Source organism: Etheostoma cragini, chromosome 4 (genome assembly GCF_013103735.1).
Source record: "Etheostoma cragini isolate CJK2018 chromosome 4, CSU_Ecrag_1.0, whole genome shotgun sequence".
NCBI classification, from domain to species: domain Eukaryota; kingdom Metazoa; phylum Chordata; class Actinopteri; order Perciformes; family Percidae; genus Etheostoma; species Etheostoma cragini.
In genome coordinates this window covers 17629384-17701472 of record NC_048410.1, presented here as the reverse complement: position 1 = coordinate 17701472, position 72089 = coordinate 17629384, and the positions used below count along the sequence as shown (strand labels likewise).

Sequence of the window (72089 nt, the reverse complement as noted above, 5' to 3'; positions counted from 1 at the left end):
AACATTCCTACCGACCTTTGTTCTTTAGCGACCCAACATTTATACAATGCAGATTAAGCCATATATTTAAATCATATTGCATGGAAACATTTACCGTTATTTACAATAACAGACACACAAAAATATATTTTTGCCATTTATGAAATCTGTACAATCTTTTCTAGATGTTTTTGTTATTCAGTTATATATTTAGGTTTAGCTTGTTACATTTCATTTTAAAGGCTACTACAATTTCTCAAAGAGGCCATCACTTGGCACCTACCAAACCCAAATTAGTCCAAACAATAATCACAAATCACAGTTACTTGCTTCATTGCAACACGCACCTCTCCATTTTTTTGAAGTTGTGCATGGATGGACAGATGTGGTCAGTGTTTTTTTGGCGGGAGTTCCTCAGCTGAAGAGAAGTTCTGGTTCTGGAAAAATCAAAGACTTTTAGCATTCTTCAGCTCTTTCCTTTTCCACAGCCATGGCTGCATCAGCTGACATCAAAGCTTTTTTCAGGAAAGATCTTCTGGCTTCCTGAGTTGGACGTTAGGCCAGGATGTCTACTTGCATGTTTGTGGTAGTAAGGTTAAGGCAGTTAAGGTGACAGTTATGTAAGTATTCCTCATCAGTCCTAATTTATTTGGATCTAATTCAGGATTCCCCATTCAGAGCTGATGTTGTTTGAGCTAGCTTTATCCTTCTCATGCTTCAGATCTGCTTCTAAATTTTCTGATTTGTGAATGGCACAAAAACTAATTATTACTAATCAGTTGTGTCTGTATTTATTTATAGTAACAGTGAACTACAGTGATGTTTTGAGACCAAACAGGAAAACACTACATATACGTTATCATTTGCATCCAGGATCCACAAACAACATACATACATACAGTATCTAGTGTGTCTAGCGGGCCAGACTATAATTAGAGAAAAACTATGTCTTGTAAACAAATGGTTTGAAGAATATCAGGGAGTTGAGTGCTTAACTGAATGAAAAAGACGTAGTGTGTTATAGTCCGGTTCTTTAGCTATTTGTATTGTGCAAAGTGATAGAGAAAGACTCTATGGCTATGGTTGTGGGCAAACCCGTCTATCTACTGTCAAACAAGGAGCCTCAATTTATCTGGATGTTGATCAACTTGATAACCTGCAGCTCTGCATGTTGCATGCATACACTGGCTTTTAATCTACAGCTAGTGATGTAACCACACCCCTGCTGCTACAGGGTTGTCTAAATCTATCTTGCCTGTATTTACAATCTCTAAAAATAAAGGTTCATGTCTGTAATGATTTAACACACAATTTCCCCCTATTTTCTAGGCGAACATCCATCTCTGGTAATTGGAAGAGCAACACCGGATCTGCCATGTTGGAACAAGTAGCCATGACTGACAAGTGAGCACCGCTTCCACATTAGTGATGCTCAGGCGGCCCTTGTGCACATGTCAGTGTTAGTCACAATGTGCTCACACAGCCTATTCTTTGAGCGGCGGTGACTATGTTTCTTGACCTTTCACAGCAGGAAAAGCAGAGGTGTAATTAAAAACATATTCATAATTAATAATACATGCTGGCTAACTGGCAAGGCTTACAGACACACTTAAGTTGAACAGAGCCGTCACTAACTGTCTTTTTGTGCTATAACAAAAGGTCATCTATGAAAAAGGTCTATTGTCAGATAAAAGAGAATTGAGTCATATGTAATGTTGGTAAAAATAGCTAAAAAGGTATGTATATAAATACTAACCTGAAGTATATAAAACCATATCAACATACTTGTTTTCCTTTTACATACAATACATACTGTTTTGTCAAACAATGTTTAGCTCAATTTGCTAATATTTGAACTCTATACGCTTTATGCTGCCACTAACACAAGCCCCAACAGAATGAGATATTCTCCATTCTTTCTCATCAAAGTACATTTAGTCATTCATTCCATTTTCTTACCGCCATACTGGGAGACCAAAAAACATTTAAATCTGAAAAGGCTTTTTTAATCTGTGACAGCCGGTAACAGAATAAAGTACAAATACTTTGAACCATACAAATGTCATCTTAAAATGGTGTGGAGAATCTGACTCTGCTGAAAGGGAGAATACCTGCCCCGGTACAGTTACACGGTCCTTTTGATCAGTATTGAAGTGTCTGTTTTGCCCTAGTTTGATTGTGTTCAGTTTTCCAGACAGCAAGTCAATAGACCCAGCCTGCAGCGGACCCAGCCTAGAGCTAGAGAGGTTCTGTAACAGGTTTACTGTCAGAATAAATACAAACATTTGCTCTGATGTACTGTGCTAAAGCGATACATAATTCAATAAAATTGATAAAGCAGTGTGCAAGAACACAACTCTTTGCTTTACTAGGATTAGCAAGTTCTGTTTTCATAGTTCTTTACACAAAAAATATGAAATACCTGCACCCACTTCAACTGCAAACATCCAATTCAGAAAAAACTGTTACAGTATGTAACATATAGTAGTGGTACACTACATGCTTTTTTTTTTAACTTCCCTGTAAATGGATTTTGACTCTTTGTAGACCTAATCGAGCTTCTCTCTGTGACAGGTATAAGCTGTGGGTTGATACCTGCTCGGAGATCTTCGGAGGGCTTGATATCTGTGCTGTCAAAGCCATCTGTGGCAAGGATGGTAATGACTACATTACTGAGGTGAGAGAAAGGAGCAAGGGATGGATGTTAACTCAAAAGAGATCTTCCGATTGACCAAAGGCACTAAATCAAACAACTCACACAATCAAAATCTTTTACAGCTGCCCTATTATCACTGCATCACTGTGTTCCTGCCTTTTCTTTGAAACATTTCAGCTTGTGGGAATGGTGTTTTTAAAGAATACTAATAAGGTCTTTGAGTCTTAAATTAAGAATGCCTGACCTAATTTAAACAGCTGGGACCTTGAATTTTCTGGCTGGAAATAAACCAATTCAACCTAACTTGAATACACATTATGAGTATGATAACTAACATCTGGGGATGTTTAAGGGGTAAGTATGGCTATTCTCCATGGCTCAGATATCTTATTATTTTTGCTATGCAGGTAAAATTGTCTATTACTCTGTTTCTTTCAGTCATTTTTCAGCATATTGGTTTCATGTTTTATAGTCTTTAGTTTTACATCTTATGACCACAATGGTTGTGAAGCACATTAATGTAGGAATGTGCTTTGCTGTAATAATACCTATATATTCTCAAAAGTCAAATGGTTACATCTCAGTATGGAAAATTGCTAAATACTGCTTAGTAGAGAATGTTCTACCCAACTATTGGCAAATATGAGACAAAAAAACGCACTGTGACTCAGCTGGTAGAGGCAGGTCATAGGGTGGACAACCAAGCTCATTACCCAAAGTGATAACATGGAGCTGGTATGCAGTGGCTGATAAAAAATGTAAACAAACAGGTCTAGGTTCACGTATGAAGACAAGTTCAGGCTCAGACAGAATTTCACATTTATGCTTAGACTAGGATAATAGAAAAGTCATTAGCACGCCCACTCCCTCGCTTGCTGTGATTTCTTAGGATTTCACACACAGGCTCAGTCAGGCTAACAGAGACTTTGTACTCAGGAGCTGGCAGGTTAAAGTCTGTTTAACGTTCTGTCCAGCCCAACCGATTCGGACATTTGGGTGCCGCTCTGCCGCTGCACTGTTTTTAGTGCATGTGTGAAAGGGGCGGTAGAGTCAGATTCAGGTGATACACCGGCTTTGGCAAAAAGACAGGTTCAGGTTAAGGCTTAGACAGAGATAGGATCAGGCTCAAAAGAAAAAAAATAACAAACTCTGATAGAGGAACAGGGACTCAGTACTTGAAGGACAGTAAATTCCTGGCCTACAGGATTACCGCATGGGTGGATGACAATGGAGTCTCAGGAGTGCTGGACAGTCGAGGCATGAGTAATGGGCACCGGAGTCAGTGGACAAGGACCCGTGGGAACCAATGGAAATATACCATACTTGCACCCAGAGGCCTTGAGTTTATTTAAATAAAATATGAAAACCAGGCACCAGGGGACAAGATGGCAGATTCTGAGAGAAGGGTAGGCAGAGAGCTATCCATAGGGGACAAGGCAGAGGGCTAAAATGGCACAGAACAGGTAGAAGGCTAACCTTTAAGGTAGATAGCAGTAGGTTGGTCAAAAGGGGACCTCAGGAAGTAACTGTGCAGAAACTGAATTTCCTGAATTCCTGACCTGAATTTAGTGACTCAGGATTTGCATGGACTAATTTGGCCAAGGGATTGAGCTGTTGAGTGGTGAGCATACAGAGAGCTTACTCGACAAGCCGCTTCTATCAGGATGCATTTTGGCAGTAAGTGCAGAGCCACTTAATGGTGAGGGTCAAGTCAGCCCCCTCATCCATGGAAAAAGCTGGTCATATTTTGCTAAAATTCTGGCAGCTGGCAAGGACAAGTTGGACCCAAACGTAGGCAGTGATACAGCACATATGGTTAATAACACTTTGGTTGTCAGTTTGAAAGTCAACAAACAAGCTCACAGTTGATCATGGGCTGGAAGTCAAAACTGAGGCAGGACAGCAGACATCTTTATATAGAGTAAACAGGTGAGACAGTCAGAAGACTGGCAGGAACCAGAAACTCAAAGAGGACAATTAGTGGGAAAGTGACGAAGTTTAGACAATTATGATTACAAATCCCAGTGAGACAGTCTGACACTGATGATACAGGAGCCACAATCACACCCACACCCGGCCACTGCTGTATCCAAGCAATGATCTAAACACCCCACTTACTCTTTGAAGTAGGCTGACTGTCAGAATGGCATATTCAGTAGGTTTCTGCTTACTTATTTTATTGGTTGTAACTCATGTGTGTTATTAATTGTTATTGGTCAAATGCTGGTCTTAATTATTATCTGGTTAAATTGCATTTTATTCTGCATAATTCTTACAAGTCTGTTGCTAAAATGTATTTCTATTTCTACTCAATGGTTTTAATTCGTACATTATTTATGTGTTTTAATTGTGTTTACTTACAGTATGCCAAATGTTTTATCTTTACACTTTTCACGTAGCATAGTCACTGCAACTCTCGTGGTAACTAACAAGTTGTGCAGCACATTGTGCTACCACCTGGAATAGAATGATCTATATAAATAAAGTTTTACTTTCTGGTTTGCTGGAAGGTTCCGTAGATTAGATACTAAAGTGGAAAAAAAGTGGAAAAACATGTCTCATCATGGCTCTTCTCCACTGGGAAAGTGTTTTGGTTTTCAAAATGAAGCAGATTTAAAATAGTTGAGTGGATATCCATTCACATGGATGTTGACATATTATCTTCCAGTCTTATTTAGCTGCAGACAGTGATAATTCATATTAACACATATTTTTAAACTAAATCTCTCTGACAGTATCCATAAAACGTTGATAGATATAAACCAAAACCATTCTGACTATAAAACATCAAATCTAAACTAATTATACACAAATGTTCTATCTGGGAGAAGACATTTCAATAGTATAAGCACACCAGAGAGCTATTACCTCACATTAAGTGTTGACCACAGTGCCCTCTAACGTCCTTTGTTTGTCTGTCCTGATCACACATTTTCTGATACATTGTCTATGACCTCTTTGTCCAGTTTGTGGGTTCATCTATGCAGCTGATTGGCGATCACCAGGCAGAGGACCGCCAGCTCATCTCAGAGGTGGTGCTGGCTAAGATGAGCCAAGCACTGGCCACCAGGTCGTCTAGTGCTTCCCGCTCCCCGGCTCGCTCCCCTCAAGGCCAGAAGCCAACTACTGTGCAGCCCCAACAGGTAGAGGCTAATTGAATTGAAATCGGTGCATTTGTAATGGTTGACCAAAAGTAAATAGCTGCAATGACCCATGCTCATACAATGTTTGCTTATTGCAAGCATAAGGCGAGGCAGGTTCAGAAATCCAAGACGTTACAAGGTCTGCAGCAAAATCGCTTCATTGTAGCCCTTTACAGTTTACTAATGATTCTTTACCAAAAAACGCTTAACCATGTTTGCCTTTCTTTCCTACTCTCTCACTCTCTTTTTTTCTTTCTGTCTTTCTCCTGCCCCCTTACTTTCTCTCTCAGAGTGCTGCCCTTAAGGAAGGACCGGCAGATCCAAGCAGGACGTCTGTTCAGCGCCCTCTTCCTCAAGGTTGTCTGAACGCTGTTCTACAATCTAATACAAGCGCTGCCACTGTAGAGCCAAAGCACGTCTAGAAAACACTCTCTGAATCAGTTGTGGGACAGTTAACTGTCAGACACCTTAAGAGTTTTTTTTTTAAAATGATGTATCCAGTATCCAAGATTTCGCCGCTAGAAATAACCTGTTAGTTAGAGGGGCTGGTAGGTAGATTTTGTTACCCTTGACAAAGGCAGGCAGGCCAGCTGTTTCCCCTATTTCCATTATTTGTGCTAAGCTAACTTTGCTTTATTTGCCATACAGATGAGAGTGGTATCACTTTTCTCATCCAATTCATGGAAAGAAAAGGAATGTGTATGTCTCAAAATGTCCTATTCTTTTAGGAGTAACAGCAGTTTGTATTTTATCTGCATCCTTGAAGAAAAGACAAATACTGCTGTCCGTTTGAGCTACGGCCTTGTCTTTGTTTAACCCATGACTTGGGTTAAGAACCAAATGTACAGTGCGCTGCATTAAGGTAGCCTGTTCAGCTTAACTGCAGCCATAGTGTTTGTGTTAGTGGGGTGATGTTTGTCCTCTCGGCTGATGTGTTAAAACTAAATGTGCCTGCTTAAAGCAGTGGTAAAACAGCATATAAAACAGTTTGCATGTTTGTTCATTATCTTTAATTCCTTTTTTCTCATTTTGCGTGGATGTGGCAAATGTCGGTATTTCATGTTGTATCTAATGTGTTTGTGCTGGATGTTTTAGTAATACCAGCTGGCTTTTACAGAAATTGTTAGCAATGAACATGTACCAACAGTGTGGCGATGTTAAGATGTGCAAATTGGATTAATTGTTTGAAATTTTACATGAACTTGATAATAATCAGTTCAGTTTCTGTCGTAGTTCTTGATGCTTGCCATTTGGGTCTTTTAAATGTTAAACAACAAATGTTGTGGTGCAAATCCGTTCCTGGTATGAACCAGATAGATGTTTCCTTCTGTCAAGCAACAAAGCCCCGTTTGCAAGACCGGAATGAGTATAACTGCTCAGAGCTGTCTTTGGTTATTAATTAACATCCATCGTTCTGTTTTATAATACCTGAAACAAGAGAAAGTGGCTTTATACGGTACACAATACATATTTTTCTTTCTTGGCAATAATTAAACCTGCTTATGTGATTGATGAAGAGTTTTAAAGAAAATATGCATCACTTTCTTTCTCTGCATGTTCATTTACTAATTTGCTTGGATCCGGATCCCTGATTTACTGAGATAAATCAGTCACCCAAGTGACTAAATACAATCTAACAACAATCAACACATAGATATATTGTATTATTTATAAAGTCTATATAGCAAATATATTTCAAACGATTGAGTAATGTCAAGGTTTGTATTCAAGCAAATTGTTATTGTGTCATCCTTTACACACACTTTACAAATTATGTTTGTACAAATCGATTTTCTTTGGTTTTTATGCTTTGTGAGTCCCAAGCCACCATTGGGATGCTTTGACAAACTCGTAAAACGTAAGACTTACAGCCATTTACTGTAGCTGCCTTACAGTAATGACTCTCTGAGAATGACTGGGATGAATTTTCACGACGGTTTTGTTGTGGTCATATCATGAAATCATGTATATGTCATTAAACTCTAATTCTAAATGTATACAGTAAACACAAATGAATATACACTTTCCAAGCTGTCTTCTAAGAAACCTTTTTATAGAGGTTTTAGCATATCATTTACATTCCCAGCTCTACTTCTGCATCTTTGAAAGAGAATTATCCGCCTCTGGAAACTCATCCCTGCCCTGTCACTTCCTACTCAGCATGCATAATCATTTGTTTCTTCTTTGCTGCATGATAGGTTGCTTTGCTGCATGTGTCTGGGTCACTGAGTTTGATGCCAGTATTATTTCTTGGTTGTGTCATCGCTGCTTTTTTGGTTTACTTTCTTTCATTATAAAACTTTTTTCCTTTCCTCTATTTTTTTCACCACACTACCTCCAAATGATCACATAAGTTGTTGTGCATACAAGCAACCAACACTTGGCATGACAGGCTAGTCACCGCACCTTCTCTTAACCGCTGATCTGCCGCCCCCTGCTGTTAAATGCAGTCCCAACACTCAGAGCCTGCTTTGCCCCAGTCTGTTCTTGACATATGAGTTGGTTAGGGTTTCTATGAATGTGTGACAGGTCATTATGTCAAGGGGCATGTCTAATCTCAAGCTTATTATCGGTATCATGTTCTGCTTTGGTGTGTTACAGGCACCTGGTTTTCTAACTGCTGCACTAACAACCCATCCTAGATCCAAGAAATAATAAACACTTATTTAACTATAATCTAATATAATTATGTTTTAATCTTTTAGATGCAGCAGTGAAATCACAGAGTGTGGACATATCATCAGAGTCAGCTAAGAGAGCATCTGAGCCGTTACCAAAGCCCAACCAGGCCCAGAAACCAAGCCCAGGTCCAGCACAGAAACCAACTCAGGCACAGAAGAGCCCAGTCCAGAGGGCCACCTCTGTCACAAAGCCTCCAGTCCCAAGGCCCCCCCCAATGATGAGAGCCCCATCCCTCGCAAAGTCAGCCCCAGATTCGGCTTCCATCCCGGCCCCAGCCAAATCTTCACCATCTTCCCCAGTCCCAGCAGCAGCAGCTGCAGCAGCAGCAGCTCCAGGCTCTCCCCCGACCAAAGCAGCAGCAGCCGTGGAGGTCCCAGCCCCGGCCTCAGCCTCAGCTCCTACCATAGAGCAGCCCAAGCCCCAGCCCCAGGGCTCTCCATCTCCAGCTCCTGGCAAACCAAAAGAGCTGCCCCCCAAACCCGCACCACCTGCAAAGCCCATCCCTCCATTACGCAGGAATTCAAAGCCGCAGCTCCAGCCAAAGCCGCAAACCCCGCCGCCACCCAAGACTTCCTCTAAACCCCAGTCCGCTGCCCAAGCCCCAGCACCCACTCTGGCTTCGGATCCTTCCTCAGCCCCTGCCCCAGCACAGGTTCAGTCTCCAGTCAGAGCCAGCCATTCCCCGCCTAATGTCCAGTCTCCAGCTAAGGCAAAGCCCCAGGCCAAACCGGCCTCTCCTTCCCAAAACCCTGAGCTTGACCCAGCTGAAGCTGCCGCGGCCCCCGCTGAGGCAGAGGCCCCTGTGGAAGAACAGCCAGGATCCCAGCAAAAGACCCATCCTCTGCTTAAGTAAGGGTCGGCTTATCAACACACTGTTGCTAAGACACGCATTACAGTGGGCCATACTTTGTGTTTATGATACATAATGAAATATCTATATCCATTCTTCTGTAGAACTACAATATACGTAATTCCAATCATTTGCAACACCAACATTATCAATACAGGGGTTTTATTGTGTCAGTCCAAGTGGTAACATGCTGTAATTATTAAATTAACACTTTTATTTTAACCCTCCCTATTTAGCATGTCTAAGATGTGTATAAACAATCTACAAATACAATGTACAATACAATTAAATGTATAAATATTGTGTTTGTGACTTTTGGCCCTCTTACACATTCCCCTGTTTGTCTTCCATCCTTACTACCTAATTTCACATTCACATAATCCTCCTCCTGCATCCCCTCCTTTCCCACTTCTGTCCCTCCTCACTCATTTGCTCTCTCCCCTCTCTTTTTCCTTCCTCCTGCCTTCCCAGTAAGTCCCAGTCCCTGACCAATGCCTTCAGCGCCTTCAGCGACTCCTCTTTCTTCCGTGGGGTCTCAAGCACCGGAGGTGACGGCCAAGACGAAGTGAAGGCAGAGACCATTCGTAACCTCCGAAAGTCCTTCGCCAGCCTTTTTTCTGACTAGACATAGCCGAACCGTAGTCAGCCATTTATTTATTCTGCCCACCACCCTTTTTGCCGTTGGCCAGTGATGACTTGATCAACATTAAATGTGAACCAGTCTGAGATTAAACTCTGTGTGTTAACTGTACTGTATTCCCTCCGTCCCGGTCACTCTCCTCCTCGACTTTCAGCTTCTCTGTGTGAGTAACAGTGAGGCCTGCTGGGTAGGATATCAGTGAAGGATGCTGTGCCAGATTAATTGGACTGAAGGAGTTACGTCATTGATATTTACTAGAGTAGAGTAGAACAGAATAGAACAGAATAACAAAATATTTATTTTTCCCAGAACACACTTTAAGGAACTCTTTCTGAAGTGCAGTATATAAAAAGTAGAATATTTAAGAATACAGATAGAATGTACATACAGTATATATATTTATACATATACATATATATACAGTATATTAATACAAACATACATAACTATAAAGGGAGATAAGCCAATTGAAAAAGAAAAAAAATCCAGTAGCACTTTCAATTAGTTTTTGTCAGTGACATAACTCTTTCATTCAGTGGCTGGATTCATACATATTTTAAAAGAGTTATATGATATTTAATATTTGATGGTTTGATCCACAGTGAATCAATTTTAGTCAGTAAGTAAAATGTTGTCATTAAGGATTTTTTTCCCTGTGTAAATCCAGCCAATGTGTCTCTGGTCCTTGGCTACTGACGACTGGGCTTGTCATTGCGCCCCCTTTTTTGGTCAACAAGCCTTGAAGTTCATTGTCGTGTGAGGGAGTTGGAAATATATGTTATGTTCATCCGTGTTCAATTGTTATGCATGGCTCCTCCAAGTGGCTCAGTAAGATTTTTGGAGAAGGGAGCTCTATCAGTGTTGAGTTTTGCCCTTTGTGGCCTTTCTCTCTCTCTCTCTCTCTCTCTCTCTCTCTCTCTGTCTGTCTCTCTCTTTCTCTCTCTCTCTAGATGTTGTAGCCTTATTGTGAACATGTTTTCAATTCACAGCTGCATTTGTTAGTTGTGCAGACCTGGGTCGATTACAACTCGAAATGTATTCATTTACTTCCAAGTGTTTAATTAAGTAAACTATTGAGGGCAACAGTGACTGCAGCTGTTGTAGTTTTGGGAGCATTGGGATCGACCCCATTGCTTACCAGACTGGATAAAGCAATCCTAAAAAAGTAATTGAATGCATTTCAAATTGTAAAAAAGACTAATGTCTGTAGCTGTGACTGGTGATTTCTTGTTTCACCTCTGTGTAGATCTATCAACAGTCTCGTAATTTGTTGATTATTCTCATGAAAAGACATTGAGACAGTAGTGCAATAACACCTCAACATGCCTGTTGGGCACTGTCACATTATCAATATAAATATGATCATACAGGACCTGTGTATCTGTTAAATACCTAACTCTTACATTCCCTTTAAGATTCCTTTCAGTCGCGACTTTCCAGGTTGCTTTTTACTGCAGTCAGACGCTGGCTTTCAGATTAATAGTCCATGTGAAACTGTTGGTTTCTGTGTTTAACCCTGTTTGTGTGTGGGACTAAATTTAAGGCAACCTGGAATGAACCCAGTACCTTGACTGGTCTTTTTCAGTTGAGTTGCTGCTGCATTTCAAGATCATATGTGGAGATAGAAAAAATGAATACTTAGGAACTGCTTACAAACCTGTCTACTTATCCATTTCCAGTACTATGTTGGAAGTAAAGTATAGCATATTGTATTTGTATGTAAGTATGTGTCAACTCAGGAGTTTTTTCTTTGTAATATATTGATTGATAGATTTTTTTTAAGGCTCCATATTTATGGTAGAGTATATATTGTTTGTTTTGTATTGTGTCTTCATTTGTAATGCGATACTGCTTTGCATGATCTAGTGACTGATTATGGTTTTTTTCTGTACAGATAAAAGTTAATAAACATGTGGTTCCATCATTCCACTAATTCACTTAGATTCATCAGTTATCTTGCTTTTATTTTAAGGTCAAAGTTTTTGGATTTCACACAAAAATCTGTTCATTCATCATTAGGGATAACCATGTGTTATAAACTAGGGGACATTGAAAAATATGGGTACTTATATGGGTACTTACAGTACCAAGCATGGAGGGTCTAAGGAAAAGATGCTATTGAGTTGCCCTATTGAAAATGTAGAATTCAATGTTTTATGAGTTTGCCCCATTCTTGGTACAAAAAGTCAGGATATCTCCGCCTCTGCTGCACCAGATTTGGCCATTATTTTCTGAATGTTTCTTTCACAAGTACCCCAAAATTAATAGACTAAAACCCTGTAGTATGCCATTACTTTACATTGCAAATAGGCTACATGTAGTTGCTTGCAATTCTAAATACTCGCATGTTGAGACTTTAATACGGAAAGGTACAGAATAGGGTTAGGGCCACATGTGAGTGTAAAGACTTTTTTTTATTTAGACTTTAAAAAAAGTCAGAATTCTGTAATTAATGGCAGAATTCTGAGATTAAAGGCAGAATTAATACTTTAAAGGTGCCCTGCCACACATATTTAATTACATTGTAATGTCTGAAGTTCTACCATGGACTCTGGAACATATTTTGTGGAAAAAAATGCCCTGCTTACTTTGTTTCAAGCCATTCTAGTGGGGTATAGAAAGCTAAGCTGCTTGACTCTGATTGGCTAACAGCTAGCTGATGAGAGCTTGGCTCTGGCTCTCCTTTACCTTTATCCTTTGTCTGTGCTGAAGTGTGTGTCTGTGTTTGAGGCTTTTTTTGTTTGTTTTTCGTGAATCATGCAACATAAGTTCAATAGTGGTCCTGGAGTCACAATGATTGTCTGTGTTTTCTGTTTTTCTTAGATAGATAGATAGATATATAGATAGATACTTTAATTATCCCAAAGGAAATTAAGGTGTCCAATAGCTTATGTACAACATACATACACATAGGCACACAGACATATGACATCACATACAACACATACAACAAAATACAAAGAAATATATCAATAGTGCGCCCTTACAGTAAAGTTTGATTGTAGCATATTTAAAGGAGCGGTGTGGAAAAAATGCAGAATGGTGTAATGGTATCATAGTGCAAGAGACTGTCTAAAATTCAAAATCTATTCTATAGCAACAGGCAACACAATATATCAATAATAGAATAAGCATTACTTAACCATACATAGACACTAGTAAAAGACTTGAAGAAAAGTTAAAGTTGAAAAGTTGAAAACTGTCCATACAGACAAAATATGTGACATTTTCAAATTTAGAAATACATACAAAAGTGAAGCTAAGATAATTGGGCTTCAGCTAAGCACAACCATATTTTGACATCATAGTATTAGTTTTGGAAATTGATCAAGACACACATAGTGGTTGCACTTGCAAAATTGCCTATCACAGAAGGCTGAACTATTAGGCTTGGCAGAAGTCTGCGTTCTCTGAGGTCGTTTCTAGTTTAATGTTTTATATGATCTACACTGAGGGTCTTAGGATGGAAGGTATCATATGCTGTTTAGTTTGCAAACTACTTTGAGACATACTTGTGATTTTGGGCCATACAAGATTGAATTGCTTCCAGTGAAGTCATCAGATCTTTTATTTGACAACAACAAGGGTAAAGTGTACTCCTTCATTTAGCTAAATGGGGAACTTCCCTTTTCACAGGCCTCCCTACAGCGAGTTCAGTTTAAGGTCAATGGCAGCTCTGTTTGTTCTATGTTCTTGCTCAAGGATATATCAGCAGGGCAGGTAGATGAACCTGTTTCCTCCAGCTAAAAAAACATCTGTGCAACTACAAAGGCATCCATGACTTTGTAATCCCGGGACAATCTTGATGAAATTAGTGATTGTTGTGACATTTGACTGAAATGCCATTGTCACAATATTAACTCATTATATATACTGTGTATATATATAAATATATACACACACATATATATATAGAAGGGATGAAGGAGGGACACTTTAATTCTCACAAGGCCTTGTAACACAACTATAAAAAATAATGCAAGAATAATCTTCCAGATGTTGTTGACTGATCTGTTGCTGTTATTGCAATTGACCTCACAGCTGATTTCATATGTTTACATTTTGGGGTATTAGATTAGAAGCCTTGATTTGAGCAGGATATTGTAAAAGTCTTAACAAGGCATTTTCAAGGAGTTGCTAATGTATTGCTTAATTGCGTAATGTAGGAGAGGTGGGTTGAACTCCCTGTGCTGAGCCAACAGATGGCACTATCTACATTTGGAAATTTTCTAGATGAGTATATTAGCCTGTGCCATGTTTGCCTGTCTCTTGCAGGGTCATGCAGATGGTAGGCAGGCTGCACAGCCCTCCACTCGGGCTGACTGGGAGCACTTGGGCCCAATGTTCTCAGTCACTGCCATTTTAGTCCTATCAGAGACTCTTTCCATGCACTTTGTTTGGATCATTTATAATATTTTCCGCACTTCACTGACGTTACTGCCATCCACACCTAATATCTTTTGCACTTTTTATTCATATTTTTGTAAATGAATCTCTCAAGATATGCAAAAGACAGCCACACAGATTCCTTGCTTCATAGTTTGATCAAAAAACTTAGCAAGGCACTCACCATCACCTTCATGCCCAGACACATTCAAACAGACGTTTATGATAACCAATCAATAACACCACAGTTTACTCTGCACACCTGATGCCCATGTGTTTTTCTTTGCAAATTCTCTCATGTCCAATCTTTGTTGTCAACCTTTAAACGTACAATATGAAAATGTCTGCCGCTAGGGGTCTCTCAATCGATAATTGAAATGTATTAATAGATAAGGTCACTGCTTTATCACTGTGTTGCAAAGTAGCATTTAATTAATCACAAAATGATTGCTGTGTGGCAAAAAAGCAGTATTACGGTTACGAGTATTTATTTCTGTGACATATTATGATTTACAACTCTCAAACTAATCATCTGGGTGCCCGTGTTTTGATGGAAGTTGAGGAACCAGAGCGGTCAAAGGTTATATGATGCCACTGACAGTCGACTAAAGGAAACGTCCCTTGTCAAAAACAAAATAACAGATTTCTTTGGGTATGAAATTTGCTGGGAACATTTGGGATAGTGTAAGAACACAACTCTAAAAATATTTAACATAAATATATAACATAGGTATGGTTGTTTTTTGACATGTTAAAGCAAAAATGTTACAAATTGTACCTTTAAATTAAGTGGGGAGTGGGGAACAGGCCCTTTCATATGTGTCACCAACAGTGTTCAATCTGTACCATAAACCACACAATTTACATGTGAAACAGGACTTTATTTTATTATAAAAATTAAAGAAGGAAAAAAGTCAAGTATAGGCTGATGATGAGCAACACATGCACTGATCGCATTGATGGACAGCAAAGAGAGAGGAAACACGCTCTGCTGTTAGTTCTCGGTCCATGGGACCATTCTGCAGAGATCTGTGGGAACGTCTCCATCACCCTGCTGATGGGGACATGAACGTGGGCGGCTAATGCACCAAAGCATGCCTATACTAGCCAAACCCTGTTTGTCTTTGTGTTCGTCCCAACGAGCTGGAGCCAGTCAGAGTGCGAGGGAGTATGAACGTTAGGAGGAAGGACCAATCTGTACATTGGTTAAACATTTAAGCATCCACATTAAGTTAGTTTTTCATCCAATATGTTTGATTAACACTAGTCCCCTCCCGGTGCCACAGTTCAATTTTAAACAGCTTGCTCCCCTCCTCAGCCTAAAAACAATAAAGAAAATTGTGATACAATTTTTTGGACTAAAAACAATATCAGTTGTACTTTATAATAATTCCAGTGTCATGTCAGTAGTAGGAGGGTATTCTAAAGATACATAATCACAGAGCTCCAGTCTCCTAGGACTTAACCGTATAAACAATCAAACATTTTTTGCTTATTATTGCTTGCTTTTTTTTATATAGCAAAACTCTCAAGGGTGTAATTTCTTTTTGTTCAGAAAAAAATACATTTTGCGTTGGGAGGACTGTTATACATGTGAGAAATAGCGAGAGAATGTGTGTGTAGGTCTGTCAATAAGCAAAGTGTGCCAGCTGTCTAAGTTCACATTATGAGAGTTATAATATATCAAAGGCAGCTGAAATCAAGCCTGCGGCACAATCGACAGATGCACGTGAAAGTATCATAATTAAAGTACAGATTTTGCTGCTTTTAAAACGGTGATCACACATGACGTGGCAACGTTTTCAACGGTGTGCACCAGGGTTTGATGTTTTCTTCTGTTTTAATGCTACATAAACAGATTAAAAGGACAGGAGGTAAACTTTACCTTGATTTTTGAGAAGCATCAATGTCAAGTATATGTTCACACATTTTGTTTTTGTCCTTTATTACACTGAATTTTGGCGGAAATGGTTTGGACTGTAATGCAAATTATGACTTACACAAATGCAAACTCAAAAGAGTAATAATGAGGTCTTTTCATTGACATACCCAGCCACCCTACAGTGTTATTTAGGAGCAGACAGAGGATAAAAGGCTGGTCAAGTGACAACATTTTTTAATTTCTTCATGGGCTGAACTTCTTGGTAGTGGAAATGTTTATTCTGCTGCTGCTGACGGAAGTATAAAACCACATCTTACAAGAATCTGTCAGCTTGTCAGGTGAACATTTAACCAGCAGGGCTCATGTGATGCCACATTTCAGTCTGAACATCCTCAAAGTTTCATGTGATAATTTGATAATATTTAAACTTCAAGTGACAGGCGTAGGTTGAAAATTGAAAATGTGTATTGCAATCTAAGCATGTGAATTAAATTATTACATAAAAACATTCAATACCTTGACATAACAAGATGTGACTTTAAGATAGAGGGTTTAATTTTTTTTTTAAACCACGTCTGCTTTCAGCCAACAGAGTAAAGAAGATAGATAGATAGATTTTAGTGTATGGTTCCGTGTTAAATATAGAGTGACTTTTAGGCTGAGGTTAGTGTAAGGTCCTCTAACCTACAGTCTACAGAGCTACAGCACGTAGTCAGATAGTTGTGAATCTATTTTGAACCTGATAGTCAATTGAGTTTCAGTAGTTAAAGAATTAAAGAATCAGTACAGTGGATTACAATTTAGAAGGAACTCTTTCTAGGTCAACTTATAATAAAACCTTCTATTTTTATTTTAGACTTTAACACTTAGACAATGAATAAAATCATGGACAGGCTGTCCTGTACTAAACAAACTGTCAATGAACACTAATAGGTTTCCTTGACTGAATTTGGGCTAATTTAAATCCAAAATGTATTAACTTATCTCTCCTATATGATGTGATATATGATTGTCTTTCAGCAGGTGAATTGAGTCATGCCTAATGAGTTAGAAGCATATGTGTAAACATGATTGTGACCCATTAGTCAGCATTTTTAGTCCACTAATTGACTACGAGGTGTGTAAACTTACAGTCAGTCAGCTAAGAAAACAGTCACTCATTGACTAGTCTCACATTCCCAGACCTATCCTACTGTGGAGTAAGGTTTAGCTACTCATCACATATTGTGGAATAGGAGATGATAGGAGATCTGGGTTGTTTGCATTTCTTTAAACCAATAACAATCATTTTGGGGGGTCTCAGCAATGGTTCCTCTGCAAAATAGTTTTGGGAAGGAACTTGTACTGATGGAACATTTGCACCCCGCAAAAGAAAAAGCCACAATAAATATTAAATTCAAGTTAACTGTTCACATAATACAGTATTGAGCCATTGAAATTAGCTGAATACATGCTTAAACGTAATTTGCTTATACCAGTGTACAGTGCTGGACCTCTAGCTTACCCAGTGAGAACGTGCACCCCATGTAGGCTGAGTCCTTTACGGTGGCCCGGGTTTGAGTCCGACCGGCAGCCCGTTGCTGCGTGTCATCACCCATCTCGCTCCCACCTTTCCTTTCCATCCACTCTCACTATCGAATAAAGCAGAAAGCCCCAAAAATAATCTTAAAAAAACAACAACAAAAGTTACTTCCGAAACGTAATACATTAGAGTACTGTCATTTGGGTGGGCGTTAAAACAGAGGACTTTCAAACCAGGGAATGGAGTTTGATTCCTGGGGAAAACAAAAGACCTCAGCCCCGGAAATGTGTTTCTTTGGGGGCGTTTTAATCCAAACTGCAATCTTTTTTCTAAACTTAACTAGTCGATTAATCAACGCACAACGCTCATTCTTTCTTACCTAAACCTAACCGTAATCTCAGCCGAAACGACCAGCTAACAGTTACCTATTACTCACCTGGTAACTGAACCACCAACTACAGCTAGAGCCGGTGTCGCAGAGCGCTGTAGCAGCTAAACACATCTACTAACTGCCGCTGATATGACGAGCTGTGACCAAGGGGGTAAGCCTCTCCTCTCTAAGCGTAGCTCCCATGGCGCCATTTTAATGCTACGAAGCCATCACCTGCCGTTAGCATCCCATTGACTGCCATTCATTTTGGCGCCACTTTGACAGTGAAATTGTCCGAAATTGTAAACCGAGATTGTACCAGTAATGCGTTATATTAGACTACTGCTTTGCATAAACCAATAGGCTACATTACTGTAGGCTAATTGTTTTACACGTTGGGCCCACTCTCAACAATGCCAGTGTATCACCACGTGTAGCCTATTTTGCCACAACAAGCCCTCCAAAAATGTCAAACTATTCCTTAAATCAATTTAACTTAAGACATATTGTAAACGTTTTCAAAAGTCACACCATTGATTTGACTTTATCAGATGAAATTGAGAGCTTGTTGACTCAGTGAAGCCAAAAGGTCATCAATTAGTTTTTTAAATTACCTGTAATAACTAACTTCAAGGCCAATAATTTCACCATTTACTGTGTACTTAGAGCAATTGGATTTCTTTAGACATGTAAAAGATTTGGCACACAGGTTGTTTGCTGATGAAACAATCAGCTCTATTAGTTAAACTTTTATTTCCCATCACAAAACCATGAGAGGACATCATCAAACCATGATGTCCTCTCTTCTCTACAGTACAATTGTACAGAGAGTTTTTCTGGATCTATTTACAGGTTTTAATGAGTAATTAATGAGGATCAGGATATTTTTGCAGTGTCCTGCAACTGAGCTCTGTATCCGTTGTCACACGACCATCCGTTGGTCTTAGTTTTCATATGATATCATATGAGCTCCTTCATGACAATGCGTTTTGTTGTGACACAGATGTTCTGGTTCTGGCTCTGACCAGGAAACAATGACAAAACAAAACACCACTTAATTTCGAGTTAAAATACATTGTAACTTGTGTTTCTGAGAACAGGTATCTATATGTTACCAAAATGATACCAGTAATGCGTTATATTAGGCTATTGCTTTGCAAAAAGCAACAGGCTACATTACTGTAGGCTAATTGCTTTACACATTGGGCCTATACTCCCAATAATGCCAAGGTATCACCAAGCCCACCAAGCCAAAAATGTCAAACTATTCCTTAATTCGATTAGACTTAAGACACAAGTTCATTTTTTAACAATAAAAAAACAACAAAACAAATAAAAAAATAATATGTATTTTGCCAATTACCCCCCTCCGTAGCCATGGCTAAATGGTAATATGATGCCTGAGGATCCCCAGTGAGTGGTGTGTGAGAGGAGGGAGGAGAGACAGAGACAGAGACATAGACGGAGACGGAGACAGAGGCAGGCAGGCAGGCACCGACCGCAGCAGCAGCAGCAGCCAGCAGCATGACCAGAAACCTTCACGGCAAACAGACCTGACCACTTTGTGTTTCCTTGGCAAAGACGAGGCGCGTCGGTTTCAAAGGCTGACGCGCAAATTCACGCAACCGAAAAAAAAAAAGGCGATCCAGCTTGAAAAAGCAAGTGGGCTCTGTCTGCTCTGCGCTTCCAAACACTGATCAGGTCAGTCCCCTTCCGCTCGGTTCACAGTTCGCTGCGCTGTGTGAGTGTTGCTGCGGCTGCTGGTTAGACGTCAACGCGCTGCGACTCCCTTAAAAGACGTTTGATCCAGCCAACACCGAGTCGGTGGATAAGAAACTTTAAAAGGACACAGGGTAGGCAAGTACAAAATCTCCCACTGATTTAAACGCTTCTTCCTGTTTTTTTTATTATTATTATTATTAAATTACACAATTTATTACACTAAAGATTGCTGAAACAGACATTCAAACAGGAAACCTTCTGACTTATACATCCAAATTTGCCATTTGTTTTCTTGTTTTAAGAGGCACGACGACAGGGCTGGATTTGATGTCTTTTTTGGTGGACACATGGTAGTCTTAGCGTACAGATGAGGGCAGGTGATGGTTAGGGTGGGATGGAGGTGGGATGGAGGGGGAGGGGGGGGGGGGTAAGGGGGGGTGGTCACAGGACTGACAACTGGCTCACAGTCAGGTGTTGGTCCATAGTGTGTCTTCTGGCCACAGTGTGAGTGAGTGTGAGTTTGACATGCAAACACCAGGCCGAGATTTTAATGATCAAAGTTTTCACAACTTCTCAGGTGAGTACAATAGACCGCATGTGTCTGTCTGACTCACCGCCTCTTACAGTGTATAAGGTTTATAATGCTGAGCAGTTTTAATGGGAAACTCCCAACTTTTATATAGTCTATATCCTATATTCTTCTCTTATGTCTCTTTTTTGTGTCATGTGAGGGATTTGTAGATATTGCACAATACTCAGGCAGTTCTGTGTTTTGGAATTGACTGGAAAAGCTTGGTCGTGACTCAGCAGTAATCATGCTCAGGGGCCAACACTGATTTCTCTCTGAGGTCTGATGTGTGGCTCCACAGTTGGCTATTAGATGTGAGCTGGCCTAATGTTTTATTTTGATATGATAATGGCACTTGGAAAGAAAACTAAGAAGTTTATTGTACAAGACTAGTCAGTACCAACAGTGGGTCTAGTTGTTCACCACATCCGTCTATCTTCATCACTTTGTGTGATCTTCATGTCAATAATCTGACAACACAGTGAGAAATCAGAACTTAATGTTTTTACATATTTAAATTTTTAGTTCATTTCTTTGCAATTCAGAGAAGTTTAATAAGTGCTTCTGCCTGTGTTTGGTCCCCCCCCCCCCCATTAGGTTTGCTTTATTATTATTATTATTTAGTCCAATATTATGTCATTGCGGTGATACAGCTGAAACATTATCACACAATAATACATCTATATGCAAAGTCCACTGTGATCTATTGTATGTCTAGCAAGTTTAAAATCTCTGCAAGTTTATTTTAACATAGCTAAACCAACCAAAACCAATCACCGCCCTGAAGATAGGAAATCAATTAGTTTTGGAAAATAGCTACCAGGAACATAATAGTGCATGTTGTTGGTAATACATTATCTAAAACATGGCAAACCATTTTTGTGGCCTTGCCATGCTGTTGTCTCCTAATAGATAACACGGTTAACATCTCTGGAAAAAAAAATAGGATCATATAGGAACATATATTACATTGAAAAGAAAACTTTGACAAACGGTCAGATAAACAATAAGAAAAAGTAGTTGCCCAGAAGTTAGATGATCTCTTTCTTCAAAAGCCCTGCAGCTTGTTGAAAATTGTTGAAGTAACAAGAGTTACATATTTTACAGATTATCGCATAAAATCAAGTAACAGGGATATTACTCATCAAACTGATGCTATAAAATACTAGGTATGTATCGGAATACTAACATTTATTAAAGGTTAAAATATCATCACTGATAATGTGGCTATTTTTTAAGTAGGAGATAGATTTGTGATTGAGAAATCATATCTATTTTGGAGAAGTGATAAAAAGGTAATTTCTCTCATGAACAATGCTCATCTGGAGTATTTTCATAATATATCTTTTGCAATCATTATCTAAATTTAGGAAATTATTTGGCAATGGGCGCAATTGTTTGGTCTTTACTATGTCTTTGTGTTTTCAAGCATAGATTTAATGCAACTCACACGTACTTAATGAGAGTGTTGATAGGGCACCAATCAGTGAATTATTGCTAATCTGTTATATAATTCCTAAAGAGAGGTGTGTGTGTGTGTGTGTGTGTGTGTGTGTGTGTGTGTGTGTGTGTGTGTGTGTGTGTGTGTGTGTGTGTGAATGACTGACACAGATCAGATGTGGACTTTGCTCTGTTGTCATAAATGAAAGGAGTGTTCGAGATACCAATGTTTATGTTGTCCTTCTCACGGCAAGTTTAACTCTACTTCCACTCAAAGCTTTGTTTGAGTTGCTGTGAAGACCGAACTCAGGTCTTTAAAGACGCCTACATACCAAGATTTGTCTTGGTTTTTGAAAATCTGTGTTCATTTAAAATACTGGAAGCAACGGTTGTCAATCTTCTGAGCAGTTGTTTGCAGTGGCTTTAGTGGAATTAAACCTCTGTGAGAGCTAAACAGAATCACTGCATGAAAGGAAGGAAGATGTTCAACGTTGCATCTGTATACAGATAGATGAAAAGCGAGAGACACGCTCTGGTTCAGCCCACAGATAGTTAACCACTTTTGCCTCCACAACGCCAACACCCTGGTTTGTTTACTATAATTCAATTATTCTTATTGTTATTGTGAACGTTTTCAAAAAAGCACACCTTTGATTTGACTTTATCAGATGAAATTGAGACCATGCTGACTCAGTTAAGCCTAAAGGTCATCAATACGTTTTTTAAATTACGTGTAATAACTAACTTCAATGCAAATAATTTTACCATTTACTGTGTACTTAGAGCAATTGATTTTTTTTTCACATCAAATAAATTTTATTGTTTGCCGATGAAAAATTTAGCTTTATTAGTTCCTCTTTTATTTTCCATCAGACTCTGTCAAACCATGATGTCCTCTCTTCTCTACAGTATAATCGTACGGAGAGTTTTTCCGGATCTATGAACAGATTTTATTGTAATTAATGAGGATCAGGATATTTTTGCAGTGTAGTAGAGGTAGATGCAGCAACTTAATATAGTTTAAAATGTCTATAAACAGGGGATGACAAAGTGACCTAATTCTATTTTAACCTTTTAGCAATAGTTTTCTTGGCAAACATTTTTTAATTAGTTTGACTCTAAAGCTGAGTATGCTGCATGATTAAGAGTTTTTTTTCCCCTCCTTTTTAATATACTGCCAACAGAGTCATTACGACAACATTATTCAAAATAAATCAGCTGTGACCAACCGTTTCTCCTGTTGACCTTTACTTTCTTTTAACAATGACAAGATGTTATGGAGAGACAAAACCTGCCCTCTGACTCATGATCTTACCTCTTTTCACTTTATATTACTGCAAATGCAGTCTGTGTCTGGGTGAGATAAGAACGCATTTTAATGGAAGGTTTGGCTCTCGGGCTATGCCCACACAATTTAAAAACTTCTAATTCTCTTCCATTTCCCCCCATCCACATAATAAGTATTATTTTTCAAACCCTTTCTCAAAACGACAGCGGTGGCTCACTTAAGACATGGTTGGGTGCTGTGTAGCAATAATGTTAGGAAGCCAATTTTCTTTTTTTTTATATTTAAGCAAGGTAGGTACAGCAACAAAAGTTGATGCTGTTTCTGTTCTGTTGGCCCTTTCTTCAGCAAGTAAAATATACTGTATGTACAGACTGTTAAGTAATACCCTAACTCCTTTCCTCCCTACTAATAGCATGCTGTGGATTGTGAACATGACAAATTATTTCTGATCACCAGTCTATTACGGCTGCAACTAACAGTTTTCCAAAAGTTTTGTTTTCATTATTGACTCAGAAATAAACAGTAGGTGTGCTGAATCTACATCATGGTTGAAGATACAGAATGCAGAGTGTAAAAGAGTAAAAATGTTTAAAAGTAAACACCAAAGAGGACCATTCTGGTTTTTTACAACCAATATAGAATAATTGTCCCCAAGTTAACTCCTGTGTACTGAAATCCTCGCTAAAAAGAAGTCATATGGGACATGAAATGATAGCAGTCTGACAATCATCTGGTAATCACGTGATTGTTCAACTGTCACTGGAAACATCGATCGCAAGTCACGGAGCGGCTGTCTGGTCCAATTATGACGTTTTGTACTTACCATAGTTTTTCTGAGCAGTAAGCCAGTTTTATTCTAATTTCAGGTAAAACTACTTTTGATTTTACCTTTACATAAAGTGGTTTAGATAATCAGTTTAAACTGTTGGCTTTTATAGTCTATATAGACAACAGTTGATTTACAGCAAGGTTCAAGTGCCGCGGGAAGGTCAGGCAGTCCCTCACTCTCAGCTTTCTTTGAGTCAACTGCGGTTGCATCAGACAACATGATCAGGAACTTGTGAATAATAGTACAGGCTTAAAATTGCAAGTTTTAAGGAACATTTGGATCGTGCAATTAGGCAGGCCTGCTTGGTTCTTTCGGGGTATGATTATAAAGATTTACAAAGAATAGGTTTACAGCATTTCTCATCTGACTGGGACGTTTTAGGACCAATTGGTGGGGGTTTACTATGGACAAAATACACAAGGCAACACACTGGTCAGAGCAAATTATGTTTAACATATTTTGTCCAGCAAATTTAAATGTCTCACGTAACTCTATTGTGTGAAAAGTTAACTTCATTTAATATTGTATGTGGTGCTGTCTTTTGAGTTGTGCAAATATTTCACCAAAACAAGTTCAAGTATTGGCAAGCCAAAAGTATTGGCAAGGTTGCTTGTTGTGTCCGGAGCTTAACCAGGACGATTGTGATTGGTTTTAAGAAATGCAAAGAACCCCTGACCGATTATTCTCCTATCCAGAAACGTTGTTTGTGTTTGTTGTAACTATTATTCCATGTTATAAGATCTTAGCATTTACTTTAGTCACAAACATATCATAACAGATAGAAATGATGGCCAAACTTAGGAAAATAGGATATTTAGTGTTCCATCCTCTTAAACAAATTCTTAATAATTTATTTACCATAAAACTACTGTCCCTTTTGGTAATTCACCCTAGCCCACATAAGCATAAAGACCCACATCATCTGACGTCAAAAGACAAATATACACTTATACACTAACAAGAAGATTTCCTTGCCAATGCACTTTAACATAGATATTAGTCAAGAGACAGTAGGGATATCTAGCAACCTTTGTCCTTGTTTCCTTTAAAGAAAGATGTGGGAGCAAACAGCAGCCCCTCAGCACAAAACCTCGGTCTCTAGTGGGAACTTAAGACTGCATCATAGTTTATGTGTGCACAAGCTTCTACGTGGGTTCACTAGATATTGCGCTGCCTAGATATTACTAAGGATGATGATGATGTATCAAATCTGCCCCCTCAATGTATAATTGGCCAATAATGGTTAAATGCCAAAAGATATAGGAAATGAAACCAAAGTCTGTTTATAGCTTTCCCTCTTTCTGGAAAGTAAACTTATCCTTTCCTTTAGTCATTTTAATAAATTGACCATTCAATGATAACAATTTCAGCTTACACTACAGCAGACAAAGATGATAGTTAATACATTTCTTACTCTTTTGCTTACATGAATTTGGTTTATAAAAAGCTAAAAGAAACATGTGTAGAAACGTTGTTGCCTTTTTGTTGCCTTTTCGTAGATATTTTCGTTGTCTTTTTGACGCCTTTTTGACACCTTTCGTCACCACTTCCACTTATTACAGCCCGATGTGCAATGTTCAACATAAGGAGTTAGCCAAAGCTTGACGGGCCTGCTGTGCCTAGTTACGGGTGATTGGACAATGGCTGTGAAGGTTTCAAACTTTCAGTGAACCCCCCGTTTTTACTTGTTCACACTTATTTCCAGTACATTCTGAGAATGGGAGTCACGTCATATATTGTTTTGTTATTGTCCATCTAAACAGCAGCTGTAGGCAGCACACTCCTGTGTTTTCCTCTCTACTTCAAGGAACAGGGTATGACCCTTCCCACATTGCACCTCTCCCTCTTCCTACCGTGTCGCCCTCCTCTCACTCCCTGTCTCTGTCAAAACACTAGTTGAGCTATAAATCTTCACCGCTGCGCTTACTTACACAACTCTGAGAGCTGAGATCACACTTACATAGACTGATCATTAACCTACGTGACATACTGTATCTATCTGTCCTCTCTATCATCATTCTTCTCTTCCTAACTCTCGTGCTCCTTTTTCAATGCAACGGGTGTGTTTGTGTGTGTGTGTGTGAGTGTGTGTGTGTGTGTGTGTGAGTTTGAGGCCTTGACAGCATGTACACATCCTTCCCCTTATCCAGTGAGGAAGCTCTTAAGGCTCAAGAGACTCATCATCCATTAACTCATAACTATTTAAAGGATTTGGGGGAAAGTTTGTGTCCTTAGATTATTGTTAAAACTGTAGATTCCCAGAGAGCAGTATACGGAGCACACACACACACACACACACACACACACACAGATGTACACTACAACAGTGAGGGATTTCTCTTTATATCTTAGCCTCTCTCTTTCCATGCGTGTATGTATACTGATCTGCTCATGTGTGTTGGTTGCACACAATCCGAGTTTAAATAGGAAGTCTTTAAATTCCAATGTGCTTACATAACCTTGTATTGTATATGCAGACAATGTGTTTCATCCCTAAATGTTTGTGTGAATGAAAGGGTTTGATATTTTCTTTACAATCCCCCAGAATGCTGTTCATAGGAGTTCAATCACCCTGTAGTCTGATAACACAAGGCCCACCCCTCATGTCCCCCTCACATTATGATTCTGACAGCAATGTAGAACATAACCTGAACATCTGTGTGTGTGTGTGCGTGTGTGTGTGTGTGTGTGTGTGTGTGTGTGTGTGTGTTAACATATAGATGTAGTATGTTAAAGCTAAAACACTTTCTTTGCTAAATTAGTGCATGGACATGGAATATGATTGTTTGATTGCTGATTATAACCAAGTCCAATCAAGTCTGTTCAAATCTGTGTCTTTTGGTGATGACAATCGGAAGAGAAAATCATAAATTGTGTGGTGTTAAATCACTGTATTTATTACTTCATCAGGTTTTGGTACAGAGCATTAACAGTTTGGTTGATACGCTTATTCGCTTTCTTACCAAAAGTTAGATGAGAAGCACAATACCACTTGCATGTCTGCGCACTAAACCTAAACCTAGAGCCCTAATTCCCCATTACAAACGCAATCATTTTTACCTTTCTGTTTGTATTTAAAATAAACAAATGAGACAGAATATGTTACTTAATGTGCTTTAGAGGGGCTGGCAGTTGTATTTAAATATTTTCAACTTTTGGACAACTGTTTTTCTAATTATTATGCTAAGCTAATCACCCCCTGACTGTAGCTCCATAGTGCACAGACACAAAAGTGGGATTGTTCCTCTCATCTGACTATGAGACAGTGAAGAAAGTAAAAAAAAACTTTATAGAGGATTTTGATTGTAGCCTACGAATTGCCCAAAGTGTTACATCTTCCTTGTTCAGGATGCGTTTCTTTCTTTTTCGATTTTTTTTTTAGACTCTGCACATTTTTACTTTTTGCATTACACAGTCTCCAGGCTCTAGTTTCACATTTCCTCTAGCTTACCAAAACAACACGATGCAGCCCCTCGGCAAAAACATTATGTAGGAACAAACACACAGGGTTAGCAGCAAGCAGCTAACAACCACAGTGCCTGCTTCCACTTATGAATCTCTTAGTGTGAACACAGAGGAAGAGTTCTGCTTGGTTGGTGAAACTCATCAGAGGTGAAGTCTTGGTAAAGAGGCGGACATGTTTACAACTAAGAGTGCAAATGCTTTTTTGTTCGCTTTGCCTTACCGAAAACAAGCTTTTGACACGTGTCACAGGGTGTTGTGTGGGATATTGTCGTCTTCTAATATTAAGATTGCATTGATAATGGATTCTCTCTTTGATACATGATTAGTTTTAGCACTCACAGCACCTACAAAAGCAAATCCTAAATCTGTACATTAGGGATCAAATTAAGTTTAATTCATCACGATAACATATCAGATACTTAGCACTCACCTCATCCAAACACCATTGACTGTTATTTTTTGTGTCTTAATCTTTCAAAGAACTGATGACTTTCTCTCTTGGAAAATGTGCAGTTCAGGATACTTTATAACTGTCTTTGCATTGCTGGAATTGTCCCGGTGCACACTTGTAATTTGAGGGTAGTGGAAGCTACTGTAAAGCTAATGTAACACCACTTGACCCCACCTGTCCAACCCTGACACTTTTGGGTAAAATGACACAGTTGTGAATAAGTTTTTTTTTCACACTTCATCCATTTCAGTTCTCCAAAAGAATTCAGACCTATTAGTCAACAGTTGTGAACCTCTAGGACAAACAGTACTCAGACCTCCTCTGAAGTGGACCAGAAAAAAAACTGAGTCCTCTTTCAAGAAAACTGACAATGTGAACGCAAAAATAACTGAGCGCCTTTTCTGTTGATCCACTTTTTGCTCCACTTTAAGTGGACTGAGGTTGGTTCGTTTAATTATATGTGAAAACACCCTAAAAAAAGAGACTCTCTGGATCTGAGCTGTTCAGTCAGTCAGTGAGTCTGTATATTCTGACTCATTTCCTTGATAAGTGATTCAGTTTTTTTTTAACTTATATACATAGGTTTTAATTTTCTGTGCACCCCTGTATAGTCACATTATTATGTACAAAGGAAAATGAAGGCAGACGTTTCCCAGTGTAATAAACCACTTCTCTTCTCTCTTTTTGTCTGGGAACATGTGTGAGCATTACTGTGTATCATATTTAGTAGAATTTGAACACATTTACAGTAAGAGACAAATGACTCTACCGGATGCTGTTTGTCCTAATTGTATTTATTCATTCATGTTATGAAAGGGCAATGCACATTGACTACATCAATGTAAACATGTCAGTGTTATCCCTCAGCCAGATTTTTAATTATCACATTAAAAAACAATAAAACAATACATAAAAGCAGGTCAGACAATTTCACGTACTCTTGGCCCATCATTACGATTAGAGTGCTGCATGCACAGATGTTAACATGCTAAATCTGCCATATTTGAATACAAATTAGAATGACAGGAAGTTTTTACTACACTGCTGAAATCTGTTTACCCTACACCATTGACATTTTTAAAAAATAAATAAGAGAACCAGCAGGCTTGAACTGTGTTGGTATTGCATGGGGAGGCAGAAGCGAATGCGTCACCGCTATCATGTCGACACTGGGTGACTGAGCAGAGGGAGAGAAGTGCAACCAGAGAGGCATGATAAGGTCGCCTGTTAGTGTGAAGCAACAGGAAATATTCTGCATATGATGTCTACCACCTTACACCCCCCCCCCCCCCCACACACACACACACACACGCACACACACACACACACAAACACTCACAACAGACAGAAGAGCATATTAATACAAAAATACACTTTCACACTGGCACATATACACAAGTATATTCTGTATGATTAAACTGAGACAAGCACACATACAAAAAAAGTAATGAAAGAGAAACACACACACACACACACACACACACACACACACACAAGCCACATGATAGTTAGCTGTCTGAACTTCTGCTGAGCCCAGACCCTTTCAGATAAAGAAAATGTGTGTAGTTCCCTTTCTACCGGTCATCACTTCCTGAGGAAAAGCATGACCACACACACACACACACACACACACACACACACACACACACACCAGTTTATTCTCTTGTCACTGTCACTTGGTTGCTGGTCAGTGAGCTGACAATGAACACTCTGAATTGAAACGGGAGAAGCAGGGTGAGTGGACTGTCCTGAACCCTGTTTGTGTGCATGTGTGCGTGTGTCACTGTCATTCAGTTCATCATGTTGAATCAATGTATGAGTAATATAGGATATCCAAAATGAATGCAAAGACCACTCTGCTGCTATATCTGATAAAGGCTAGGCTGTCAGATAGCTTCAATGAATACTTTTGAGCTTTTACTGTAAGCGTGATGTGTGGTGAGTTCGATTTCAACTTTTAGTTTGGTAGGAGCGTTGGTGCTTATCAGTGAGATACTTGGTCAACCAGTTTTGTTTGATATGGAGTATGCCTTCTTTCAGACACCCTAATCAGCTTGCTTGGGTTTGTGTGTAAAATCTTCATGATATTTGGTAGCACAAGTGAACTCAAAAACCACCAGTTAATAGATTAATGACGTTTGAGTGCAAAATGAGCAAAACAAATATATGTAACTAGTTTGTGTGAGACAGTGAGTCTTTGTTCTTTTACTCTGTGTTCTTGTAAAATATGTAGATGACTATGCTTTTAAAAATGCAGAAAGAAATTTTTTTGGGGGGGGGGGAATTTTATTTGTAAGAAGTGTTGCCTTGCCCCTGAATCTGACCTCAGTTGACCTGATGTTTATCTGTACTCCAATTTCCTAGCTGTGGATGTTGAAACACAAACATTTGACAAAAGATCTAATAGAAATCAGAGAGTGGGTGCATGATAACTCTGAGCTGTGCCATGTAGACAGAGATTATGGTTTCTTACCTCCCTCTGTGCCAAGCTTTGAAGTTGCATGAGTAAATTCAGTACCAAACGAGGGAGTGGGTTTTCAGACACGAGGAGACTCTCGTTTTTGTCGAGAGGGCTGTCCAGACCTCTGGCTGACACTTTATCTGCACTTGGTTTTCCACTGTTCTCCGGTTTGATCAAAAGGGGAAGGCCCTTTCAGGTAATTCTGCCCATAGTGGCTTCACATTACCAGAGAAAAAAAAAGTAAGTGCTAATTTCCTGAAGAGTGAGGCAGGCAGCGCTTTAAACCCTGCTGACACTGAGCGTCTGAGGAATAACCTATTTGGTCAAATCAGCTACTTACCACAGCATTATCATCACAACATGTGATCTTTAAACTGCATCCCACAGTTTCCTAATGCAGGACAAGCAAGGCAAAAATTAAGCACACTTTTCTGTTCAAAGAAATTGTGGGGACTGTGAGGCATACACGCAGGCGGGTATTTCTTTGTTTTAGTCACTGACACTGAACCACACGCTGTTTTACCTGAAGAGGTCAGGAAGTCACAGAGCTCTAACTCTCCCTCTCTCTCTCTGTTTCTGTGTGTTCACAAATTCATATACACAGGAGTGATAACACAACTTGCTTACATTGCAGACAAAACAACAACAAAAGCTTTTCTTTGGAAGGGAAATATTCTGCAACTTGTCATTTTGTTGTCAGGATGTTATGAAGGCAACAGCAAGAAAACTTGTCAACTTTTAGACTGAGCTAAAGCAAGCATGCACAGCTCTACTAGAGGGAACATGGTTATATTAACTTGCTTGCAGTTTACTTAGTTATGATGTAGACTTAGACTTAGACTTAGCTTTATTAATCCCTTTGGGATGACTCCCGCAAGGAAATTAAAGTTACCATGTATGAAAAACCCACTGCATTCAAAAACCTTCATAAATGTGTTTTCCTTTGTATAAATTATATCAAAATTTTACAGTTTTCATATAGCAACTAAATGAACTTTCAACAAAATACGTTCAAAATTTTAAAACATGTTTCCAATAGTGCTTTTGGTCGAGTGAGTGTCTGCTCTGAAATTAGTGGTGTAGTTCTCACCCTCACAGAGGGAGCATAGTTTTTATTCAAACAGGTAAGATAAGAGTGTAAATGCCTCTGAATGCAGCGGGGCAGGTTTTGCCTTTTGTCTAACTTTACTAAATACACCAGGTGTTTCTATGTTTGCTTTTCTCGTTGTCCTAAACTACTCCTCACCTTGTGCATTTTCTTTGCTTGACTGTTAGATGACTTACTGTGTAGGAGTGTAGGAGGCTTTTACACCCTCAGAAATGATGATGATATATTGGATGTTTTATGACTTCAGGGCTTGTTCTTTGTGAACTTTTTGCATTTTCTTAGTCTTTTTGTGGAGTTGTGTTTTTCCTTCTTTCGGCTATTTGCATCCAAACCTTTTAGATGATAGAAAGCTAATTCAATAAATTCAATAAAACTATTTCCGTGCAGTAATCTGATCCCCACCTTTGCTTCGGTTCATTGGACTGAATCATCACTGTTGTGAAGAAATATTAAAAAGTTAGAAAACATTTCATACGTTTTGCAACTTTGTCCCTGATGGAAAGATTTCCTTTCTTTCTGCTTGACCTCTTGGTTTCATCTCTTTTCTCCTTAACTGCTGCTTTCAGATAGCAAGAACTCCATCGCGCACTTTCCTGAAGTCAACATTACTGTATTATCATTGTTTTAATGATCCAACTGTCATATGGAACTTTTGTTCATTTCACTCCCACCTCTGTCTTTGTCCATTCAAAGATCCTTAAAAGCTTTTATATTAAAAGGTCAATGCACACACACACACACACAAACACACACACACACACACACACACACACACGCATACACCCTGCCAGTCTGTCTTGTCACTACAGTAGCTTGCCAGACCTGCCTAGCTTGCCGTTGGCCTGTTGTTATTATGTCACAACTGAGGCAATAGCTGATAGAAAGTACCCCTACGTGCTTACCTGGAAGACGAGTTCTGACATGTGGAAATCTGAGAACTGGCAGGAGACACTGACACGCACACCTTTGCAAACACAGTACACACTGCTTAAATCTTACTGATCATCTGTAACCCTTTATATTGTCTGACAGGGTGTTTGTCCACACAGCACTCACAGATGTGAACAACAGGGATTTTCTTCTTCCCTGTTTCTGTGAACACTCTCAGGAGAGAAGAGACAGTACAAACTTGCTTTTATTCTAGATTACGAAATTATTTAGGCACCTTGGTTGAACTGCCAAGCTGCAGCCACCTTCCTTTTTTCATTCTAAGTTGTATATCAAAGTTGTGTTCAGAGCATGAGTTTCCTAACATAAGGGGTTTTTCTTGAAGCCTCTAGGGTGCAGTTTGGTTTCTTGAAGTGGTCTGGGGACTTGCTCTCTGTCACCCATTTCACTTTATCTCTCTCTTACTGTTAATCTCCCGAGCTCTCTCCCACTAGATTTCTGTCCCCATGGTGACTTGATGCCAACCAGAACACAAGTCGCTCCACTGCTCTATCTATTTTGGGTTTGGATTGGCTGGCAACCTGCCAACAACTAGAAAAATAACCAGGTTTCTCTGGTTATTAATAGTCAGCATTTTCCCCTGCAGCAGCTTCCAAGACAGTAGAAGCTAAAGCCTGCGGACACACACGCACTTTCTTTCTCTTGTTCTGAAACAATGTCACAGTTAATGTGAATTTGAAGTGGATCCCGGGTCACTGATTCCCATTGCCACGGTCCAAACAGGTAAAAAGGAAACAATAAGTAGTTGAGAGAAGAGGATGTTTGCTACACAGGAATGTTTTGCCAAGTAATTTGGAGCCATTTCAAGCCATTTTTATACCTGGTGCTGCTGTGCCATCTGAGTATTGCTATTTTAGTGTTGTACTGTTGCATAATTCATTGCATTCTTTGTTACATTTTTTTCTAAATCAGGCACTTGAGTTGATTAGAGGGGGTTTATTTTGAGACTCTTGTTGGTTACAATAGGTTGTTTGGCAGGCCAGGTGGCTCAATGCACAGACCTTTTACTCTATTGATACTACTAGTTTCCCTTTTTTTTCTTCAGTTTAAATCAAGGTCAGAATTCAAGCAGAAAGACACACAGATCAGAATTTTCTTTCTGGAAAAAGTATTCTGCCTTCATGTTATCCATTTTTAAAGATGTACTTTATGTTTTCGGTAGAACCAAATGGTTTTGCTACATTTAAGAATAGCATACTTTATTTCTGGCCTTAGTTTCTTACTTTTTCTTTTTCTTATTATTATTTTTTATTTTATTTTACCTTTATTTAACCAGAAGGGGACTCATTGAGATTAAAAACCTATTTTTCTAGAGTGTCATGGCCAAGACAGGCTACACTTAAACATACAAACACAAAATACAAAAAACACAAAAAACATACAACAACTGAATCAGCAAATCCCTTAAAGTCAAACAAAATCCTAAACATCTGCAGCCAGATGTGACTGCCTCCAAGTCAATCACCATCCTCTTAAGTTTTGTGGATTTCTGTAACTTGTTGTAGGCAGAGGGAGCAGCAAACTTACACGCCTTTTCCAGCAGCTCAGTTCTAACCTTTGGAGCCAACAGAAGGAAAAGAACAAAGATTGTACAATTTAACAGATTGAACGAGATTCAAACTATTTACTTATAGCTGTAGGGTCTGTAGTTTAGAAAAGTCCCATAGTAACCTCTGAAGAGTGGACTTTGACCATCTCGGCTCACCTCTCTCCAACAATGTATGACCATCTAAGTTAAATATTAGAATGATTGAAGGGCCTCCATTCATTTATTTGCAAAGAGGGGCCTGTGTTGCACATATCTGTTTCCAAGACTTTTTATATGTTGATGAAGTTAATTTTTCATACATATTTCAGGTAAATGTATTTCTTTTTCATGTAGAGTTTATTAAAGCATAATAAGTATGGTATACCTAATTCTTCTGAGTGTCAGGAAATCCCAGGAAAAGACCAAAACCAACGATGAAGTTCGCTAACAAGTCCACTAAGAAGTATGAGTAGTCTGTATAGCTAAAGTCTGATATAGTTTAATCCTCTGTGCCATAAAACAGATCAGTGAGCCACATAACTTCGCTTGCAGACAGGTTCCTTTATTACGATGGCACTCAAGTTTATTTTGAGTCAATCCCACACGCACTGTCCTGCTGCTGTATGCAGTTTGCAATTTTATTTTCAATTATTTAGCCTATTTTGATTAAACTACTAACTAAAACATGCGTGACTTGTTTTTAAAGATTTAAAAATAAGAAGAAAATCCCAAGAGGTTTAAAGGGTTCCAGATAGCACAATGTTACAGCAATTTTTTTAATGCCAGCACAGTTCTTAATTTGCAATCAGTAACGCATTTCACCACTCAAAAGGTGCATTCTGTTCCTCTCCAAGAGCTAAAATTCTACATCCTTGGCCCCTGACAGAGGTTCAAACAGTCCTGCTCTCTGTGTCCTTTGGTTGGGCAATCACATAGCGAGCCACCAAAACAGCAACAGAGGAAGACGGTGTTTTGAGCAGAAAAGACGTTCCTTAGTGCCAGAGTTCGTCTTGTACTTGCTGTGTCACAATCTGTCTCCCTATTTGCTAGATAACAGACAGACTTAAGGAATGAACTGGAGGACCTGGGGGGTGGGGCACTCATCCTGGTGTGGAGCGCATGTGTGTGTGTATGGGAACTATGTTTTGGGCTTTTCTGAACAGACATATTTAACCATTAACACTGTGTAACGCACTATGTAGATTTGTCTTTCTCCCTTCTCCTGTTTCTCTACTCCTTTTATATTCTCATCCTCTCTCTCCAACCTTCCTCTTCCTCCCCTTCTCTCTCTGGTTCTTCTGGTGCTGTTTTCTTTTAACAAGGCCACGTATAGTCAACAAATGATATTGCATGAGCTGCCGTGTCACTGCTTCATCTCTCTCCACAGTAGACATGGTAGACACCCAGCAGCTCCTAGCCTGGCCTGTCGGATTCAGTCTGAGTGCCGTGGACCTCTCAGAGCTGGACGACAGCTCCCACTCTCTCGACATGAAGCATTTGTCCACGTTAGACTACGCCTCCATCTCCTCCTCCTCCATCCCGTCCTCCCTGTCTCCCCCGCTCATATCCTCCATCTCCTCTGCCGGGGTGGCTTATGACCCCAGTCCGCCACAGAATGACGAACAACTGACCAACATGGACTTCACAAACATGCACAGCTACAGGATGGAGCCAGACACACACAGTAAGTCTGTGTATTGGGTTAACCAAAGCTAAAACATAGTGTCTAGTTTCTTTGTGTGGGTTAAATGCACAAACAACTTCACCTTCAGAAGGTAAAGCCTGAATCCTTTGCTCAAGTCCTTGCATAATAGAGATTTGATTTGAAAATACATCAAAGGTACAACATTTAGAGGAGAATTGGTCAAGATATTGATTTGTAGTTTTGCTAAGAACAGATGTTAGCATGTTAGCGAGTACAGGACGCACATTTAAAGAAACTACTTTTAACCAACTGAGCATAAAACTCAAACTCCAAAGGTGAAGTAAGAAAGTTTCCGGTTTGTATCTGTCTGCCTACTTGGTGTCCTACCTGCCTGATGATGTTTTTGATATCAGATTTGATCAAGCTGGAGCCGGAGTCGCCTCCACAGTACTCTGACAGTCCCGTGTTCTCCAAGCTCCAGGATGATACGTTGCCGGCAGCACTAAATATTGAGTGTCGTGTGTGTGGAGACAAAGCTTCGGGGTTTCACTATGGTGTCCATGCCTGTGAGGGCTGTAAGGTAGGACTGAAAGATTGTCACAAACAAAGATGAAAATAAGACAAACTGGGGAATAATGTATAGTCAGTGTCAGTGTTTTCATTAATCCTGTCTCAATTAATCAAGATCACTGTGCTTTTTTTTGTGTGCGTTCAAACCCAAAAGAGAAAGAAAAGCAGCAAAACATCACAGTAATGAGGCTGAAATGCAAGTGGGCAAAATTGCAATGCATATCAGTGGAGAATACAATAAATGCTGCTCTCAAAAAGTAATTCTCAAGATCAAAAAGAAAAGAATTGAGTCATATCAGCCTAGAGTATTGTCAGGAAATGGTAATGTGTCTAACAATTTCTACTGCTAAAGTTTTGTTTCTCTGCTAGTCTTCCTTTTTCTGTCACCGTGTGTCACTGTGTAAGGTGAAACATGTTGGTGGAATAAATAATTATATAATGCATTTTTCATCTTTTTGATGTCTGTCACTGTAACCACAAGCCCCATACATTTTCCACTCTGCAAGGGCTCAACTTAGGCGTATGCTTCTACAGATGCACACCCAGCCCCTCAAACTCTCTGTCTGTCTGTCTGTCTTTCTGTCAGTATAGAGTATAAATAACTAATAGAGTGTGGGGGAAGTTTCACACATATTTCCATTTTCTTTGAAACATTGAGACATTAGAAGAAGAGGAGCTTTATGTTACATTGTCCTTCAAAGACATCTGAGATGGAGTTTCAGAAACAGCAGCAGTGCTATATTTCAAGACATTTTCACAGGTCTGAAATTATTCCAGATATATTGGCATGAAAGCAACTATACATGGGTTTTTTCCATAACCTTCAAAATGTGTCTGCAGAATAAGAAAGCTCACTAAACTGCAGGCTGCAGGGCAAAATCCCACTTTTGTCCAAATAGATGACTTTATATTAAAATATTGTAAACTACCTTTTGAAAACACAGGCACAACATAGTCCTATATTTTTAATGTAGCATTAATTTATAAAAAATCATGGGAATGGTAATGCAAATCCCAGGCTCCCTCCTACAATACTAATTAAATGCATGAAAAGAAACTCACGCATGCAAAACATGAGAATTTGAGACATAAAATAATGCAAAAGTTAAAATTTAGAGATGACATATAACATATATGAGATAGAATAATATTTAATTGTGGTGGACAGGTGTAAAGTAATTGCAAAATGTTTAAACTGCAATATACTGTAATGTAAGCAGAAATGTAGTAAATGTACCAGTCAAACGTTTGGAAACACTTTCTTATTCAAGTGAATTGGAAAGGATTATTTCTAACTCTTGGGATCCAAACATTTACGACAACTCCAGAGCATTGTTTCTGTCAGATCATAATGTTGTTATTAGCCTAAGGATAATAGATGAGCCTGCTGCCTACATGTATTTATGTTTACAAAACTGGGAAGTTGTATTCATTGAGGAAAATTTATCTAATAGAGAAATATTGACTCCTTTAATCCAATTAATCACTTTATTGAAATTAAGGATATTGTTCAAGGATTTTTCTTTGTCTTAGGGTGATAATGTCATAAAATATGATGACAGACTGATGATTCAAAGATTAATTGTAAAACTTAAATAGAAATCGATTGTAAAAAAAAAAATAACATTAGTACAGCCCTAATGTTGGCTACATATAGTATCTAACACACAGTATTTACTCCTTTTTGAGCAGTTTCTTAAAACTCTGACAACCAACTCCAGCCTTGACCATGACCATAGGGTTGAATCAGCACCTCTCTGACACTGTCTGGACTGTTTGTTAGATTTACTACAAGGTGCAAGGCCCTTCATTCTGTACATTCAGAGGCTGAATGAAGCTAAGATACAGTAGTCATTGTTCTGCTAAAGTCTCAGGGGAGACTCACCAGAAGAAAGGGTCAGCCAAACAGGCAAACACTTAATTGTTTCAAAACAGAAAACATTCTTTATTGAGGTGGAGCCTTGACCCTCTTTAACTTCCTCCTGCTTTAAATAGTCTATGATTAAAAAAAGAACATATGTAGATCGTAATAATAATGCAAATGCCAAACACACTAGACTTCACCTATAAGTCCAGATGTGAATACAATTCTCCTCATAATCCTTTCAGCCCTCAGCTTTTTAATTTTGTCTACAGCTTTCCATTAGCTTTTTTAGTCAGCATAAACAAACACCACAGCCATAAGCAAACCTGTGATAGCGTGTAGGAGTGGGGTTTGGCAGTTTGACCGTGGCTACATAGTTACTAGCGGAGATAAGCACAAGTATTATGGCTTCCTTGGTCCTAAGGTTAAAAAACATCAAAGCATGAATCCACCCTGAAACACAATCTGCTTTAATGCACATTTGTGGACAGTATGATTGACTTCCTTACAGATTGGTAACAACCAAATATTACATCTATCAGTCTCTGTGGAGCTACTCTACCAATAACATGATGAATAATGAAGTAGAAAAAATGAAATCCAAAGGAAAAAGTGGATCTCTTCTGAACATAATTGCCATTTCCCTTTTGCTCTTTTTCTGTCCCACCTTCTCCTCTCATGTCTTAACTGTAATACAGATTACGTTTTTTTCTGTATTCATAGACACATACAGTATTAGGAAAAGAATACTTTTTTTCCTTCTATTTTATCACTTTTCATTGTCTTATTTTCTAAAGAAAAGAATAATTAATTAAAAAAGGTCAACGCATGATGCAAATGTTTGAAAAGGGGGATATTTTAGCAACAACACCTGACGTTATTGTCTTTCTTTCTATTAGGGTTTCTTCAGACGTACAATCAGGTTAAAGTTGGTGTACGATCACTGTGATCTTCACTGTCGCATTCACAAGAAGTCTCGCAACAAATGCCAATACTGTCGCTTCCAGAAATGCCTCAATGTCGGCATGTCACACAACGGTAAGATGGTGATACTGTCAAACACACGCACACACGCACACACACACACACACACACACACACACACACACACAAACACACTTTTAGAAAAATCAGTGTACAATCACTTTTTTTAATAGATAGATAGAACAGAAGTCAAAGCTTCTATACACATGTCTGTACATATGTGCGTTTTTGTTTCCATGCCTTTTCTCCAGATACAACTGAACCCCCCATTTACACAAAACACTTTAAATCAGCAGACTCAGGTTAAAAGGCTGATTCTTCTTTGAAATTTTGGCCCAGGAAACACTTCCTTGCAGATGAAGTATTCTGCCTCTGATGCCCTCTGAGAATAGCAGATACAGCTTCACCACACCGCTGCCAATCTGGTCTTCGAGGTGTGGTGGTAAAATGTATATGCAGCATGTACACCATCGCCTTATTTCTTGCCTTTTGCTTACTGACTGGTCTTTGAACTGTATCAAATGTTTCACTTCCCATCACTCATGCAATGTACCTGCCGCCCTAACAGCATAATTCAAAGATGAAATTGTTCAAAGGGTACAGTAACTCTAACCAGTTAATTTGTTTTAGAGTTAGCCAAAAGTCCTTTTTTCGTCCCTTGACAAATATTTCCTAGTCAGTTAAAAAATACAATAAAATTCAACTTAAACCGGTACTGAAAATACCTTATAAGTATACAGTAAAGACATAATACATAACATTATTACGATAAGCACTGAAGTCTTTCAGCTAAACTAAGCATAAAAAATCCCAGAAGATTTGGTCTTTTCTAGTTTGGTAATGTTTATAAAATCTTTTTAAACAAGGATGAGTTAAACTGGAATCAGTGTACTGAGGATTTGAGGCTCAAGAGCAAAACTGCTTTATGTTTACAGTATGCTACTAGCATCAACCACAATAATTATACAATAATAGTTTGTTTCTTCTCTTCCGCCACTTCAACTCTCTGTCCCATCTCCTTGCCTCCTCTCTCGCTCAAATGACTTTACTACTAATGAGGTGCAGTCAGTTCTTTCAAAGTGTGCTCTGTGTGGGTTTTTAATGTATCAATGATTGACATCTCAGAGTACATAGACCACAACTGATTTCTTCAACCTGCTGTGTCACCACTGTGGGCTGGTTGCCAGTTGGTGGTAGAACCACTTTAGTTTGTATTTGTTTGCTTAAGGTGTGCGTTTATTACACAGTCAGCATTGCACAATCACATTCTGCCGTAAATGCTGAGCACAGGCTTGAATGGAGGATAATTAATGACTTCCACTAACAGAAAAAATAGGGTTTAACCATTGTGCAACTTGGTAGCAAATTTCAGTTAGATTACAAAAAACATTTTCACCACATTCGCCATAAAATCAATAATTATCAATAATACCTTTTTAAGTGTAATAAAAATTAACTGGAAAAATATTTGTAATTGTCTTTTATTAAAATAAACAGAACCACTTGAAGTGGTGTACTTATTTGTATCATCTAATGTAGCTAATGTAAAAGAACAAATGCTAAACATCCTGTAAAAAGTGACATTATTTTAATGTAAAGTTATGAATACAGTTGAATTTAAAACGTTCGTAAATTTGGCAAACCACCACCTGAAATCGGTCTTAAATGTTGAACAAGACTATGTAAAAACCTGGTATGACTGAACCGTGTATTGTCCGTGTGCTTAATTGTGGCCAAATTGTTACAGGGATAGTCAGTGGTGGTGTCTATAATGTGAATATAGATATTAAATGTTCACCTCTAGTGGTCCCAGTAATATTTGTTTGTTGTGCATTGAAGTAGCATATCAGATGGTAAAGATACGTTTAAGGCAAATAATTGAGGAATGCTTATCACAGGCTGTTATCATGGACCATTAGTACATATAGCTACAAAACGTATTGCACTGTAATTTGTGTGTATTGCGTGTATTTATTACTCTGGCTATCACCAGAACAAGCCAAGCTTAATAGATTTGAGATTGAGCTTTGGTTGGGGGAGTCTGCTCTGTATTTTCTCTGCACAAGAGGCGTGACCAACAGGCATAGTTCACATGACTCTTTACGCAATTGGATAATCCTTCAACCAATCAGACAAACGGTCCAAGTGACGGAGAAGCGCCAGCGGCATCAACAGGTTGCTGGGCTCAGCTGCGCTTCGGTGGCTGCCGATATGTTGAATGTAAACAAGAAGCTTCTTGGCTGCTTCTCTATCGTCATAGTGTTAAACCTGCCAATAGCGCGCCAGGTAGATAAGCCAATTTGTGATTGGTTCCCGCAAAATTGTGAACTGAAGCAGGAGAATTAAACCTGCACGTTTCCAGACCGAGCTGCAGGGCAAAATCAAATTGCTGGCTTACTTAGTCTACGTGTTTCTTGCTTTATGCACCACATTGATTTCTGTATAAGACCGCTAGGTCCGCGTCTGGAGGAGGTCGGGGTGGATTGTTGGGTCCTAAATCACACAGATTTCAAGCAGGGGAGGGGGGGGGGGTTTATGTCCTGGGGAAAACACAAGACTTTCACCCAAGGAACAGGTGTTTTAATCCAAACCACCATCTTTTTTTGAATCTTAACTAGTTGTTTTGGTGCCGCTCACCTTTTGTCAGCTAAACTCAACTGCAACTGCCTCTCACAGGACCATCACTTTACAGGGCTCTGTACCCGGGACACTGTACATGGCTCACAGTCACCTTGTCTAAGCGAAATCTAAAGACCGTTGTGACTGGTTGCCACGTGACAATAATGAACCACTGCCTCCAATGTCTATCTTGATCATGCAACATTTCTTCTTGGAAAAATTGAAAAATAAAAATGTGCACTTTTGTTTGGTATTTGAAAATGCACAATTTAATATAGCATGCAGTAACAGATGGATAAGGAAGGAGAAAAGAGACTTGTATGAAACAGTTTTTCAGGTTTTGCAATAACCTGTGAAAACACCATTACCAATAAAACAGATACATAAAGGTATTATTAAAGGGAGCTATATTTTGTTATTGCTTGATTAGATACGCCTCATTAAATTACAGGAGCAACATTTGTTGTGTGTTGTTGACAGGGGATTTTCTCTTTCAGTGGAGGATGGTATGAACTGTGAGTCATTCATTAAAGTTGTCTGAGCAAGAGCGTGCACTCCTTTAAAATTCTGAAATCTTTGATTTCCTTTGGGCTTCCCAAAAAATGCTCTTAAACAGCTAAAACAAACTTTACAGCCAGCTAAACTGAATCATTCCATTTTTTATGTCAGTCTTTCTTTAACATATTTTGCTTTGGTATTTAGTAATAAAGTGTACATAGCAGGTAATTTTGTGCAAATTACCTGTTTGATCTGATTCATTGATCGCTGTCCAAATACTAGTGATAAAGAAGTTAAACAACCATGGCAGCAGTCATAGGCTCAGTAGTCTCTCTTAGCCAGACCCTCCTTTTGTGTGCTTTGGAGGAGGGTCTGGCTACTCCACATAGCATTTGGGGATGGGAGGAAACGTTCTCTGGATTAATGGCATTTCTTTAAACCAATCAGAATGGTGGGAGGTGTTAAACTCCATACAGGGCTACATGGATTTTACTCTTAGCTGTTTTTTTTTTATAACTTTTTGTTAATTAATAACTTGACAGGATGGAGATTTTTCAGAAAGACATTTTTAAAATATCCTACATTTAATGTGTTGTGTGTGTCATGTGCATGCATTTACAAACATGTGTTTATTGGTATGATTATTCTTTCTCACAGTATGTGTGTTTCTGTCTGTTTCCTTTCCCAGCCATTCGTTTTGGCCGAATGCCCCAGGCGGAGAAGGAGAAACTGCTAGCTGAGTTCTCGTCTGACATGGTGCACATGCACCCGGAAGCAGCAGATCTAAGGGCTTTGGCCCGGCATCTGTACGAGGCCTATCTGAAATACTTCCCCCTCACCAAGGCCAAGGCCAGGGCCATCCTCGCTGGGAAGACCGGAGACAACGTGGTAAGCACCCCCTTCAATTCTGCTTCACTTCTATTTATTAGGCTATATAATGGTGGAAAAGGGCCGCACACTGCCTAACACTGCATAATAGGCAAAATTCCTTTTTGTTGAATGTTCCACTAGATATCATTACAGGCCCATATCAGACCTACAGTCAAATATAGGTAAATTCTTTTTTTTATGAATTCCACTCTGGGAATTATCACAAACAACCCAACCACCAAACACCATCCTAACAGTTACACTTAATCATGATGACAAAAAGGAGACCAAAAATTTCAAAACCAACTACAAAAAAGTACAGTTCTGGCAAGCCAAGTAGTCAAGTCACTGCTAACCGCTGTTGGCAACATCACGGTCAACAAGGGTCAGCGCATCAGCTGATATACGTCAGCGCATCAGCTTGTCAACTCCCCTTGCTTCTAAATGGCTACCCTCAAACAAGGCGCTTTACTTAAAGCTGTTGTAGTTTGTTCCTAACTGCTTGCTGCTCTCCTCTATGCAACCCACCTCCTCCCCAGCTCCACCTTGTCACGTATAACGTGGCATAGGCTTCTATGTCATTGTTGCCTCTCTGTTCATATGGGGAAATAGTTTTCCTCTACCAGTCTTAAACTGTGTGAGTACCCGTAATGCTGCTGCTGTTCCCTGACTCTCTGCTTTTTCATGGTGCTCAAAAAAAGGTCAGGGGACTCCTCTGAACAGAGCCATGCCACCTAATTGAATTCTTAATTTATTGAATAAAATTTCCTAAAGAATTTCTATGTTGTTGCTCTTGACTTTAATGAACCTGACAGAAATCAGATGTAGGACATACAAAGCCGTCTTGTCTATGAAAAATGTGTCTTTGCTTACACATAAATGATATTACAGAATTACCACAATTTGAATTGAATCAAGCGGTTTCTCAGGGGAAAACAGTGGCAAACAATACAAGTTTGAAGTGAAAGAGGATAGAAACTTTAAACTTTTAGTTCAAACCTTTTACCTCCTCACATGTATCAACCTTATTTATTGCCAAGCTCAGTTGAATTCAGTTAAGTGATTTTCAGTCTATAATGTCTGCTCTAACCGGAAAAGTGGATTGACTGGTTTGTACATGTCTCGGCTGTTAGAAAACACCTCAGATTACAGTGGTCAAGCTATGCAACAGGATACGGCTTCCACATGCCATCTGAACAAGTCAAACTAATTCACTGAGACATTTGGTCAGTTATACAAGTGGACTGTAGGAGAATGTGTTGGCCAGAGTCATAAAATGTGAGATATCATCGATTTCTGTGTTTTGATGTGTAATGTAAGGTTTTGAGATATCAAATCTCAGTATTCAAAAGAGACCTTATCAGGAAATCCACATCAACTGAATTACAAGTGGCAGCTGAAAGAAAACTGTGGTGAATATTTAATAATGATCCACAGTTGGTTTGTGGTGATGGCTTCAGTCTTGTGATTCATCTCAGAACAACTGACACGATACTGTTATTAAAGGCTTGAAATAAGGTAAACAATGAAAAAAACACCAAAGTATCATCTTCCTTTGCAAATATTTTCAATATGTTTTGATAACTCATTCTGAAAATTAAAAGTTAATAGTACGGTTCAAATAAATCTACTAAATAGCTATTACTAATAGCTTAAGCTGACCAACTGAACCTTTTAGTTATATTGTCAGAAGGATTTAATAGATTTTTATAGGTAGAACCAAACACTTAGATAAAGCACTTAAAAATATATTTACATTAAATTTAATTATAGCTTTGATGTGAATGTTGGGCAGGAAATATTGAATATGAGGGTGCAAATGAACCAAATGCACCAACTGCACCTCTTGCCGTCATTAGTAATTATTATTATTATTATAGTCATTGTTGTCGTTGGCTTTACAATTGAGGACAAAATGTACAGGCGGCATCTGAGTCTTTTTTCCTTTTCTGTTGTCTCTGTATCGTCGGATGAGTTCAAGGCTGCTCCGCCTCTCTTTCGGCTGGTTGTTATGACTGTTCATCACCCGGCGATAGCAACCAAAAGCACTGAATTATCTGTTGGTTTAAACAACAGTGAACAAATCCTGAAACAAATTGGAAGGATGATTATAGGATAATTTTATGTTTTGTAGACGATTTACAGTTTTTTTTAACACATGGGACCTTGAAATGAGTTGATGTATAATCAACATTTAACTGTACCGGCATTCCAGACTCGCCATCGGAGGTGAAGCAAGTACTTACACACGTTACGCTAAATTAGTTTGACATACAGGAGAACACTTTGTACAATGAATGAGAAAGTAAAGGTGGATAACTGGGATGGGATACTTTGGCAATTGCATTTCAGTGCTTCTAAATTCAACTTTTCCTTTACAAGAGAACGAATATGTGTCTATATCTTCGTTGTGCTTTAAATTACTTAATTCAAAATTGGTAGCCAGGATTTTCCATACAAACGCTGCATGTAATGTAAACTAATAGATTCCTGCAATTGCAGCAAATAGTGTATGCATCTATTTCATTCACTCACATTAGAAGTGATTAATCATTTCATTACGTTTTGTGTGAATGGTTTTGCTGTAATGCCCTGTAGGATGTCTCATTATTCATTCCACCGCTATGAATAAGGAAGATTTATTAGTGTATAAATAACCATTCATCATTCAGGCCGGCGCATGTCTTTGCCGGTGTTTTGCCAGTTTAACTTAGTTATGCTTCATTTATCTGGAAACTGTGTTTTTGTCTGATTCCGCCTGAAGCTAGGATTGATACACTTTGTCCATCAGACATAAGATCCGTGGTGTTTGCTTTTGAATGAGACACCAACGTGCAAACACAGCATGTCATTACATCTGTATTTCAAGTGTCCTCAAAAGACCTGTGAGGAGCTGACAATGTTCCTTTTCTTTCTTTCTTTTTATTTGCCTTCTCCTGTCCTTTTCTACCTGCTTTTTCTGACTCCCACACATCTCTCTTCTGCAGCCTTTTGTCATCCATGACATGAAGTCTTTAATGGAAGGAGAGCAGTTTATTAATTGTAGGCAGATACCCATCCAGGAGCACCAGCAGCAGACATCCCTCCTAACAGCCGGACTTGGAGGTTAGAAATACAATATACTCTATGTCACAATTTAGAGATGATATCTAACCCAATAATTAAATTGTCATCTCTGTTACCTTCCTTGTTCAATTGGCTTTAAAACACTCTCTGTCCTTTGCATCCAAGCTATTTAAACATTGTTGTAGTTTGTTTTGTAATGCTGCAAATGAACCACTTCATCAGGGACATACGTTCTTTTCTATGCAAATCTTTTTCAATGTCAAGGTATCACAGGAGCTAAAACGGGGTCAGAGTTTGGCTTTTTGGATATGACGAGCATCAGCGGACAGACACCATCAGACGCTTTGGAACTGCGTTTCTTCCAAAGTTGCCAATCACGTTCGGCCGAAGCAGTGAGAGAAGTGACAGAGTTCGCCAAGAGTATCCCAGGATTCATCCATCTGGATCTCAATGATCAGGTGATGCCAAGACAGGCTTGATAACCGCTGCTTATCCATCCTGTCACTTAAATCCATACGTAAAAACCATCACTTACCACCTGTCATTTGTGAAGGTCTAATCACCAGTTATTCAACCTTTACCCTTTTCCCAGGTTACTTTGCTTAAGTATGGTGTGATTGAGGTCTTAATCATCATGATGGCGCCTCTAATGAACAAAGACGGGACCCTGATCTCCTACGGACAGATCTTTATGACGCGGGAGTTCCTCAAGAGTCTCAGGAAACCTTTCTGTCAAATGATGGAACCGAAGTTTGAGTTCTCAGTCAAGTTCAACATGCTGGAGCTAGACGACAGCGACATGGCGCTTTTTCTGGCTGTCATTATCCTCAGTGGGGGTGAGGTTGTTTTTTTTTCTTCTTTTTCTACAGGATATGTTGTAGATGTCATTGATCATAGTATTCTAGTCGTACTAGGCTTAAAGAAAAAGTTTGATTCCAATAGTGTGTCTGTTGTTCAAATGAAGCTTGCAGCCAGAAGGGAGTTGGCTTAGGTTACGTGTTAGCTTTAGAGTCTTCATGCTAAGTCTTAATGTTAAGTCTTTTTAAGTGTTTGTGAAATAGTAAGCTAACCACCTCTTGGCTACAGCTTCATACTGAACAGATAAATGTGAGAGTGGATAAACTTTCTCCTGACAAGAAAGCAAATAAGTATTTCCCAAAATGTATACAAATTCTTTAGGAAAAAAAAGCAACACAAGTGACTATGACTCACTTAACTTTGCTTGTTTCTTCAGATTTTTCCACTGTAATGATCTATATCAAAAAGAAAAGTACTAGAGAATGAGGCATAATGGTTTTTGCACTGTTCTAAATTAATAGTGACGTAAAACCTTTTTATGAACTAACTGTTTAAAATCTAAACATGAATGCCTTTTCAACAGCAAACCAACCTCAAGCACAAACCACTATGTGGAATAATATTGCGTGTTGGTGTGTGATCACATGATAAAAATCTGGCCTTGATCTGAAGAGGCTGAAACGTCAGACACTTAAGTCAATTATTAACATAAATGACTAAGATTGTAGCTTGAAGATAAGATGGCTTTTAGAAATAGCAATAACACAGCTAGGTCCGGAAAGAAGTGACTTCTACATTAAGGGCTTTTTTCTCAACAGAAATGTTGACCTAATAGACACTTATTATATCACCAAAAAGTCACTGATTTATGCTCCCCGTCTCTGTAACCCGTCCAGACCGCCCAGGCCTGCTGAACGTAAAGCCCATCGAGCAGCTTCAGGAAACGGTTCTCCATTCGCTCGAGCTGCAGCTGAAGCTAAACCACCCGGTCTCTCTGCAACTGTTCGCCAAACTTCTCCAGAAAATGACGGACCTGCGTCAAATTGTCACCAACCATGTCCACCTCATCCAGCTGCTGAAGAAGACAGAGGTGGACATTTGCTTACACCCGCTGCTGCAGGAGATCATGAAGGACTTGTATTAGAATTGAACAGGAAGAAAAGGACAAGTAGAGAAAGAGAAATAAAAGAAGGAAATAAAGAGATTTCATCTTTAAAATCATGACTTGGGAAGTTATACAGTTGAAGCACTTTGTGCTGCTGATGTGTTGAAATAAAGGGAGGTAGCCAGACAGGCTGAGTGAAATTGAGAATGAGAGGAGGAAGAACAGGAAAAGGGAAATCAAGGAAAGAAAGACACAATCTGTGTGTTAGAGCTCGTCTAGACAGCAGCAATGTCATGTAGCCACTGCTGAGCATGGACATTTTGTGAACGAGTGGGCTGCCAATTTAAATACGAAACTACCACCTTTTGCACCAATCAGGACGAGAGTCTGTAACTAACTGTGAATTACTGTGAATATTTTTACACCACGTGTCACACAGTAGAGTATTTAGTTGTTCATGTGCAGCTTATCTACATGTTGCGTTACAACTGTCATAGGCACCAGCAGTGTCTACGTGCTTCAATACCTCTGTGAACACACGCAAATAAATGAATGCTGGCGCACACACAAAAACCAATACAATACACAATCCGTTTTGGCATCAGGAGGAAAGTGCTATCTGTTTTTAATCATTTTTATCTAAAGACAGAAAATCAGATTATTGCCTGTAACATATTTTGGTCTCGGCCACCTGCAGAACCTGTGAGAAAGTGCAAAGTCACCAAAAGGCACATTATCATGTGGATGTTTGTTATAAGTAAAAAAACTGAATACACCATTTTGTGCCTTTAAGATTTGCTGTTTGACTTTTTTTTTTTTAATAAATGCCATTTAAAAAAGAGATATTACACATGTATAATGTATAATATACAGTTATATGTATTATTTTCTTATGGATGAAATTGTCTGTCAAACACGCTTTTCAGCATTGTTTGATTTTAAATTCTTTAAAAGTGGTTGAGTTATAATTTTTGCTATGAAATTATATTTTTATCTATATGCAAAGTGTCTACTGGACAGCGGGGATGGGTGGGTGGGCGTTGAGGATCTGCAGACAAAGCGATTGGATTAATACAAGTGGGGGGGGGGGGTTTGTAAATAAAATATTTTCTAACTTTTTACTTGAAATCTGTCTCTTGCTTAAAGTTATCTGAGTGGACTTGCGAGGTACTGTCAAAAAACATTTCCTAATAATGTCTTTTTTGAAAGCATTCCAGTCACCCAGACTCTGGAAATATGTTTTGCAGTCATTACATCAGCTGTCCTCAGTGTCTCTTACCAAACACACACACACACACACACCCTGTAGGAATGATTGCAACATCTGAACTCTGTTGAACCGTGCCAGAAAACCAAAGTCTGTGGATGCACATTTGATCAGCTAGCGGGGAGGTGGTTTAATTTTTTAAGTGTTTTTTGGACATGTCACTATTTTTTAAGGGGGTACCAACATCTGTGCCTTTTTTTAGACGGATCAATTTACAGAGAACTAAAAAAGAAACGGTTAGAGGCAAGCCACAACAAGGTCAGAGTCAAACTCAGGGCGTTACAATTTAGCCCATTGAGACATCAGGTCACCTTAAGAGACGGTGCCTGTTCACTGACACAGGGCCTTTTTATTGTCTGGCTCTTTGACAGGTTACAAGCCTTTTAAACAAACTAACAGTCCATGCTTCCATACATATAAGGAATCTACACTAAAATCCATCATTAGGGTCAAGCTTGGTCAATGTTAGGATTAGTGTAAATTAGACATTAGTAGTTGGATGCCAATGGACCTATAAGACACATTAAGAAGACCTAGGTAATGTGTGCTTTAATGTAGATGACGAACTGTAAAGATTTATTTTGTTGTCTTATGAAAAAATATTCCAACCTTTGTAAGATTGTGAGGTTCTAAAAATGTGATATCTGTTGAACAATTATTAGGAAGAAGTTAACGCTACATATACCTCAAAAACGAATATTACAAAATACACATGGTCTCTTGTTACTTTAAGTTTCAGATTTTTTTCTAATATTTATGAATCTTGGTCTTCATTTTGTGGTTTCTCCTTCTGTGTTGAAATTCCAGAAACAGCTGCTTTTGGTCCTGAAAGAGAGATAAGCTCTACGTGTCGTGCACTTTGCCTTTGCCTTCTCCTTAGTTTAGGAAATGCATAATTCTATATGAACCAAGCTTGGTCAGTTGTTAGTGTTGACTCTAAACAGAACTGCTTCCCACACCTAATTGTGGGATCAGGTCTTTGTCTTTGTCACTGCTCTTAAGCTCACTGTCCTAACTATCAGCAGGAAAATGCCTCCATGAGCACCCTTTTGCGCCTTTCCGCCATAAAATGCGCCTGTGTCTATTATTTCCAGTGAGTTCTAGTTAGACATAAAACATCTCCACCACTGAAAATAGTATTGTCCTAAAAAGTAGCCAAACTGCTTAACATTGCCTTGAAGCAACAAGTGTAAAATAAATGATTTTAGAATCAAGGTTTTTAAGGTTAGAATATATACATAAAATATGTCGCTAAACCTGCAATATCTGATTATTGCAGTAAATGATGCAATAAGAGCATTGACACATTTCAACATTTCAATTTACTCTATTTTGTAAATGATACTCTAATACTTATGTCTTATCTAACCTTTTCTTTCATGTGACACATTATACTCAGAGGCTGTACTGCGAGAAAGACCTCTGGTTGCCTCCGGGTAGCCTCTTTGTCTTTTTCTGTTATGGTGTGGGTGTTTTGGCTTGTCTTATTGTTTTCTGTGCCATCTTGTTTAGTTTTACTTCCTGCCTTAGTTTTCCCGCTCTTGTGATTACCTGATGTTTCCCACCTGTTTTCCAGCCCTTGTGTCCACTGCCTCTTGTTACCTTGTTACCTTCTGTATTTAGTCTTTGTGTGCCCCTTATCTGGTGTCAGATCATTGTAGGGTTCCTGTGTGTGCACTCGTCTCCTGTGTGGCGTTTGTGCATTTCTGGGTTTATTAAATCATCAAAACTACCTTCAGTTTCCGCCTCTGCATATTGGGTCCAGCATTCACAAACCTTCCTCAACATTCTCTTTCTTTACGGGCTTGGATCTTTTTCTCATGTTATAAAGGCAAACTATTATGACAACAATGAGATCTGATGAGGAATAAAAGGAATATGTGTGAGCTGTAAAAAGGAGAAAAGATGAGAAGAGGAGAGCCAGGCCGTGAGAATGCTGCAGATGAAGGAGAAGTTTGGCCACTTAAAATAAGCATTTGAGTTGGCAGATGAAGGTTGGGGGGGAAGGGAACTGAACCGGATGGTTGATGATGATGGTAATTAAATGTGTTCTTTATGTCGAGTCAGCATATCCTCACTTTGTTATGGCCAGTCTCTGCTGACCAAACCCTGCCAGGATTCTTGAACTAATCTGCCAAATAAATTTTCATAAAGTATTTTTCTGCAGTTGTCCGTTCGCACAGAGCCAAGTCCAAAGATAGCGACTGTGATTTACACAAGGAAGTTTGGTTTTTGTTTGAGCTCCTTAAGAAACAGCAGCTATGCTTTTTTATTCTCTTTTGTTTTAGTATTAGAAAGGAATTTTACTCCCACCAGGGTGTGATACCTGATATCTGTGTGTGTGTGAGTCCTTGAACAAGCCCTGTTTGTGAAGCGATAACTTGCCGCTGTAAGACGAATATTGCTCTCGAGAAATAGTTGTGTTTAATCTGGTGTTTATATAGAAAACACCTCAGGAATGTATGGCACTTTGTATTCTTTCTACAGGAAACCTTTTAGACTTCTAGAGGAACAAATAATGTACTCCGGTTTAATTTTGGCCAGTCATATTTGTTGCAATGTAAATCTCCTATAAAGCCCAAAGTGTGTGTAGCTTGGATGCATCAAATTTTTAGCATTTCACTGATAATTGACCATCAATTGGGGATTATTCAGTGGCATGAAAAAGCGAAAGTGTCTTTTTTCTTTCTCTAATCCTAAAACAACTTTCATAAATTTGAAGGCTACAGGAAGTGTGAATTTTCCAATTTGAACATGTTAGAAGTGCTCTGTGCACAGCGTGCATCAATTTCCCATCATTTACACAGCTTCTCTTAAAGTATAGAATCAAAGCTACTTTTAAAGATTTTAGATGTAATTTGTTTATTGAGATTACAGTGCAAATTCATTCAACATAAAAACAGTTGTCTTGATACAAAGGTAGAAAAAATGTCAAACGTTGTGTTCTTTACATTGTAGAAATGTAATTTGAAATGTCACGAGGTTTTTTCCCGCCCACGAACATTTTTGGCTTTAACTGGCAGAGCTCATGCTACGTCACATCACCTTTGTCAGGTGGATTTTTTCCAAGTGATTCACTCATTGACTTACTTTAACACCATTAATTTGCACTTGAGTCGAATGTAGGTATAATATGATGCAATGTAACTTGGTTTAAGCTGTTCTGTCATCATTCCTGACAAGTGAAAGGATTTTTCTGTGTGACACACTCGCTGCCTAGAGACTGCATTTAAAACATTTAAAAACATTTAGTCATATAAAACATACAAAGCTGCAGTCTGGTGATAGTTAGCTTAGCTTATCATATGGACTGATACAGGGAAGAAAAGGTATAAACGTAACCCTTATTTTGTGTTAAGGTCCAATTTGACCTGTTTTCAAGTTCCAATGTGAAAAATTATGTTTCCTATTTTTTATTCATTAAATCCTCAGACATGGCTATTCCAACACAAAAAAAATGTATCAGTAAATTGTAAATGTCTCTAAAAACAAAGTAACATATGTGTTGTTACGGGTGAACATGACCTGGCAGAGAATATTGGTTGTGGGCTGCTGTGTAGATGAAATTTGGTTCAAAGGTCCCCAACCACACCACACACACACACCCACACAACTACCCACACACATACAGACACAAATCAAAATGGTCATTGAACACCCAAGCAGAGCACCTATGTTAGAATTACCCTGGGCCCACTACGTGCTGTGCCAAATGTCCAAGCCATCGAGACAGCATTTGAGCGTTTAATACTGCCATCTGTTGAGAAGATCTGACAACAAAGATGGAAGTTGTTTATGATATGGAGATTGAAAAAAACACACCTGGATGCTTACATGGGGCTGTTCCTTTTTGCTGGGGTGTACAATGAGGCTAGATGTATGGCAAGTGTTCCACCCATTTGTCCCAATATCCCTGATAGGAGCAAGTTTGTCATTCACAAGGCAAGCAACTCTTGTCTCTCGAATACGAAAGCTGATAACTTTTGAAACAGAGATTGACACAAACAAGTCTGAAGTGACATGGTAGCATGTATACTCTAGCATGACTCAGAAGCATCTCATGAGCTGTAGCTTCATTGCAGGATCTGTACACCTCAGCAAGAAGTCACAACCCCATGTTAGCATTCAAGTATGTTTTGTCGATTACCATCTTGCAAACACCCTCCATGTTGGGTTGCTGTTCTCAGTCGATGCTTTGCCTTGGGTATGATAAGAGATTGAAGACCATTTAGTGTCAATTGTTCTCTCTTTTTGAGCATCTGGGTCACTTGGATCCTCCTCTTCATTAGATGTGTATTCTTGATAAAAGACGTACCTTTTCCCTACCCTAAATCTATACGGGTCAATTTTGACCTGCAACTCCAAAGATGACACTGGTTTATTATTATAGTTGGAAAAAAAAAACATGTACTATATAAAATAATTTTGGGGGTGTGTTCTAATATAAGACTATTAAAGACAGATAACATAATTACCCATTGTGTTCATTTTTGGAAATGTAATGAGTGAATTTACACATTTTTTAAGTTAAAAATGAGTGGTATACTTTAAGATCAAAGGTCTATGGTGCAAAAAAATGTCATTCTTTTAATGTTTACATTTAAAAGAATACACAACAAGTTAACAATAAGGTGAAAACAATGTTGAGTGATAATCCTTGTTTTGGTAGTATTTTGGGCTGAGTTAAATCACAGGTCAAATTTGACCTGCTAACATAAATAATGTGTGCATCTTTCTAACATATTACAGTTAGGCCAATGTTTACTTTCAGCTCAGTTAGCTGTTTCCAGTCTAAGCTGAGACAATGAAATGGCTCGATATCTGCATTGAAAAATCTTCTTATCTCACTCTTGACAAGAAAGTGAAAAATGCTGCCTGCACAACATTGTCACTATCTCTGTGCATTAAAGTTTCGTGGATTTTTTCCAACAAACTCAGTAACCTGCCACTTGTGCTGTGATTAATCCCTTTCCCTCTCACTCTGGAGATGTCTTTCAAGATTGTCTGTTTTATGACGCATAACAGAGTTTAAGCCCTCTCATGCAGAGAATGCTGGCCATTAGTCCAACACATACTACACTATACTAAATCTGCAATAATTTAATGGACTCTCGCCAAGGAATGGTTAATCTGTGACTTTATGTTGCCATGGCTAAAGATTCAAGGAAGGCAAATTAGTTCTTGAGTATGAAAAAACAGTGCTTCATCTGTACTTCTTGCTAGTTTGTCTGGTTATCATAACATAACAATGTTGCTCTATATGGCTTTTATGAAACTGAGGCCTTACACTGGATCATAGTGACCCGGGTCCTTCTAGCCTAGTTATACCCAAGCAGCACACTCACAGGGACGATTACAGCCTGCCAGTGAGAAAGTGAAAAAAAAACACAATGGCACTGGAGGCTCGATCAGTCTCCAAAAGAAGCTTCAGTTGGTGACCCAGTGACAAACACAAAGTCTCAGGAGAGGTCAAGGCCGCGTCTATGGTCCAGCAGTCCATGGCCATGACGTTCAACTTCTGCATGTATATGTCTTTTTAACAATGTCCGTTTCCTACCTCTTTCTACATATTTGTCTGTATGAGGGTGTCTTTTCCTGTCACACTGCAAGTGGCTGGTGGAAAACAGTTTTTTTCCATTTTCCTATGTATGTAAGTACATAAGGAATTATGACAAATAAATGAATCCAAAATTAAATTATTTTTTTTTCTGTTCACTGGAACTGTTGATTCCAAATTGTAATTCTGCAAACAGATGCACTGGACTGGTAAGCAGATCAGATTACAATGCACTTAATTTGGGAAACAATAGGAATATCAATCCATTATTTTTGGACTAAAGTGATTATAACATGTTGTTTGATAGACAGGCCTGGTGTTCTGTAAAGTAGTGTAACATCTCCCTCTGCAGGATGAAAACGGCTGCTGAAACTCACAGAAGGGTTTTTTGTTCTGCCAGAGCCTAATCTAATTATTACAGATTGTCCACAAACATACATTGACTTGGAGGAGTTGGAGCACCTCTGTGGATGTTGTATTGTTTCAGCTGTTTGAACCAAAGAGAGAGAGAAACAATAAAGGCCAATAACAATACTGTAGCTGTCAGGACTGTGAGGGAGGCAAGGTCGGAGGGGTGACACAGTAAATAGGCCAGTCCAATTCCTTCCCGCGGCCTCCCGGTTTAACTGATCAAAGAATAAGTTAAAGCTGGACTCTGGATTTCACAAAGTAATGAGTCACTAATGTTGTTGAGAAATGTTAATTAGCTTTTGGCATTTACAAGGGAATTGGATCAACACAGGATGAGATCCAAATAGATAGATATAGATAGATGCATACATCCATACAATATACGTGAAATAATAATAGGAACAAAATACAAGAACAAATATTTAAATATATACAAGTTGAGAATACAAAAATGTGAAACAAATAGCTTAAAAAGTATGATAGAATGTAAATAGACCAATTGTGCTGGTTGCACTCAGTGCAGTATTGTGGTGTCTTAGAGTCTTATCTAGCACCCAGTCATGAGGTGTTGAAAAGTTGTATTGCCTGTGGTAAGAATGATTTTTTGTAGCGGTCCGTGCAACATTGAAGCTGTTGGAGCCTCTTAGAGAAGGTGCTCCTCTGTTGGACCAGTGTGGGGTGGAGAAGGTGGCCAGGGTTATCTACTATACATTACAGTTTGTTCAGTGACCTCCTCTCCACCACAGCTTCAAATGTGTCCTGTTTGCAGCCAATCATGAAGCCAGCCTTGAGTTTGTTCAGTCTGTTTGTGTCGCTGGCTCCGATGCTGCTGCCCCAGCAGTTGGTGGAGGAGAACAGAGCTCTGGCCACAACAGACTGGTAGAACATCTCCAACATTCTGCTGCACACGTTGAAGCATCCTAGCTTCCTCAGGAAATAGAGTCTGCTCATCTCCTTGTAAACAACAGTGCTGTTGATCTTCTAGTTCCGCCTGTTGTCAATGTTGGAACCCAGGTATCTAAAAGAAACTATTACTAGATTGTTTTTTAGTTTATAGGCAGAAAGGTCTTTAAGCAGATACATCAACTATTAAAAAAAAACAAATAAACCAAAAAAGACAAAAAATCTTTGTCATTTACAACACTGTAGAATACAGTTCTTGAACACAAAGCAGTATCAATATTGGACAAGTATTGAAGCCACATATTCTAAAAAACAAGATTTTTATGTATTTTTTTCTTATGAAGCAGGTGGAGGTGCTGTATACCTACTGTAAAAGTATCAAAACACTCAACCCACAGAGGAATGCACATAGCCGTATTCTGAAATGTATAACATAGACTGCAGTACTGTAGCACACATAATAGGGTAACTGTACTGTACACATTGTACTGTGACTGTATAAGAATTGCCAAGAATTCTGTACAGTTGTGATGTCAAACTACACAGCAGGTAGAGCTGGCTTATAAAAATATGATGCATCTTTTCGATTTCTGCTACTCTTTTGGGCTGATTCTCGGCTAATAGAGGAACACATCAGGTTTAATTTTCTGTGACCGTTATGTTATTCATATTTTGAGGTGCTGAAATCAGTGCAGCCGTTATCCATCATGCCTTTCACATACCTGCCTCAGGTCAGAAGTAATATGTCCCACTGGACTGTCAGTGTTTATGTATTTGATTCTGGAGATATCATGCTTCTCTGCTGAAAGAAGCTCACAACTCAGTTGGGTTGTCAGTCTACTGTTCTGTGAACTTAACTTTACCAATACTCTGTAACCCTGTAGATGCAGCATTTACACTGCACTACACTGGAACTTTTTCTCACATTACAGCGCACGTTGAATTCTGAATGTGTAAACATAATATTTCAGACCATTTAAATTATTTGTTTATTTTCGTTTTTTCCTGAAATAAATGACAGTAAATAACCTTTTTATACAGTAGCCCACAGTATATATCCAAACAGTAGGGGCAGTATGCATGCGACACTAACTAGGTTCAATCCGCCGACGAAGAAGAAAACCCGGAAGTATGCTATGTTTTTCATTGACAGTTGAAGAAGGTGTTTTTGTCTGGTTTTTCTGTAACTGTGTATTTGTTGTTGTTGTGGTGGCGCGAAAGCTCACCGAGGAGATAGGTAAACAAACTATATGGTACGTTCTAAGTTCACTGTCTACTGTAAGCAGTATTTTTTTATGTACTCAAAACATCAGATAACTACGCTGCAACTCCCTCCAAAATATGCCTACGGGCTACGGTCAAGCTAACGTGCTAACCAGACTAAGCTAACATACTGTAACGTTAACTAAGGGAAACTTTTCCCAGAGTTATTAATGTGAAAGCATAGTAGTTAAATAGCTATTGATGGCGAGACGATGCTTCATGAAGTAGCGAAGGTTTCTTGAAAGTTTATTCACTAAATTGTTAATTTCTCAAGGCTTTATGTGCACATAAAACCACCTGTTGGTCAAAGAGTGAATTATTAAACCAGGCAGAAATATCACAGATGTCTTCAACCATCTGTGATACAACTATGCCCAATGTAAAAAGATTATTTACTGTCATTTATTTCCGTTACTGGCCAGTGGAACTTGATCATTGTAGTGTTTCAAGCGGGCTCTAAATTAAGCACAACCAAGCCACACAGCAAATGGACGGGACGCATCGAACTGTATTTCCTTTTAATTCATCTCTAAATAATTGTCTTTACAACGTTTAAAAAAGGGAAATACGCCAAAAGTAGCAAGCCAAAAACCACAACATATTCAATTTAACACAAGTAAAGAAAGATAATCTTCACACGTGAAACCTTTTAAATGTGGAAAAATTACTTTAGCAATATTTAAAATGAGTTGTTTAATCAAACAATAAATCAACTAGTCCTTTTTTAAAGCTTACAGAAATAATAGCAGCTCATGTCAGAATTAGACTTACAGCCTGACAATTTTTGCTATTGGTGTTGCAATGTTATTTTAGTTTGATTTGCAGGTTCTGATGGTACTTGTAAACGTTTGGGCTCATATAATGTTAGTTACGTTCCAACAGTAGTAGAGCTTCACATTCAATATATGACATGTAGTAAGCGCTGTCTTATTTGTTATTCCCCCTCTTTCACCAGGTGAGACATTTTGACCATGCCATCCAAACAGCTGGATATGGCCAAATCTAACATCTCCCCAGTTCTGTTTTTGACTGTGGACGGTGAACCCATGTCTTTCTACCTGCGACCGGGTCCTGTTAAACTCAAGCTCCAGCCGCTCATCACAGCTGGAGGGGGGTTGTTGTGCAAAGTGCAGCAGCCAGGGACAATCCCGCTGATTGACCCAGATGAAAGAGACTCTATTCCTGAAACTTCTGCTCACTGGTAGGTGCTGAACTTTAGAAAGTATGTATATCAGGAGAAATACTGTTCAGCCTATTCAGTTGATAGAAAGAAAGCTACATGGTTGTAAGATTCAAGACTATAATTTGGTTTATTCAGCCAATAAATCTTTCATATTTTGACATTTAATCTGTTCAGCATTCACAAATACAGCTTAATTATCACATATAATGACAACAAATAAGTCACATCGCAGCCTCTCACCTGATGAGCTAAAGTCAATTTCATCAAGACTGGGTAGAAGGTACGTACTGATACAGTACGTATCGATGTCAACATATAGGACATTTTGTGATCTAACTTATTGTAACACCATATACAGTAGCGACTATCTGCTGTTTGTTTGCTACCAGACTTTTAAGGTTCATTGGGAAAAAATTCCTACCCTTATTACACAATTAAAGAGCATTTTGCTCTGTAAGGAGGCGCTTCACTAGTGTTACTGGGAACATAAAACAATAATAATAATAATAGTAGTTCTGTAAATAAACATGGCTTACGCTATTATGTTTTATTCCTCCTTTCCAATGATGGAGCAATTTTAAGTTTTAGCACAGTGATTGTGGGATCAGTTAGATAACTTAATTAGGCAAAAGTGGTTGCTGTATAACTAACTTCAAAATCACAGAATTTAAGCTGCATTCTGTTTTCTCTTAAGGTACGTGTCCACGAAGTACATTCACGACTGTGTCGAGAAGGATGAACAGCTGAATTTAGAGGATTACAGGTTAAATCTAGAAGTGGTCCCAAGACAGTCTGCTAGACTCAAAAACAAAGAGACCTCTCCTGGACTCATAAGAGGTACGATATAAAGACCCAGAATTTCTTGTGAGGACCATATTGAAAGTCATAAAAAAATAGATGTTAACTAAAAAAGTGTGTACTTGTTTTAAATTAGTTGTACTGTTATCAAATTGGAACTTTATGTAACTGTTGTCATAAATCAACTGATGTATGTAATTTCCTTCATTCCTTTCTTATTATTAGGCAGGCTTGCTTACACTGCTGAAGAGGACGCTGCTATTTTGAGTTATGTCAGCAAGTACAAGACAGAGATTGGGGGGAACCGGCTTTGGCAAGAGATGGAGAAGCAGCGGGTGACCGGTCACAGCTGGCAGTCAATGAAAACTCACTATAAAGTGCTACTGGCAAAGAAACAGGAAGAGGTTGTGGAGGCAGCTACAACAGTGGAAGACACCAAGACAGAAGGGGGGGGAGAAACTAAGGTAATTTACCCGTACGGTATTCTGTCATATAAGTCTCTGCATCACGTTTCTTTTAGAATTGTTGACAGCTTCAAAATAACTAAAACCCCTTGTTGGTGTATTTTTGGATACTACCACTGGGTGCCGCCAAATAAAAGAAATAAATTGTGAAAGACACTGTTGATTTAGTTGAATTTTTTTTAAGTAACAAGGTGTTTATGAAAACACATACTGTACAGTATAATGCAACAGACTTAATTCACATACTTTTTTTGAAGTACAAACTCAATTTTGGAATATTACATTCGATTACATGTCATTCAGCTGACAGTTTTATCCAAAGCTACTTAGAATTGCTATATATCAGAGGTTGCATGCAGGCTTCAAAATTAACTTTTTCGCCCACCAGCCAAATGGCTAGTGAATGTTTGATTTTTACCAGCCACTCAATACCATTGTTTTTTTGGCTGGTGAGTGAAACAAATCTGTCACCCATTTGCATATTCTACCAGCATTTGCGTAGTTGATTTGCTAATTTTAAACCCTGGTTGCATACCTCAGGAGCAACTAGGGCTTAAATGTCTTGCCCAGGGACACATTGGTTGATGTATTGCAGTGGGATTTGGACCCAGATCTCCCACACCAAAGGCATGTGTCATATCCACTGCTTATCACCAACACCTCCTGGCTGCTCATAGTCACATCTTTTTATAGACATGAAGCCTGATTTTTCTCCTCTGTCTGCTCCTAGGTGGAAGAGGAGACAGATGTTCAAAAACCACCCAGTGCAGAAGATGCTGCTTCTCCTCAGACACATTCAGCAGCAACAGAACTAACACAGGTAGTCACTTCCCGCAACAAACACCACAGTTAAAGTCTTGACTATTAAGTTTGTTTGTGATTTAGTATATATATTTTTAAATGAGCAAAACTGAACACAACAAATGTGGTGTATTGACAGATAGATGACCAGTCGATACCATCTGAAAGCACACAACCAGAAATTGGAGAAGCTCAAACATCCATTTCTCCCAAAGAAAAAGTGCAACATGTGAGCCCACAGACAGATGAACAACCAGGTGAAAGCACTCAAGTAGAGACTGTAGAAGCTGAAACATCTAACTCCCCACAACCTGAGCGACCTTGTTTGGACCCACAGACAGACTCTCACCCCATTCTTGCTGAGAGTGCAGAACCAGAAACGGATGAACTCATCTCTGCACAAAAAGAAAGTGTGCCAGAGGACTCTCCCCCAACGCAGCCCGAGCCCCTGCCCGAGACCTCTTCTCAGAAAAAACCTAAAGCCCAACAAAAAGCCTCCCCAAAGCCGGAAAAAACGCAGCGTCGATTGACACGCAGGCAACTTGTGCTTGAGGACCCGCCATCGCCTGAACCTTATGGCAAAAAACTCAGGTCCTCATCAACTTCTCCAGGGAAACTGTCGTCATCTCCCCAGCCCTCAAAGAAAACTAAATCAGCCGTTGAGTCCGCTCTTCAAAAAGACACAACTGTTGAGCAGCCGCCTTGTAAGAGAGCCAGAGGAAAGAGTGTGACAGCAGTGGCAGAGAGTCAAGAGGACCGGAGCGGACAAAATGCTGTCTCTGAAACGGCACAAGCAGGTGCGTAATATATTTACCAAAGTGGGACACAAGATACATAGACGGCATCTTAACGTCTTTTCAAGCTTTTATAGTACAGACTTGAGTAAAATGTTAAGTCAGGGAGAGTGGGAGGATCTCATCACTTTACCTCCGTCACTGTTTTGCAGATACAGAGTCTAATTCTGTGCCACAGAAAGGTGAGAAGAAGAAAGAAAAGAGAAGGTTGGGGATCCTAGAGTTGGCTTCGAAGGAGTTTGAAGATGAAAGTGAGGTAAGACACAACAGAATAGGAGGGATGGGAATCAACAGAAGCCCCACAATATGATATCATCCCAATACTTATATCACGATACGATATTTTTGCGATTTTAAACATTCAAGAGTAGGTAATATATTGCAATTTATTATCCTTTTTCCAACTTCAAATTACGTACCCAAAGGAAACGGTCAATATCTGTTTTATCTAAAAAGATCACTAACAAGTTCACTTAAATTTTATTGCTGCAAAACGGGATTGTCAATCAGACAATCCCGTATTATTTCCCAATCCATTAAATTACACTTAAATTAAACAGTTTTGTTCCTTTCTCTCAGTCTGGTGAGGACGAAGCTCCAGATCTCCAAAACCCAACTGAAACTGCAACAAAACAACTGACATCGACAGATCCTCCACTCTCCACTTCAGACACAGCTGCAGACACTGCGTCCACCCAGTCCAACCCTGAACATGGACTCAGCCTCCAAGAGAAGACGCAAGAGACCCAGGCCTCCAGTAGCAACTGCCTAGCAAAGACAGGAGGCCCTGAACCTGCAGCCATCGAGGCTTTCGAAGCGATCTCCAAGGCCCACCTGTTCATATTCGACAGTGAATCTCAGGAGGACGACTCTCAGTCCATTCTGGGTGATAATCTGGTAGCTCCATCCAAACCATGGCCACGAGTGGACGGATACGCTACATTTTCACTGACACAGGTCCAGTTGGAAGAAGACAAGCAGCGAATCAAAGAGCTGATGAGCCAAACAAACCAGGTGAACACTGTGGTGTACTAGATGCATCCTAAAGAGCAGCAGCACACCAATTTTCATGCCCTCCCCAATCTTACTGCCCATACTGTATATGCTCTTCATTTTGGTTACATTCTGTTTGGCATTTCTAAACTCTTCTAACTATTTTGTTCCAGGACTTGATTAGCGTGACCAAAGCCCTGTTGAAAACCAGCGGAGACTTCTCTGCTGCTCGGGATCAGCTTTTGAATCACTGTTCCATTTCACGGCCACTTTGGAATCGCTGTGACGACAGTCTTTTGCTCTCAGCTGATCCCGTTGTCCGACAGCAGCTGCAAGAGAAATACAGCGAGGAGGATGTGGTCAAAAGAATCGTGTTCCTCGAGGTAGACGGATGAAAATAAAAGACAGGTTAGTACAGATAGAAAGGAGGAGAATAGCAGATGTGGACATACGGACTACACTCATCTATTATACTACCTAACTAGAGCTAGTAAGCTGGTATTTGATTATTTCAACATGAAAACCAAACATTTTGTGTCTCTCTCCTTCATTGCTGCTCATCCTGACTAACTTTGAAGAATTAAATTAAGAAACATGAAATTAGCTGGGTTAACTATTAAATGTTTTTAGGTTTATTACGTAGAGCCTATTATTTGTGCTATGCTCTATATCTTTTTACAGAAACATAATCTTTTGTCTTTAGCAAGAAAATACTTTTTTTAATTAGTTTTGTTTGTTTTTATGAAATTGCATGTTTTTATACCATTCAAAAAAAACTGTTTGTACATCACGAAATAAATCTCCTGTTTTATATGCATTGTGTTTGACTACTTTAATGAACAAATTGCATTTGAATGGTTTAAATGCATTAAATATGTGATAAGAGGACCTGTAGGAGATGCAGATGAATGAAAACAGGAGACATTTTCACCCGTCATAGTAGCAAAAGCACAGGTGTAAAAAATGAAACGAATGATGGCTGAATTCCATTTAGTTGCTAAGATTTCAGGTTTTGGGTATCCTGCAAGCTGCTTCACTGTTACTAGAATACTATAGAATATAACACAAATAGCCATTGTTTGTGTTATTAAACAACTTCCCACTGTGACAAGTCAAAATGTCTGCTGTGAGAAAAGGCCTACTGGTACACTTTTAAAGAAAGAGTTGCTGCTCTAAATGTAACAAAATATGTGCCTCTGCTACTATAAGTATTAGATATATTACTGCAACAAAGTGCTTGCATTTTTTTATACACTGTCACAACTTGGATTTCCAAGCAAAAGTGTCAGATTTAGATGTAACAGAAAATAGTGTATAGAAAAAAAAATTCAAATTGCTACCAACAATTACCATATACCATGTTATTGTATATTCATGGCTGCTAAGCAGTACAAATTGGTCTTCTGATGACCACGAACCTATATGAGTTTTAACAAACAACAAATTAGCCTTCATTTTGGTTTTTTATCCAATTCACCTTTTTATTTCATTTTCCCCCAATATCCAATATGAGTACATTCATAATATTGAACCAATCTGCCCCAGACCCACATGAATATATTGTATCAATAGTTTAAACAAAATAACAAATCTAAGAGAGAAAAGCAGTTCAATTAAAGAAGACAAATCAACCACTTAAAATAAAACCAACAAGTCGCTTCCTGGGATGCAAATGAAAGAATAAGACCAGTATCAGTATTGCTGCACCTTTTATCTCCATGTCATGTTCATGAAATTAAATATAAGAAAAAATGACATTTAACAACAGACAGGTATGTTGATGACCGTGAGTCTAAAACTGTATACTGACACAACAGTTAACACAACCATATAATCCCAGCACCACACTGATAAAAACCAATTATATCAAACCCTTTAAGTATGAAACGCTCACATCCAGACAGACCTAATTTACATACATCTCAGTCACATACTGTAAGTTGTTCAGGTAAGAACCCGTTTAGTAAAGCAATACATACCAAGGTCTCCAATAACAGCACACCATATATCCCTGGATTTTAAACGGCTACATTGTTTTGCTCAGCTTTTACCTGTAAGGTCTTTAGAGGATGCCTCCAATTAAGCTACATTCATTAAGGAGGGTTGCTCCGGTTTTATCAACTGGATGTCGAACAAAATATAGATAATACACTTTGAAAAAATCTGGTACATTTCTGCTAACTAAAAACCTGTGTGATGGTGATTGTGGTAACATGGACAAACAGATTTTCAGGAGTTGGTAGTATTTGTAGATTGATTTACATCAATGTCATGTTACTGTACACTCTGCTCTACTTAGCTGGTTAGTGTGATGATGGTGGTGTGATGTTGGCTTCAATCTAAACAAGGAAACGGGAACTGTGATGTTTGGCCTGCTGTTTCTGGATGTTACTGTCATTTACTCAATAAATAAAGCATTTGATGTCGATACAAAGTATAGAACCAATAGAAGAATGGCTCTTTGTTACTTATCAGGCTGATGTCACAAACAATAAAACATAAAAGCATATGAGAGATCTCTGTGAGGAAGACTGTTCCTTCCTCTTTTCTTACATAGTCAATTCGTTTTTTTTAAGGGGTGATCTGATATGGTCAATAAGTGACCAAAATGTCAGGGACAAGATTAATAGTTAAAATTATTAAAAGCAGAATATGGCAACAATAACACACTTTAACATAGAATGATTAGAAAACAGTGAAAAATACATTTTTTTGTCACAAATACAATTAATTTTGGATTAGGACACAGTCTTTAGTAAAAAAAAAAAAAAAAAATGGATTCTATATAAAAAGAAATTCAGTTCACTTTCTCCACACAAACATGCTGCAATAACAAAAGGCCTGCATTTTAACATTCTGCTTATGTAAAACTTCAATAAAGAAGTAGCACTTAATCTTTGATCCAGCTAACCGTTCTTACAATATATTACAAAGAGATGATAAAAAGATCACTCCTGTCCCCATGCTTCAATCGGTTGCTACGATAATCCGGCAAGAGCACTGAAAAGTGAAATTTTTGAGACCTCTCAATCTGTTGCGAAGAGACTTAATATGAATAAAAAGGCCTCTGGGGTATACGATCACATGCCTGCAGCCCTCTATGTACAGTCTGACACTTTAAGCCCCGATTCACAAGAGACAAAGCAGGATGGGCAACCCGTCTGGAACAGAGTCCCCTGCAGGGCAGCAGGTGACAGCTCTTAATGAAATTACACTTGAACAAAGAAAGAATTTCACCTATGAAGAGTATGTGAAAAAGGAAGCTTTTCAAAAGGTGTCCTTTGGTTTTGCTTAAGACATTGGAGGGCATTGTTTGGCTTTGATAATTTTAAAGTGATTTATTTTATAAAAAACGATTGGATTTTCGCCATTTAAAATGTCTTGGTGTTCACAAAGTAAACTGCACAAGACAAAAACAATGTTTCCTCATTAAGGTACACCAGAACCACAACAATGCACTGCCTGTTTCAGTAGCATCTGGCCGATGTTGACATTATAGTCGTGAATGAAGATAATAGTCCCTTGTTGCGGGGGCACTGTTCCAGTTTTTAGTGTTGGTGTCCATGAAAAAAAACAAATGTTCTATACTAAAATTATTTCAGGTTCAAACACACACACACACAAAAAGAGATACATAGAAAACACCTGCTTTGCTTAAAAGGCTAATTGTATTGGATTGAAGAGAAACAATGAAGGGTGAAAGCCAGTCCAAAAATAAGGCCAGCTAAATTGCATAGAACTTGAGTAGTGCACTGATGCATCAAAAGGCTGTGCTCCTTTCCTCTGTCAACGTTGGCAACTCTGCAGAGTTCCCTCAGAAACCACCAGGACTAACAACATTTGTCTCCACTCCTTGTTTTGTCTCCTTGGCAGAAGACACTTAAACCCCTCAACAGCTGAATTTGGACTGCAAACAACAACTAAATAGTGTTCCAACTCAGATGCACAGACATTTTTTAATCTAAATTGAAACATTACAAAATATCTGTAAAGATGGATGTATAATTTGTGAAAGCTATCTGGAGGAGCACAATATGTACTATTTTCAATTCCTTTAGAATAAAGGGACAATATAAGGTAAGAATTTGTACAAAATACTTCTCAGCCCGTTTAAAATATTTGAGAATTTTTTTCTCTCCCCTAAAATGATGCTAAGCTCTGGAATAGGATCCAGCGAGGCAGCAGTGAGGAAGATAGCACAGCTCAAACTCTATTTGCACCTGTTCTCTTTGTGAAGCAAAGAGGCCCCCACCACTTCTTAAACAACAGATATTGTATAAAAGCACCAGTTCAGTTCTGGGCCTGCATCAGTTTGCACGACCATCAGAACTTTAACAGGTCAAACAGGCCCAGATTTAGGTTGCTACACCTTTCTAGCAGGTTGGACCTCTATACACATTTGACCCCTGTGACAACGAGGGGAGTTCAGGAAGAGAGAGGACAGCGCCTGGCTACGCAGCCATCAACTAACAGGGACTTCAGCCTCTGCGTCCTTGTCCGATATCTCATCCTGGATCTCGTCTGTGTTCCCTGAGTCGCTGCTGGCCACAGAGCTGACAGAGGGAGAGTTCCTGCCGCCTTTAATCATTCTCCGACAGGTCTCCATCTGCACGTCCAGGCCTCGCTTCATGCTGCACATCTCCATATACTCATGCAGGTGTCGGTTCATGTCACTCTTTGCTGTGGCCAATTCCAACTAAGAGGAAAACGGATCAAACATGGAGGATGTAAGACAAAATTACTGAAATTACATTTTAGCTAATAGCTTAAAATAATTGTTGAATTGTTGTTTAGCCATAAACAATGTTAATGGTATGTTATTGCATAACGATTCTCCCCTCTGCCAACAAACAACTTAGAATTAGAAACTAGATCTAGAGCCAAACTAGGGCCCGACCAATAAAGGATTTTCAAAGCCGATACCAATACATGTTGTTATTTAAAAATCTGATATTCCGATCTATTGTCCAAAATATATTTTTTTTAAATGTAACGAAACATAAACAGATTGCCCTAACATTAGTTATTTGTAGTTATAAATGAGTTCTCACTAAAATAATATACTAATTTGTTTTATTGTCAGAACAGAACAGAGGAACATCCAACTATATTAAAGTTCTGATAAATAAAATGTATTAAAATACAAACTTAAGATATTAAACTTAAAGTCCTTTGAACAAAAACACAACAAAATAATCAGTGTTGCAAACAGGGACGTTGTAGAGCGCCCTCTGGTGGACAAACTATACAATGCCCAAACATGGTTGACCGTCCGTTTCTTTTATTTTTAAATATGTATTTATCATGACTATTTAAATACCGATCGGGAAATGCCTTATATAGGCCGATAATATCGGTCTGCTGATATATTGGTCGGGCTCTACTTCAAACCAATAGCTACTAACTTAACAGTTACTAGCGCTGTCAGTGTCTAAATGAAGCTCTGTGCAGCTCAAGAAAGGTTGAAATAAATAAATATATATCTGGTGTGAGAAAACTTCAAAAACACTTTCCTGTCTCTTTGATTATATAATATTTGACTATCCTTCCTCCCATTTATTTACAGTCCCTAAGAATGAAAAAAATCTAATGATAGAGTATTTCCTGGACTTGGTATGTGTAGGCCTAGTACATATTAAACATGATACTGTTTTAGCAGTTAGTATAGTAGTTTGATATGCTTTAATCTTGTTTTGTGCTTGCAAGTTGTTTTTTTCCACACACAAATTGCCTACCTCGATCTGGCCGATGGTCTCCTGGTACTCCTGCTCTCTGGTCTTAAATAGTGACTCCGTCTCATCAATGAGGCTGCCAAGACTTCCATCCTGGGAGTCCTTAGAGAGCACAGACAGAGATCTCATCCATCATGCATGAGTAAATGTCTGACACAGCACCCATAGCAATGATCTACATGCTGCCTTGCATGTATTTGAAAACCATATACTGTGCAAAAGGACCATAAATGCAGACAGGACTCACTGGATCAGGGGCTTCACCGTTGCCATCCGCAGGGCCGGCGGTTGTGCTGGGCGTTGCAGTGATGTTGCACGGCATGTTGTAGTTTGTGAAGTCCTCCCAGAGCAACAGAGTCTCCTCGTTTTCCTCCCACGTCAAACTGTCGCAGTCGTCATCAATTTCAAACGTCTCGCGCCTGGCAACAAAGGAGTTATCTGAACAATGTCTGCGTAGGGACAAGGGCGAGAATGGAAAGAACAGGATAGAGAGGGAGGGAAGAGAGGAAAGTACAAGTATAACAGCTACCAGATTCAGCAAAGGTTGCAAGCAAAGAGGAAGATGTGCTTATAAAGAAGACAAACAGTTGGAAGGAAGAGTTTATGGAAAACAAGGGCAGCAACTGAACTTTATTTGAAAATAGTTTAAGGGTTAGTGCGCAGTAAACAGGTATTTTATTTTCATAAAAGCCAATATTTTTGAGAGTAAAAATGATTACAGCGTCAATAAAAATACTACTGTGATTTTAACAAAGAATGCCTACAGTAGGCTACTTATGTCTGCTGTGTTTTGCTGAATCAGCATACTGTATGTTACTCCATAATAAACACTACAGCGAAATGAAGGAATGCACAATGCAATTTTATCTTAACATCTGTACTGGACTGGAATGGTGTAACTGCAGGAAACTGTGTGTGTGTGTGTGTGTGTGTGTGTGTGTGTGTGTGTGTGTGCATGTGCGTGTGTGTGAGCATGCATGCGCATACGGCCTTAACATTGAGGATGTGTAAGCACACATGTAGTATTTGAGTCTGTGCTTGTAGTATGTGCACATGTGAGTGTGTTGATAGGGTAGTGTTGCTCATGGCGTTGTGAATTCTAACTGTGTTTCCTCCAACACAGCAGCACAAGGCAGATCCTATCATACTCTTCTCTCTAAGCTCCATAGCTACAATATACCCAACAACCAACACACACAAGTCAAAAGAGGGGGGAAACATGTTAAAGGACTATGGGGGCTATTATCTCTTTTCAAAGGAGATGATGGTTAACACTAATCATGCTATAACAGCTGGAGTGTGTCTTTGTAAAAGGTTGAGGAAAGAAAAGAAAAAAACAACCCATGAGACTCCCCTTCTAATGCACAAATTGCCACGGTTGAATCTTTGACTGTCGGCTGCATAATTTCATGGACACATTGAATGTATAATGGCTGTTTTGAAATGGGTTATGGGTTGTGTATGTGTGTCATGTATCATGTAGGCCAGGATGAGCTCAGGATGTTGCTGCAGTTCACACTGCAGCTCTCTGACTCACTCGGTTCGTCTGGTTACTTAATAACGCCACTGGGCTTGACTCATCACGACCAGAAATGTGCATGTTCAAAGAGTCTTTTGAGGACTGAACGGTGTGACACTTACAGCTGGTTGAGCATGCGTTTCATTTCGTCCGTGATGTTGAGCGACCCGGGGGCGTCATCCTCTGAAGGGCTGGGCTCAGCATCCATCTCTGAACTCTCTTCATCAGAAATGGCTTTGCGCTCTTTTTTCCTACAGCAGGCCATAGCGCCCTGCAAGACCCACACAGACATACAAAAATAAATAAATAAAACACACGTGACTTGACAAAATAAAGCAAACCTGACAAAAGAGCACAGAGTTTATTTATTCAGTTAGCACACAGTTTAGCAAATAAATATGCGCTATTATAGAAAATTACTGATGTTTGATCATCATCAACACTCCAATCCTTATAGTAACTTTCTGAATTGGTCTACAGCTGAGACACTTTATATGTGGACACTCCTTTATAAATACTGTAAATATAAGCAGTTCTATTGAAAGTATTGACATACTGCAGAGCAACATAGGCTAACATAAGAGAAGCCACCAGCTTGATTCACAGTGAATTTATACTCAGGCATTAGCAAGCACTGTCGGCGCAATGCGATATCCTTGTGTGCAGCGAAGAGTCACCACATCAGCATTTCACTTTTGCGTGTGTGTGTGTGCATGCATATTTAAGAGTCACTACCATAAGTATTCTGTATGTTTATATGTTTGTGTGTTTGCGAACATGCAGGCATGCATTCCTGCACCTTTAGAAGGGTCACTGAGTTTAGGATCAGCCATTGAGAAAAAAGAGGTCGCTACACACTAAAGCCACAGGCAGCTCTGATTACATTTATAGAGTGCTGACTGTTACATTCACAGAATAATTGATATTTTTTTTACTGTCAAACAGTGAAACATAAGATGGGTACCCACCCTCTCTGGGAGCGACCGGGCCGGACTGACGTTGAACATCTTCGACATGTCCTCGGAGTTGCGTTGCTGAGCCACGTCGCACAGTTTGGCCGTGATGTCGATTCGCCTGCAGATGTCCATGTCCACCCGCCTGGCTTTCTCTTGGATCTGGCTATCCAGGTCAGACATTTGCTGCATGGGTAAGGATGGTTGTTACAGATTTTCATACATGTAGTATTTAAACATGTAGAATTTAAATGTTTACCGTTCATATCATATTCATTTATGACAGCTCTTTTTCTTTTTGAAAGATTATTTTTGTTGACATTTTGGTTCTTTATTTGTGACAGGAAGGCTTAGACATGAAAGGGGAGAGAGGAGGGAAATGACATGCAACAAAGGATCACAAAGAATCGGACCCGCAACCGCCTCACCGAGGACTGAGCTTCTGTACATGGGTACAGGTTCCACCAGGTGAGCCACTGAGGCGCCAAAACAACACCAATACAACAGCTCTTTTAAGAGGTCTTTTAACGTGACCCCCTAAGATGCAATTTGATCATTAACTATATAATGGCCTTTTTGTTTAATTCCGAAATTCTGATCTTGATGTCTCTCTCTCTTTAAATATATATATATGTATGTATATATATACACTGTTACTACGCTATTAGTTTGCATCATCATTTCAAATTTAATTCAATAATTCAGTAATTATGCAACATTTGGTAGGGCAGATATGGATCATGCAAATAGGTCACATATATGTTGGTTCTTACTGCTACAGTTAAAGTTATGAGCCACATCTAGAGCACAAGATACAAGATGCCTAACCCCTAAAGTCTAACCTAAGAAATCGACTACATCTACGTTGCTTACCCGTCTCTGGATTCACACATCAGGGACAAAGTCAAGCACAGAAAAGGATAGAAATAGAAATCTACAATGTACAGATGCCAAAAGGATAGAGAAACAACAAAGCTATACCAAAAACAAAAGCAGTGTATGACTTTATTTATTCCTGAGCAAGCAGTGACTGTGACTGTGACTGCTCATTGCAGCATATTACAAGGGTATATCACAGTTGAGCAGAACTGCCCGAGAACAAAACACTGCTGTATAGAACAGGAAGTGCTCTTAAGCCACAGCTGCCTTTTGAGCTTTTTTTCAATGAATGCTGGTCTTGGAGACTTTGGGGCGTTATTCTTTTCAAATAAGAACGGAAGGAAGCAGGGAAATAAGGGTGTGTCTGTGTGTGTTTAGTTGTTTAATATAGACCTGTATGAATGACAGCCTTTATCAGAATGATGCTTAGTAATGTGCAGGAAAACAATTCTTCAAATGGAACGCTTAACATGATTGCTTTGAGTATGGAAGATAACACAGCACTTTATCTATGGTGTGAAAGCTTTATCAGACTTGGGGAACTGGTGGTGACATCACCCTAACACTGAACAAATACTTACATCAGTCATAAGACTCTTGAAGACCACAAGTTCAGCCTTCAGTCTGTCCACCTT

The 72089-nt window shown here is 39.0% G+C and overlaps 4 protein-coding genes across 9 annotated transcripts in view; 3 read left to right on the top strand and 1 right to left on the bottom strand.

Moving 5' to 3' along the window:
- syn2b (synapsin IIb) overlaps positions 1 to 11892 on the top strand; it is a 71738-nt gene extending 59846 nt beyond the window's left edge. The window contains exons 8-13 of the mRNA XM_034869347.1: positions 1309 to 1383; positions 2554 to 2656; positions 5602 to 5778; positions 6069 to 6135; positions 8484 to 9309; positions 9782 to 11892. Of these exons, the coding sequence (XP_034725238.1) occupies positions 1309 to 1383; positions 2554 to 2656; positions 5602 to 5778; positions 6069 to 6135; positions 8484 to 9309; positions 9782 to 9935 (1402 nt within the window). The 3' untranslated portion in view covers positions 9936 to 11892. The remainder of the gene's footprint in view (positions 1 to 1308; positions 1384 to 2553; positions 2657 to 5601; positions 5779 to 6068; positions 6136 to 8483; positions 9310 to 9781) is intronic.
- An 8378-nt stretch (positions 11893 to 20270) lies between these two features.
- pparg (peroxisome proliferator-activated receptor gamma) lies at positions 20271 to 48778 on the top strand. The gene is made up of 9 exons (XM_034869704.1): positions 20271 to 20409; positions 35306 to 35602; positions 35977 to 36143; positions 38897 to 39035; positions 42787 to 42986; positions 45956 to 46073; positions 46299 to 46492; positions 46627 to 46870; positions 47729 to 48778. The coding sequence occupies exons 1-9, from the start codon at positions 20358 to 20360 to the stop codon at positions 47974 to 47976; spliced, it is 1659 nt and encodes a 552-aa protein (XP_034725595.1). The 5' UTR covers positions 20271 to 20357; the 3' UTR covers positions 47977 to 48778.
- An 8393-nt stretch (positions 48779 to 57171) lies between these two features.
- terf2ip (telomeric repeat binding factor 2, interacting protein) lies at positions 57172 to 63188 on the top strand. 3 transcript variants are annotated; one of them, XM_034869501.1, is made up of 9 exons: positions 57172 to 57312; positions 58294 to 58539; positions 59216 to 59358; positions 59545 to 59783; positions 60514 to 60603; positions 60724 to 61381; positions 61531 to 61634; positions 61958 to 62392; positions 62545 to 63188. In XM_034869501.1, the coding sequence occupies exons 2-9, from the start codon at positions 58310 to 58312 to the stop codon at positions 62764 to 62766; spliced, it is 2121 nt and encodes a 706-aa protein (XP_034725392.1). In that variant the 5' UTR covers positions 57172 to 57312; positions 58294 to 58309; the 3' UTR covers positions 62767 to 63188. The 3 variants fall into 3 exon arrangements, with proteins under 3 accessions (XP_034725392.1, XP_034725393.1, XP_034725394.1); XM_034869502.1 differs by having other exon boundaries at positions 57250 to 57308; XM_034869503.1 differs by having other exon boundaries at positions 57310 to 57328.
- A 643-nt stretch (positions 63189 to 63831) lies between these two features.
- iffo2b (intermediate filament family orphan 2b) overlaps positions 63832 to 72089 on the bottom strand; it is a 26186-nt gene continuing 17928 nt past the window's right edge. The window contains exons 3-9 of one of the 4 annotated variants that reach the window (XM_034869504.1): positions 72036 to 72089; positions 71449 to 71454; positions 70591 to 70761; positions 69745 to 69893; positions 68351 to 68552; positions 68107 to 68205; positions 63832 to 67067 (exon numbers count right to left, since the gene is read on the bottom strand). The exon at positions 72036 to 72089 is cut by the window's right edge and continues 42 nt beyond it. In XM_034869504.1, coding sequence (XP_034725395.1) covers positions 66834 to 67067; positions 68107 to 68205; positions 68351 to 68552; positions 69745 to 69893; positions 70591 to 70761; positions 71449 to 71454; positions 72036 to 72089 — 915 coding nt within the window. In that variant the 3' untranslated portion in view covers positions 63832 to 66833. The remainder of the gene's footprint in view (positions 67068 to 68106; positions 68206 to 68350; positions 68553 to 69744; positions 69894 to 70590; positions 70762 to 71448; positions 71455 to 72035) is intronic. The other 3 variants (XM_034869507.1, XM_034869505.1, XM_034869508.1) reach the window with 3 other exon arrangements.

Bases quoted from the DNA above. Each gene is read 5' to 3' on its own strand.
- pparg (XM_034869704.1), top strand. From the start codon at position 20,358: ATGCAAACACCAGGCCGAGATTTTAATGATCAAAGTTTTCACAACTTC. The intron at 35,603-35,976 runs GTAAGTCTGTGT...TTTTGATATCAG, and splicing joins GATGGAGCCAGACACACACA to ATTTGATCAAGCTGGAGCCG. The intron at 46,074-46,298 runs GTTAGAAATACA...TTCAATGTCAAG, and splicing joins CCTAACAGCCGGACTTGGAG to GTATCACAGGAGCTAAAACG.
- terf2ip (XM_034869501.1), top strand. From the start codon at position 58,310: ATGCCATCCAAACAGCTGGATATGGCCAAATCTAACATCTCCCCAGTT. The intron at 59,359-59,544 runs GTACGATATAAA...TCTTATTATTAG, and splicing joins CTCTCCTGGACTCATAAGAG to GCAGGCTTGCTTACACTGCT. The intron at 59,784-60,513 runs GTAATTTACCCG...GTCTGCTCCTAG, and splicing joins AAGGGGGGGGAGAAACTAAG to GTGGAAGAGGAGACAGATGT.